The following is a 72,089-nucleotide window of genomic DNA, read 5'->3' on the forward strand; positions in this document are numbered from 1 at the left end:
ATTATTTTATATATTTTTAAATAGAGACTGGATATAAAGGTTTATCATATGTGATGGATTAGGAGTTTTGGGGATGGTGGCAGGACGAGAAGGTGGATATCCAATGTTCCAATTAGATTGTAGAGATATTAAATGAAGGTAATTTGGGATATTTTGGGATATAAGTATAATATTAAGAACTATAGTTTCTTTGAGATATCATATAAAGTCAATAATGGAACATAAGCACTACAAAAAATTATGGAGTTCCGCACAAAGTTTTAGACTCAGATCGCTGGTAGGCTGAGAACGGCAATAGAACTTAATGGGATCAAGTCATCCGACGTTTTTCAATAGCTTGTGGTTGAGCAATCAAATGTTAAATGTTTGGTCATAGGTCCTACTCTGAAAGATGTGTTTTTTTATCCAAAAATAAATAATTGAATTAAAAGTATTGGTTTGACTCTTAGGGGTATGTAACTGATAGACCCAAAATATGTGATGTAATTATGCATTTTTTAATGGCATTTTGGGATCATTTCACATGTATTTTCTCCAATTTTATAATAATTTTACATTCCCTGCATTAAATAGAGCAAATGACAAAATATTGCATTTTAACATCAATTTTATGCATGTTTTAGAACTTCAAAGATTTGTTAGTAAAAACATTTAGGACCTTTTAATTTTCTTAGGCTCTATTTAGTATGTATGCTATTGCAGGGAAGAAGAGGAAGTTGGAGAAATTAAGAGAAGAAACAAATAGAGAAAATCTCATGAAAAAGAAAGATATATAATGATAAAAGTAAAAAAAATGGCCTAATTGGGTCGGCTAAGGAGCAGACCAAACTTAGAATTGCTCTCAAGGCAGCAGCCAGGCCAGCAAGTGCGGACCACTCAAGCCGGTCCAGACACCGGCTAAGCCCATGCACAAGAAGCCCAGAGCGCAGGCCCAAATCGCGTCCAGCACATGTGCAAGGAGATCACGCATAAAAGTATGGATTTCATTTCAATTCATTTGATATAAACCGCAAATAATTGTTTGCTGTTTTGTTTTTTAGAAGCTTTCAATATGGGATGTAAATCCCATGTTTCTTTTAGTCGCATCAGGCTGGGCCACAGAGCGAGAATATGATCGTGGCCCCACGGGCCGCGATCTCAAGGAAACAATAAGAAAAAAGACCGGGCTTCGAGCCAACCCGGCTCGAAGCCCGTGCCTTTCTGGGTTTATTTAAAGAGGCGGATATGATCTCAGCCGTCCGACCCTCTTGATGAAGATCGAACGGTAGAGATCTATTCCGTCAATTTAACTGTTTTCTTTTAATTTCAGGCCTTGCGATTGGGCCGCGATCGCTGACGCGGATCGCAGGACCCGTCGGCGGATGAATCAAAGCACGCGGAGGTGACATGGGCTGTTGACGGGGGCAGCTGATGAGGCTGAGGGGGGTACACTGGTCCACGGCTGCGATTTAATAGCAGCCGGTGGACCTAGATGGAGACGATCCAACGGCCACGGGCAATTGCGTCCACTCTCGCCCCTGGCCGTTGACTCTGCCGGGCGGAGGCCGTTCTCGCTTGGTGAGGGGGGACCCGACACGATCAAACTCTCGGGGAGGGCCATCAAGGCCATCCCCCGCCATCGGACGGCCTCTGGGATCCCTCCCAGACCGTTAAAAGGGACCAAGAGCCCCTAATTTCACATCTTCCGATCAATCTTTTGACCGAAGTTCTTAGAGACGGCGGAAGACCCGTCAGAGGCTGGCGGAGCAAGAAGAGGGGCGTGACAACCCTCTAACGGCTCCTAGAGCTTCAGACGGCTCTAGAGGAGGTTGAGGAAGACGAAGACTCGTGCCAGCATGGGAGATAAGTAAAGGGGGAACCGCATACCGAAGTTAGGCGACGGCGATCAGCGCCGCCACCCTCTTACCTCGACACCCTCTTAATTTGAATATATTCCCTTGTTAATCTTTGATTCGATCCACATCAACTTAAAATTGTCGCTGCAATTTTTTTTTTCTCGCATTTCTCGCATTAAAAAAATATTATCCTCTCATTTCTTCTTCTGTCAAACACCTAACGGGTGTTCAACAGAGTAACCCCTTTTATCTTATATTACTTAGTAATTGACATCTTTCGTGCATTCTGTCAAATGCCTCATGGGCGTTCCACAAAAAAACCTTCTTTAATCGATATTCCCTTATAAAATCTAAATAAAAAATATCTAAAAACATATAAACACTATATAAATAATATGATTACTATCTTAACTCCTATTTCGACCAAATAACCCATACACTCAACCTTTCACTATAAGAAAATATAAATATATATATAAATCATATAAGAATACTACTCTACCCCTACTCTTATATCTGAATATCCATAGCTACTTATTCCTACTCTTTACTCTTACTAAACTAATATCTCCTCTACTTATTAATTAGTTATCTCTTCTTATTCCCATTATCTTTAGTATTATTACTACATTTTATTAACTAATAAATCCTTTATTGAATACATACCTAAAGGCCAGTCTATGTGGAGATGACCTTACTCTCACTTATACATCTTTGAGTAAGTTTCTACATATTATAAATTTATTTGATTGTAGGCAAATTAAAATTACAATGACCATTAAAATTAACACCATAATTTGCCTCCATCAGTAACCCACTCCATGCCTTTTTAGAGTGGATTTTGCTAAGGTGAAATGATTACTGGTGGAGATATGGAATGAGTTCTTGTTTAAAATATGTGGAAAAAATGGTTTTTTAAATGCAGAGGGGAGTTATTTAACTACATAAGCATCGGGAATAGAGGACAAAGATGTAGACTCAAAGAACTCACCTCAAATCATTATATTGTACCAAGATCAAGTATTCTTCTCCTTTCAGAGAAACTCTTTTGCCTCTTCTAGAATCCAATATTCACACGAAGCACATATAAAACCGATGGATAATGAAATCACTTATTTCACTTGGCCTACCGTTTTAGAAAGAATTCCAAGATAGTGTATACATAGAATAGGGGTCAATTTGCAGATTCAAATCTAGAGATGCGTATAAGACAAATATGATATGCACCCCTCACAATGTCACCTCAAATATCGTTATGAATTTTCAAATATTGAGCCTTGAAGTTGAAGAAATTCTGAGCCAACAATTAACGTTTCAATCCTCATCATCACCTTGTGGATCGCTGGCCTGTTGGCACAAAAAATGAGTCCTTATAGTCACCAAATATTCATGAAAATTTTCTATCTTGACACTATATTGACACTATCTTGACAATCGTACTAAAATACATGAAGTTTTTCTATCTTGACACCTTCATATATGCTCCCAAAAAACACTATCAATACATTCACTTACCACTGACAAACATAAATGGTAAGCTTTATGAGTTGAGGCACCATGACAGCCCTTTCATGCTTTTAGTAAGTTGGGTCTTGCCATGTTTATGGTTATGTACTGGTATTTATGATGTATTTTACTATGATTTTGATTCCAGGATTTACCCATAATATCATGTGTCCTTTTTCTTATGTTGATTTATGTTTATTCCATTATTTTTATGTTGTATTGCAACTCCATAATGAACCACATTGTGGATGATTAATGTTATTGATTATTGTGAGGAAGCTAAATGAACTGGATTGTGATACATCTTAATGCATGAGTTTTTTTACCAAAAACAAGTGAAATCATTAAATTTATAGAAATTCCATACAAATAACGAAAATACTTTTAATCATTTTTATCCTTCTTACTTGCATATATATACTTTTTAGTACTAATCAACATGCCAAAGAAAGGATATGAAGGCAATAAAAAATAGCATGTTTGGAGTTAATATGAACTAAGAGCATTGCACTAGTGCTTATGCCTATTATTTGTGTTTTCTATTATCTTTTTCATTCTAATTGAATTAGACTAACTTCGCATCTCCTTTTCGGTTAGATATCATTTACCTGGTATGGGCCCTGTAATGTCCTACTTTTCCCACCGGCTAGGAGTCTAATAAACTCAAAACAATCACTTAGGAAATAATATTTGGCATAAGTTTTTATAGGTTAGTTAGACTGGAGTGTATGTTACATAGTGCGACCTGAAAAAAATGTTAGTTAGAACGAGAGTAACTGTCTTTTCCCTGTTTCGTGGAACATAGTTCTAATTTATTTCTATGGTTTCAACACTGAAAGGTTACTGACACACAATCAAGGTAAACATATGTCTATTTCCAATTTAGTTTAGTAAAAAAATGAAACACATCAAAGGAGAAATCAGACAATTTTTTCTATGAGCATAATGTAAGACCTATAAGGTTGACACATATCATTGCTACCCCTCTTCTTCATCAAAGATGGAAGCCCACTACAAAGGCTGTCTTTTACATACTGAATTCTTCAGTGGTAAGTTAATACAAAAGTTCAATTATAGTGCTAAATTTTGCAATATGTTGCTTATGATTATATAGGAAACTTGGTTTTCAGCGTTTATTAATGTAATTCTTTTTTTTTTAAGCAGACCCATAAATTGGTGTCACGTGGACCAACTCAGAGCGCACGTGGGGAAGTGGCCTTTATTTAGTCTGATAATCGCTTCACTGTTCGTTCTTCATCCATTACCTTCGATTTTTGGGAGCTATGGCGATTTGAGCTCGCTGCTAGCTTCTTGATGAGGGCTTGTTCTTCGGCCGGTGCGCTGTAGAGAGTGGAGATCGGCGTTGACGGATGGTACAGAAGCTGAGGGATGCTCCCGGAAGAAGAACATGCTCAGGAGCGGAAATCTCGCCGCCAGGCTCTTCGAGCGTCAAATCCTCACGCCTCGACCTGGGACCAGTGTATGTGCCGTCGAGACGTTTTTTTGTTTTTCTGTTGCCGCTCCTTGCGTTGTTTCATCTGTTTGTTGAGTGTTGCTTGGCCAACTTGTTGATTGTTTAGTTCTAAGCGGGCGAAATTGAATCCTTAACTTAGGAAACTGGGATTTAACGGCTGAAATTGAATCCCAATTGTATGTGCCTTCAAGATTTTTTTTGTTTTTCTGTTGCCGCTCCTTGTGTTGTTTCATCTGTTTGTTGAGTGTTGCTTGGCCAACTTGTTGATTGTTAGTTTTAAGCGGGAGAAATCGAATCCTTTAGTTAGGAAACTGGGATTTAACGGCTGAAATTGAATCCCAATAGTATGTGCCTTTGAGATATTTTTTTGTTTTTTTTATTGCCGCTCATGACCAACTGGTTGATCGTTTAGTTTTAAGCGGGCGTAATTGATCCCTAAACCGAGGAAATTGGGGCTTAACGATGCGTTGAGTGATTATCAAGGCCGTATGGCTTTGAATGCTATCTTATTCGCTAGGCTCGATTTTCTTATTTTATGATGGACGAAGATTCGTTTTTATGATTTAATACATTTTAACTAGGTGAGAATTTCAAAGATGATCTTTACATCACGATAATGTTGATCTTGATATTTCCTCTCTAAACCGCTCATATGATGGGCCAGTGGCAATGTGCCTCGCTAACTCTTATCACTTGTAATTTTGAAGGAGAATCATTCATATTCCGGCCAACTTGGCGAGCCTTATATGTTTAAGCACTGACATCTATTACTCCAATTAGATCGCTAGTTTTCGTTTTTGATGCTTCTCTACGAGAACGATATGGTGCCAGGGGAAGGAAGTGATTGTGGCAGAGGTCATTAAACGAATTGTGGGGGAGCCCCCTAGTTGTACGGAGGGAACAACTGTGGTCTGCTTGGCCAATAAGGGTAAGTCCGTGGGATGTCTCTTGGTCGGTCTTATGTGATGTCCACCCCTGTGGTTGACTGGCAGGCCCACACTGTCCCAAAAAATTCACATTCGAAGAAGAGATGGGAACAGTCTTTGTGCACATAACACTCTTTGGTGTCCTCTGGGATCCATATATTCCTGACGCCTGCATTACCAGCCTTTGGCTGAGGAGCAACCAGCCAATTAGTGCTGGGGGGGCATCCTGCCTTACCCCCCTTTATGGTTAATCTGTTCCCCTGCACCAAGAAGTGGGACGTGATACATCTCTTGATCTGCTGGAAAGCCTTCTTACTGCATAGATGTCCACAGAAAATCCCATCTAGGGTGTCATATGCCTTTGCAAAGTCCACCTTCCACAAATCCTCTTGTCTTCCACATGTCCAACACAACTACCATAACTTTTGATCCTTGGGGTGTTCTGGAACCTTTCGAAAGGAAATAAAAATACGTGTTAATCTTTAAGATATTAGAAATCATATTTTTTCATTGTGCATCCAATTTTATGCCACAATACATTATAATGAAGCAACGCCCACTGTCTTTGCCCAATTTTTGTAGATAAATAAGGTGTGCTTCAGTCTTGGCACATGCAAGACAGTTTTGAGTATTCCAAATGCATTGATTTTAATGCTCCTATTACCAGCCACTGGAGTTGTATCCGGTGACCCAGATTGCATGATAATAGAAGTGGAGCATTTCAAGGGGGCATTGATTCTACCCAAGATCAGTTTGTGGGGCCCAGAGGGGTCTTTTGAGATCTGGATGTATACACAGACGCCGCCACCGCTATCAAGTGGAGGTACAAGAAGGGACGAGGATGAAGCTCGAAATGAGGAGGATACACCATGGGAGAGAGAACCCAAAGCACCGGTGGGAGGTGTGATCAAAGAAAACCGAAAAGCGGAAAGCAGGCAGAGAGCACGAGGGGAAGAGACTGGTCACCAGGACGCGAGTGCAGTAAGAAAGCAATCCAGGGCTGCAGAAGACAGGCAGGAAACAGATGAAGGAGCCCACTACCGGACAATTATGGAAAATATCAATCAAGAGGTGGCAACGATAGAAGGGGGGACAACTCAACAACTGGAGAAAGCAGGAGAAGGAGAAATATCCGCAGGCAAGCCCCCCCCCCCAATAACAGAATGTGGTGAAGAAAGCAAGGAAGCCGAAAGCGGGGAAGAGCCAGAGAATCGCAGAGTAGCACTCGACACAAGAAGACGAAGGGAAAAGTACCAAAGCCAGCATAGTCTACTGGAGGAAGAAGACAATAATGAAGCATGATCGTGGAATGGCGAAGCTGATGAAGATTGCAATGAGCAACAGGTCGAAGTTTATAGCTGGGGGAAAGGAGAAGAGGAACACAAAGAACAAGGCTCCAATGTCGAGTTCAAGTTTGAGTATACCAGATGTGGAGACACTCACAAGGGGAATGGCAGACAAAAGGGATGAGCGAAACAAAGGGGAAGATAATCTCCTACTCGGCCAACAAGTAGAAGAGATTGCAACGAAGGTGGGATTGCAACGGACCTGGGGTAGGGGGACCCAAAGGTTTTTTATGAAGTGTATTTCATGGAATGTTCGCGGGCTGTGGGATGAAAGTAGACGAGGGGTACTAAGAAACCATCTGAAAGAATGGGGAGCTACAGTAGTATGCCTGCGGCAAATGATGTTGGAAAGCTGTGAAGGTAGAGTGTGGAACACAGTTGGCCAAGGCTTTCTTTAGGGATTCTTGACAGTCAATGCAGCAGGACGCTCTGGTGGTGTGATAATAGCTTGGAATGATACAAGGTTTGATAAAGTAGAAACCTGGTCAGGACAAGCGGCGGCAGCAGCCAATCTAGAAAGGCGAAGTGATGATTTTGATATGGTTTTCTTCAAAAAAAAAAAGATTTTGAGATGGTAATAATATCAGTGTACGGTCCGACAAATGCAGCGAGGAGTGCTTTATGGGGGGGGTTGGCAGAGGTAGTTTCCAAATTCCAAGGATTGCCTATGTTATTTGGGGAAGATTTCAATACAACGCTAGAGGCTGTGGACAGGTCAGATGACAGGGGAGCTCTAGACCCTGACTCAGCAAATTTTTGGCCACTCATCTCTGACGCAGACCTGCAAGAAATGGGGCCAGTGGACTGTGTGTACACGTGGAGGAGCATGGCGGGAGGCGAGATGAAATCTAGACTGAATAGGTTTCTATGCTATGTCGAGATGGCGGAAAAGTTTCCTAATGCAGATGTGAAATCACTGCGAAGGCTGCTATCAGATCATATTCCCATAGTGTGGGCGACCAACGAGGCTTTCAGGCGCTCCACAAATTTCAAAATGGATAAATCGTGGTTCCATGAAGAAAAGTTCAAGGAAGAGATAACGCAAGCATGGACTGCACGACCAAGAGCAAGGTCAGAGATAGAGACCATCGCCCAGAAATTGAACGGACTGCGACAACATCTGATGGGGTATTGAAAACGAGTCTGGGATACGAGGAAGAAGAGGAGGAATGATGCCCTAGCCAAAGTAAAGCAATTGGATGATTTGAAAGACAATAGAACCCTAGAGGGTGAAGAGGTTCAAGAGCGTAGAAGATGGCAGATTGTGGTAGAGGAAGATAAAAAATTGGAGATGCATTGGAGACAGCGATCAAGACAATTATGGCTATAGGCAGGGGACGCAAACACTTGATTCTTCCATCTGGTGGCAAATGGCAGGAGACGCACAAATCAAATATTGAAAATAAAGGCGGGACAGAGGGAATACACTGGCACACAGGCAGTGGGATAAGCCATTGCAGACCATTTCAGATCTTCGTCCAGAAAGGGAAAACTGAGTAGATGGAAGTGTTGCGGCAAGGGGGCAAGGAGAGTGAGCCTTAAACATCAAGCGAAACTGATCCGACCATTTTCAGAAGTAGGTTAAGGCAGCAATTAAGGGGTTGAATGGGGAGGGAGCTCCAGGTCCAGATGACATCCCGGTATTCTTTTATAGCCAGCGTTGGAATCTGGTCAGATCAGATGTGATGGTGACATTTGAGGAATTTAGAGAAAGACGAGGAAACATGGAGAAGATTAATAGATCACATATATTCCTCCTGCCGAAAGGGGCGAAAAAATTGAAGACTTTAGACCCATTTCGTTGTCAAATTTGATCTACTTGATTATCGCCAAGGTGCTAGCAAACACGCTGAGAGCCAGGATTGATGAACTGGTCGATCCTGCTCAGTCAGCCTTTATTCCTGGCAGGCTACTGGTGGACAGTACGATTACAGCCGGGGAAATACTAGCCGCATGGCAGAGGTCGGGAACACTAGGGTTCATGTGGAAGGTTGATTTTACCAAAGCATACGACTCTTTAGACTGGGATTTCCTATGGGCCTCCATGAAAAGGAAGAGCTTCCCCAAGGAATGGATAGTATGGGTGAAAAGGTGTATCACATCGCAATCATCCACGGTGCTGGTAAATGGGCGACCGGAAGGCGGCCGAATACAGCCTCAAAGAGGAGTGAGACAAGGCTGCCTATTAACACCGCTACTGTTTGTCTTGGCAGAGGACATACTCACAGTTTACACTAAGCAAGCGTGCACAAAGGCTATCAACTATCCGAGCAATCAGATGGAATTCCTCTGCTACAATACGCTGATGACACCACCTTCTTCATTGAAGGTTCAATGCGGGAAGCCAGAAATTTATCCATACTAATTGATCTTTTTGCAGATTTCTCGGGACTTCAAATAAATAGGAGCAATCGCCTTTTATGTGTAACGGGCTCCCGCCAAAAGAGGAGACACAGTGTGCGAAGATTCTAAGAACACCAATTGGACGACTTCGAATGAGACATCTTGGCCTACCACTAACGAAGGGGAGGATGAAGAAAGCTGATTGGCAACCAGTCATTGAGAAGATTGAAAGATGACTAGAGGAATGGAAAGCAAAAGTGCTATCGAAAGGGGGACGTTTGGTGCTGTTGAGGTCAGTTTTATCATCCATTCCGATTTTCTATCTCTCAGTATTCAAGATGCCCACGGGAGTCGGGAAGCGAATAAAAGGCATGATGAGGCGCTTCCTATGGAGAGGATCCAGGCCAGAACAAAAGGGGGGCATTGCAATGGTGGCATGGGATAAGGTATGTCGTCCCATAAAGAGAGGCGGTCTGGGGTCCTACACATGCAGAGTATGAACACGACACTCCCAACCAAATGGGTGGAGAGAATAATGAATCCACAAGAGGATTTGGTCATCAATTTATTGCGCGGCATCTGTGGTAGGGGACTGTATTGGGACAGAATAGCAGATCCATATCATGGAGCATCCCCGTTCTGGCAAAGGCTGAGGCAGGTTTTTCCAAGAGTACAAGGTTTTTTTTGGCCAAGTTAGGCAATGGGATGGCATTCCGATATTGGAGAGATGCATGGTCGCCACGGGATATTTTTAGTGAGATACTCCCCCAACTGTATGCACTTGCCCGGGATCAAGATGCCCACGTGTGTAACTGCTGGGAGGGCACGTGGAACCCGAGCATACATGGGGCCTTATCCGACCAGCGTGTGTCCGAGTTCATAGATATGCAGCAATCCCTTTTACAGTTACGACCAGAAGATGGAGAAAAAGACAGGTGCGAGTGGACAAATGGCCCCTTCTCGGTTCGGAAGACTTATAAGATGATCCGAGAAGGGCAAGAGGAAGACATGGCACTAGTCAGTGCATGCAGGTTCATATGGCGCCAAAAAGTCCGATTGAAGGTGCGGTTTTTTGGGTGGCTGCTAGCAAGGAAAAGCTTAATGACAAGAGTCTTTTGCAAAAGGCTATACCCAGATATTTGTCACAATGCGTGCTATGTATGAATGGGGAGGAAGATTGCAACCATCTTTTCTTTGAATGCTCCTTTGCTCTCACGGTTTGGGCCAGCCAGCCACTTTCAAGGATGAAGGTGACATCTGAATTGGCTTTTTGGGACTCGGCACAGAATTGCGCGGGAAGAGAAAACAAGGATGGTGGCCGAACTCTAGCGGTGTTGTGGGCCATCTGGTTACAGAGAAACGAGGTGTTGTTCAGAGGAAGAAGGGCTTCTACAATCGGACTTTTTGGCAGCATGGTCCTCCCAAGCGGCGGGAGGTGAAAGGAGATATTGAAAATGACTGAAAGGATGGTATAGGGCCTCTATGGTCCAAATGGGAAGTTCACCGATTCATCGAGTGTTCATCCCTTGTTATAGTTCCAAAAAAAAAACCAACCACTGATAAAGTTCTGACTCTATCTGTGAGTACTTTATGTACCTCTTGAACCCTCAAATAAGTGATATATTTTGAAATGGTTAGAGTTATGTGATCTATGGTGCCCAAATCAAGATCCTTGAGATAATTTTTCTGATTTCTGATTTGGGTGTTATATCCAGAAAGCTTTGTTCTGACCTGAGCTAGCCTAAGACGTGGAACTCGATTTCCTCATTGGAGAGCATGCCTTTCATCTTTTCAATTTTATCTTGATGTTTCCACCGTCTTCCTCTCTTTCCTAAGTTCATTCTGTAACTGCTCCTTCATCTGATCTTGTTCTCTCCAATAGCCTGGTTATTCTCACCATGTCGCATACAGCAAACCACAGAATATCTTTATTATGACTTTTGTGAGCCTGTCCTTCACTTACATTGATTCCTCGATCCTATGGACATTGGACATATTTTTTTGATCCTTTAATCGTGTTTGTCTTAGTCTTCTTGGAGGAGAATGCGATTGGAGTAGTTTTGGTTAATCTGCAATCAGGCATATTCAAATCTGCTCCTCCATTAAAATCTTTATATCTTCAAAGAACTTCATATTTTGCATTCAGGCCCATCAGAGATAAAAAAATGATCCTGTGGTCTTGGAGGAGAATGCATTTGGAGTAGTTTTGGTTAATCTGCTATCAGGCATATTCAAATCTGCTTCCCCATTACAATTTTTATATCTTCAAAGATCTTCATATTCTGCATTCTGGCCAGGATCATATCGTGAACGGGGTTGACCCTGGCAGATTGGACAACACCGAGGGGACAAGAGCAGCAGAGAGCAGTGGAGTGGATGTCGCCGGAGGGACTGGGGCTCGATGGAGTGGGCGTCGTCGAGGGAGAGAGAAGCTATAGAGAGGAAATAACTACTTGCGAACTCATGTCCTGCCCTCCAACAAGGGTTGCATATTTAAAGGGAAATGCAGAGGGAGTGCGAAAGACGATAATGCCCCTAATGGGCTTACTAGACGGGCTGTCGTAACAAGTCTCAGGATATATTTTTCTTACTTTTGACTGGGAATTCTGAAGTGGCCAATGATGCCAAACCTTGCTCTAAATCTCCTTTAGCTCAGGTATTATCTTTCCACAAAGGGTACCTCAGCTTAACTTCTCTATCAAGTGTAATAAATTGAAGGAAAAGATGAGATAGTGGACTGCAGAGAGAATTTCTGAAAATGTGGAGAAGAGACAGAAAAATTGGGGCAAAAATGAACTGATCTTTATTACTGAACAGATGCCCCTTTTATACAAATTTTCACAGAGAGAGGTTAATGCATTTGTCCAACGGTCAAAAACTGACCGTTGGAAAAAGCTGCAGAAGAGATTCCTTTTTCAAAAAGGACTTCCAACAGCTATATTTATAGCTGTTGGAGGCTGGGCCTGATATAAATCAGGCCCAGCATATATTAGGTCCTTAATGGACCTAATATATTCCCTAAATGGGCCCCTCACTATTGGGCCCTTAATGGGTCCTTAATGGGTCCTTAGTGGGCCGTTAATGGGCCTTTATTTAAATCCATTTTAGGTTAGTTTTTCCATTAGATCCCTAGGATTAGTCTATTACACGTACATGGCCTCAGGCCCATAAGTTAGTAAAATTAGCCCTAACTGGGCCGTGATGATCTAACATCAAGAAATGTTGAAATCTTGATATACTTGCTCCTAGAAAGGTTGGCCGGAATCTTGAAATAATGAGATTATGTCATGATACCTTCCCTGCTTCCATGATACCCATGGTTTTGACCACTGCAGTGCCGCTCTGATTGTTAACAGAGGTTTCACCCGAAGAAAGTTTCATCAATAAGTTCATAACATTTGTTCAAAGTACTGGTTTCATGAGCCGGGCAGGGGCCTGACAAGTAAGAAAGGCCCATTTAATGGGCCAGTTAAAAATATAAGAAAATAGATTTTAAATAAATAAAGGAACACAAGTAAATGGATTATCCAACACAAACGAAGGCTGTTGCAATCTTATTTATTCCGAGTCTTCTTGGATATGAACATATGTTAGTTAAGGCATTTTGTTTGGTATATTAGTTCTGAAAGGAATTTTAGGACTGCCGTCATGAAAGACGACCATTATCTTACCTTAGAATTCCTGAAAAAGGTAGATCATGGGAAATGAGTGGTCCCCTTTTGCTGAATATCCTTTGTTGAATACGATGCAGTAAATAAGATAGATGTCAATAGGGACAAACGTTTTGCATAATATGCTGAAAATCTTCCTTCTTTCAGACATAGAACACTGTTTCATGTCAACAGCATTTCGGTAGTGAAAATCTATCTGATAAATTTGCTAAGAGAAAAGCTATCTGATAAAGGACGAATCTGGTCTCCTTTTCCAGCATCATGTTATGATAAAAAAAATTGCATGACGCAGTAACTTTTCCGGTGTTTTTGGATTGACTGCGTTCTGAATGATTTTCAGTGTTTGCGTCAGGTATCAACCTCACCTAAATGAGGGATATCGCCTTGCTCCTGTTGCTTATTTATTGGATTCTATTGAGGAAATTCTGATTGGACTGAATTTATGGGAGTTTTATTTTGGTCATCCTTTTTTGTGGTTATAGCTAGACTTCGATTGCTAGTTATTTACATAATTTCAAGCTTCCTCTTTACATAAACCTGTAAAGAGTATCATATTTCTTTTTGATGATGGCAGGTTAATTGCGCCAGGCAGTTCTATGAGAATTTGGTTCCAAATTGTACTGTGTATGACGTTGATTGCCCGGAAAATTCTTTCAGAAAATTCACAGACGATGGACTTTATCTGATAAGTTTCAGCAGAAATCTTCAAGAATTGATTGTTTATCGACCCACATGGTTTTCATTTTCCTTTAAAGGAGAAGCTTCTGAGTTTCATTATCTTCCTCCCAAGTCACAGAGATTTGATAGCTACTTCACTCAACTATACTCTACACCGCTCGCATCCTGTACCGAATTCATATGCAAAGACTTCTTTCTATATGTGGAGAACCATCAGTTTGGCTTGTTTGCGACTTCAACAGTGCATAATCATAATGCCCCGGCCTCCGACGGGGCACTTCCTGGGGTTCCTTCAATCGAGAAGATCACTTTCCACCTAGTGAGGTTTGTGAGTATGCGCTGATATCATTGATTCCATCTTTTATTTTTCTTAGATGATTGATCTGACGAGAATCAACAGGTTAGAAGATGGAAGCATTCTTGACGAGAAAGTCTTTCACAATGACTTTATCCATTTGTCACATAACATGGGGGTTTTTTTGTATGACGAGTTGTTATGCATAACATCACTCCGTTACCAAGCCATCCACATTATTCAAATCAGAGACTCTGGTAGCCTTGTTTCTGTCAGGACTATTGGACGATTTTGCCGAGAAGATGATGAGCTTTTTCTTAGCTCCCATTCAAAGGCATGTATGTCTATGCTCTTCCATTTTCGTTATAGCTTAATAAGAATTCAAACGAGACTCGTTCAATTTTTTGCATGTGTTCTTCACTGTTTTGAATGTTAAGATTTTCCACGTGCTATAGTTTCTGATGGGCGCAGCAGGTGTGAAAACTATGTCCAGAGATTCTTTGACATGAGTGAGGAATTATAAGCATTGTTGACTTCGCCCAGCACAGTGAGAGAGAGGGAGAAAAATAACCGAAGAGGAAGAAGAGAAAAGCTTAATTGTATTCAAAACAGATAAGTTCAGAGAACATAGTTTATTCCTCTTTATAGAGAGATAACTAGCCATTAATAACAGCTAGTTATAACGGCTATTAAACTAGCCGTTATAACTTACCCAATTCCGATAAGGAATCGGGTAATGGGTCAACCCGGACCTGATAAGGGGAAAACGAAAAATAAAATTTTTGGCTTATAATTTGCCTATACATTCAACAAGCATATTCATCCTCTTTGAAGGGTTGTGTCATGAATAATTGTGAAAATTTTAAGGGTTTACTTGCCAAATATTGTCCTGTCTTTAAATCGAGCAGAAAGGTTAGATATTAGTGTTACCTGTCCCCGGAGAAATAAATTAATTTGTTTGGGACATGATGCTACTGGGTAAGAAGGTGATAATGAAGATCATAATCGTACATCATTTTTAATTTCTTCAAGAGAAAAATGTTGCTTTTGATGATTCTACTGCTGGAAACAATTCTTTTTGTTGATCTGAGTATTACATGTCTTTATTTTCTCTCTCTTGTTAGCCCATTAAGGGCCCTCTCTAGTCAGCCCATTAGGGCTTCCTATAAAACCCTGTAATCTCTTTCATTTGCTATCAAGAATTGTTCTTTTCTTGTTTACATAGTATCAGAGCCCTAACCCTAACCCTAATCTGGGTTTCTTGGGCTCGACCTTGCGCTTCGATCTTCGGCGGTTCTCACGACCGCCTGATCTCGCGCTCCGGTCTCTCGCCGTCTCGCTCCGGGCCTCCCAGGCGCTCGCCGTTCTGACATCCGCCGTCCCAGCGTCTTCCGCTCCGGCGCCCGCCGTCCCGGCCCGCGCCGCCTCGGCTCGCGCCCTCCCGGCTCGCGCCCTCCCGGCTCGCGCCCTCGGCTCGCGCGCCGCCCGGCGCGTCCCGGCGCTGCCGTCCGGCGCTCGCCGTCCGGCTTCGCCGCCGTCCGGCGCGACCGTCTTCCCGGCGCCCGCCGTCCCGGCGACCGCCGTCCCCGCTCCCGCCGTCCCGGCGCCCGCCATCCCGGCGCCCGACGTCCCGGCACCCACCGTCCCGGCTCCCACCGTCCCGGCTCCCGCCGTCCCGGCGCCCGACGTCTCGGCGCCTGCAATCCCGGCTTCTCGTCGTTCCGGCGCCTTCTGACTGTGGTCTACTCTGCTTTCATCATGACGAACCCGGTTGAAGCCCAGACCTCTACTGTTACGCCAGACTCGGCGCGGTATCTACGCCACATGCATCTGCGGTGCCTCGAGCCCGGAATTGGTCGTCCTCCTCTGGACCATCCTCTTTGCCTCGGATGCCTCCGGATGGTATGTTTACTGATTCAATCTCCTGCAATGGCGCCAGTACGTCAGATAACTTTAAAAGGCGTCTCATGCGCCATCTTCTAGAAGACGGACCTTCCCGGACCGATCCCAAGTATTATGACTGGCTGGACGTTGAGGGGGTAGTTTATCGTTGGCTCTTGGACAGTATTTCACCTAGTGTTAAAGGTGAATTCATGTCTCTAGAGTCGGCTCGGGCGGTCTGGGAAGCAGCACTTGAGAGCCACTCCAAGAAGCACAACATTGCGACTCTGTACGAATTAGTACATCGGGCCGCTAACCTGCGTCAAGGGGACCGGTCTATCATGGAGTACAGTACGGAGCTCATTTCGTTGTGGAATGAAATTGACTACTACATGCCGCCCGACCCCCATTCGGTGGACCGCCAATATACTCTTCAACTTCGGGTTTTCCAGTTTCTTATGGGAGTGAACCCGGAATATGAAGTTGTACGGGCTCAGCTTATTCCTCGGGAGACAGGTCCTACCTTCAAGGATGCGCTCCACAGTGTGCGGGTTGAAGAATCCCGCTTTCAGCAGGCCCAGAACTCGGCTTCGGCACTTGTAGCTCATTCCTCTTCGTCTGCACGCCCATCGTCGACTCCACCACCCGGCTCTTTGCCACGTGGTCCGACGGCTCGGACGGAGGATTCTCCAAAGGGTGATCCTTCGCTGTTTTGCAATTACTGCAAGAAGCGAGGTCACTCTAAGGAGACGTGCTACAAGCTTCAACGGAAACGCGCACAACCGAGCAACCTTGCTGCAGCCGCCTCGTCCGTGCCCCCCCCGGGTCAAGTGCCTATGCTGTACGGTCTTCTCCCGACTAGTGCCTCGCTCGCTAGATTCACTCCGGAAGAGATGGAGCGTCTACGCCGCTTGCTTGATCCTCCAGTCGTGGGCTCATGCTCCTTGGCCCACGCAGGTATGTCCACCAGTCTTCCCACACCTACATCCCCTCCTGGCCATTCTTTTTCCTCTTCCACTTGGCTTCTTGATTCCGGTGCCACCGCCCACATGACCCCAAATCCTCGAGCCTTTCAAACTTATGCACCCGTTTCTGGCTCCTCCAAAGTTAAAACAGCCTCCGGCGATCTTCTCACCGTGGCGGGTATTGGTCGTGTGGCCCTTTCCTCTTCTATGCATCTATCTAAAGTTCTTCATGTTCCTCGCCTTACTCATCATCTTCTCTCCCTATCTAGCCTTGTTCGCGACTTGAAACAAGACCTTACCTTCTCTCCTAATTCATGTTTTTATCGTGATAAGGTGTCGGGGAGGACGATTTCCATTGCTGAGGAGCATGAGGGGCTCTATCTTGTTCGTCCTTGTTCGAGTTCTCTTGCTTTTGCTGCTGCGACAGTTTCCCTTTCGGCTTCCCACGAGCGTTTGTGGCTTCTTCATCGACGTCTCGGCCATCCTTCTTTTGCTACTCTTTATCGTCTCTTTCCTAAACTCTTTCAAGGCCATTCTGTGAACCGTTTTGTTTGTACTGCTTGTCGAATTGCCAAACATCATCGCATTCACGTATCCTATCTCGTCTTCTCATTCTTCGACCCCATTCTCCCTTATTCACACCGATGTGTGGGGGCCTTCCCCTATTCATAGTACTTCCGGTTCTCGGTGGTTATGCATCTTTATTGACGACGCTACTCGATTTACGTGGGCATATTTCTTGAAGAACAAATCGGAGATATCTCGTGTCATTCCTCAATTTTACTCCCTTATCCAAACTCAATTCTCTATATCCATTCGTCGCTTCCGCTCCGACAATGCTAAAGACTACGTTAACACCACGTTAAGCACCTTCTTCCAAGACAAAGGCATTATCCATGAAACTTCTTGTCCCTATACACCACAGCAAAATGGCGTTGCCGAAAGAAAATTCCGTCACATCTTTGAAATGACTCGGAGCCTTCTCTTCCATATGCATGTGCCCAAGTATTTTTGGGGGGAAGCCGTCTCCACCGCCATCCATCTCCTTAATCGCCTTCCATCTCGAGTGCTTGACTACTCCACTCCCATTGACCGTCTTCAGCATTCCTTTCCAACTCTCTCTCTCCGAACTCATCTTACTCGTGTATTTGGATGTGTATGCTATGCGCCCAACCACCAACTTGGTCGTGATAAACTGGATCCCCGTGCTATCAAGTGTGTGTTTGTTGGCTATTCTTCCACCCAAAAAGGCTATTTATGCTATCATCCACCCTCTCGTCGGTTCGTCGTCACCAAAGATGCCACATTTAATGAATTGCTTCCCTACTATTCCTCCTCCTCTCCTGAACCCTCATCGTCCCCATCTCCCTCCGATCCACTCGAATTCCTCATCCTCGTCCCTCGTCCCTCTTCACCGGCCCCGCCCGACGTGTCTCCGCCTGTTGCTCCTCCAGCAATTGTGCCTCCCGACCCGCCTCCGGCCGCCGTCTCAGTCCCTCCTGTGGAGCCTCCTCCAGTATCTGCTCCTGCGCTCGACCCTTCTGCTGCACCTTCTTCGATTCCTCCGCTCCCTATCCGTCGCTGCCCGCCTGAAAAACGCTATGGTATTACCCTTGCTCGTCGCAAGCCTCGGCTTCCTTCTTCGTCTCCTGCTGCCCCGTCTACCTCAACCTCCACCCCTCCTGCCACCTCCTCATTAGCCGTGCTGCCCTCTTCCCGTTCCTCTCCCCTCTATCCGTTGGCGGAATCTATCTCCTCTCATCGCCTCTCACCCTCTTATCATGCCCTTCTCACCTCCCTTGATGCCACTTCCCTTCCCAAGACGGTGGACATTGCCCTTTCATTTCCGCATTGGCGTCAGGCCATGGCGGAAGAACTTCAGGCTCTTGCTCACAATGAAACGTGGGATCTGGTTCCTCTACCGGCCGGGAAGCATCTCGTGGGTAGCCGTTGGGTGTATGCTGTGAAGCATAATTCTGACGGTTCTATTGAGCGCCACAAAGCCCGGGTTGTGGCACAAGGGTTCACTCAGAAACATGGCATTGATTATCAGGAGACCTTTGCTCCCGTCGCCAAGCTGAATACTGTGCGGATCTTATTGGCCCTTGCTGCGGATCGGGGCTGGATTTTTGTAACAATATGATGTGAAGAATGCTTTTCTGCATGGAGAGTTGACTGAGGAGATCTACATGGCATTACCTCCTGGCTACACTTCCTTAGTGCCATCGTCTCCGCAGTCTGTTGTCTGTCGCCTGAAGAAAGCATTATATGGCTTGAAGCAATCTCCTCGTGCCTGGTTTGGTCGTTTCACGACGGCCATGCAGCGTCGTGGATACCGTCAGTGTAATGGTGATCACACCCTTTTCTACCGCCATTCCACGTCAGGGGGAGTCGCTATTCTTCTTGTGTACGTGGATGACATCATTATTACGGGTGATGATACGACGACCATTACTGAGCTGGCTATGTATCTCTCGTCGGAATTTGCTATTCGCCATCTTGGCCCGTTGAGGTACTTTCTTGGCATAGAGGTGGCCTATTCTTCCAACGGGATCTTTATTTGTCAGAGAAAGTATACGGTGGACCTTCTCTGTGAGCTTGGAAAGGAGGACGCCAAGCCTGCTTCGACACCGATTGATGCGATCCATCGACTTGGTGCCGTTTCGGATGAGGAGCTTGCTGAGCCTGGCCCATATAGAAGACTTGTGGGAAAACGGCTTTATCTCACCCACACTCGCCCGGACATTGCATATTCAGTGGGTGTTCTGAGTCAGTTCATGCAGACTCCTCGCATGAGCCATTTTCATGCTGCTCATCGTCTCCTCCGTTTCCTGAAGGGCACCATTGGCCGTGGATTATTGTTTCGTCGCCATACCGGCCTGCGTCTTGAAGTCTACACCGATGCAGATTATGCCGGCTCTGTGGTTGATCGTCGGTCCACATCTGGGTATTGCACCTTCTTGGGCGGCAATCTGATTACTTGGAGGAGCAAGAAGCAGAAAGTGGTCTCTCGATTGAGTGCTGAAGCGGAGTTCCGTGCCCTTGCGCATGGTCTGTGTGAAGCACTTTGGATTACCCAGCTTCTTCGTGAGCTACGGTGTCCAGTTCCCTCTCCTGTCCAGCTGTTCTGCGACAACAAATCGGCGATTAGCATTGCTCATGACCCCGTTCAGCATGACCGTACAAAGCACATCGAGATCGATCGCCATTTCATCAAAGAGAAGCTTGAATCGGGAGATTTTTGCACGCCTTATGTTCCGTCCGCTGAACAGCTTGCAGATATCTTCACCAAAGGGCTTCATGCCCCTAGGTTTGAGGAGCTCTGTTCCAAGCTGGGTGTGGATAACATCCACGCTCCAGCTTGAGGGGGAGTGTTGATCTGAGTATTACATGTCTTTATTTTCTCTCTCTTGTTAGCCCATTAAGGGCCCTCTCTAGTCAGCCCATTAGGGCTTCCTATAAAACCCTGTAATCTCTTTCATTTGCTATCAAGAATTGTTCTTTTCTTGTTTACACTTTTCAATTAACCATTTAAGCTTGCTAGTTTTATGGAAATACTCTTCTCTCTCTCTCTTGTTCAAATTTTCTGAATGCCCTCTACATGTAGCATCTATTATCTTTACTTGCTATACTTACGGAATGATAATCCATCTCCCAATATTAATCATGAACATATGGGTAAAATCTACTTTGAATGCTCTATTATCGCACTCTAGGTCTCGCCTGCAGTATCCAGTAGAGAGACTTTATTCATCTTTAAATTGTAGGACAAAATTAATAATCGTTTTCAAGTTCTGCCACCATGATTACTGTAGCTAGCACTGCATCATTTACCTCATTCGCAAGATTCCCATGATGAAGTGCACAAATGGAACTATCTGTTGTTTTGTCCAAAACCCTAGCCGATAGAGTGTCTGGAGCAGGGAGTTGCAAGAGAAGAAGAGGAAAGCTGGGATTAAGTTTGACAAATCCTTTTCTTCAAAGAAAAAAATGGGAAATCCTATTCGTCAACAAAACTACAAAAGTCTATTTTTAAAAAAGTGAAGCTAAATTTATTTTAAATTGTAATTAAAGTTAATTTTTGATGGAATTTTCTTAATTAAATTTCAGTGACATCTACAGAGGATCCATTCATCATACATAATTAATTTCCTAGCGTTATCTAATTCTTATATTTTGTTATCATAAATTGCTGCTTGTCTCAGATACTCTCATCCTTATCTCTCAGTGTGCTGCAATGTTGGATGACTCTAGGGAAGGTTCTCCATCAAATAATCCCAGTGTAGATGTCAACGGCCAGGAGCAACATCTGGCTTCCGAAGAATCTCCCTTTTTGTCGGGAATAAAACAAAGGTTGCTTTCTTTCATATTTCGTGGGTTATGGGGAGAAGAAACAGATATTGCCCAGGTAATACTCACTTTTCTGAAATGTGAACATGCTATTTTTTTATGAAGCCTGCTTGGGCAATTTTTTAAGCTTATCTCCGCTCAATTATTTTATACTTTTAAAAAAATATATTTTTTGCTGTTAGATAATCCTTTTTATCCTTAATCTCCTTTTTTATTTTGTCGACTTGACTCTTTGCTCAGTGGGGATGTAGAGATAATAGTCAGAGAGAAGGGAGAAGAGACAAGGAAGAAAATCAATCTATTTCACCATAAAAGGTTACACACAACATGCCTAGGTACCTCTCCTTTTATAGGAGAATTAACTAGCCGTTAATAACGGCTAGTGTTATAACGGCTATAAAATTAGCCGTTATAACTTACCCGAATCCGATAAGGATTCGGGTAATGGGTCTACCCGGACCCGCTACTGGATCTGCCTGGATCCGATAAGAAAAATAAAAATAAACATTCTTGGGCTTATAGATCCGCCTTTACATTTAACATATTTCATTATATTTTTAAGTGAGCAACGTTATGTAAGAAGCTCAACTCTCCCTTGCTGTTCAGTGTCTGTTCCGTTTCAGTTCAGACATTCATCCTCACACGCAAAATAAATGCCTAGAGCCGCGTATATTATGGGCTCACATGCACTGCTACTAATTCTTACTATTTCAAAAAAACTGCTACTAATTCTCACACTAAAGAATTAGTGACTTTGGTATTATTGGAGTTTAGCCCGTCAACATTTCACATATATTCATGTAGTTCTTGTATCAATTTTTCAACGAGATGCATCTCGACTTGAAAATGTCCAACATGCTGTATGATGGAAATCACGATGCAAACTCAGAAGAACTCCAGCCAATCCACACAAGCAAATGAATAAGCAAAACAGGTGACTGCAGGGTGTGGTCGACTCCTCTCCCCTCCGCCCACAGACTCACTGCTGCTCTGGCCTGCCCGTTTCGTACTGGATCTGGAATCCCGTTTCTTGAAAAAGAGAATGATAAATGCTACTAAAGAATGCATCAGCTTCACATTCGACTCTGATGCATTTAGGCAAAGGAAATGGTGTGGCCTATTTGAACATGTGTTGGATTTTAAGAGGCTTATGAGATAGAGGTCGAGTCTGTGCAACAGGACCAACCCGAAATAATTCTAGTAATGCTCATTTTTTGGTTTTTTTTGTTTTTTCTTTTAATAGTGATTTAAGGTGGTCACCCGACAAAGCGGTAACCACCCGGAGTTACATGTGGAGATAGTTAAAACTCTCCTCACCACCTGGCCAATCTCTCTCTTACCTGATTACCCCTCTAGCGAACCAGTATGCCATGAGCCCCTCCACCTCGTGGGCTAGCCCGTCCCTGGACACCTTGCCCCCCCTAAATACTGCCTCATTTCGGTGGAGCCATATCGCCCAGAGCACTGTCAATGCTGGACCTCCTTCTTCCCTCCTCCTAGGGCCCCCTTGCCTTATGAACTCCCAAAAAACCTCCTCTGACGTCTCATTTTTTGTTATATTCCATCTGCCTTAAATAAGGGGATTTATGATTTTATATTTGCATAAAGTACCCCACTATAAAGTCTAAATGGTCTTTCTAACACTGCAGACTAAGCACAGCTTACAAGAAATCCATGATGATATCCATGCATTGAATGTGTTGTGGACGTCAAGTCAATCTCCAAGCATAGACTAATTTATGGTGCTTGTCTGTGAGCTAATGGGAGGTTGACTTGAATGCTAACAAGGTTTCTTCATTAATAGATGCTACACCAGTCTGCGTTAAGTCCATTTTCTCATCAGACTGCACTGGTGGTAAGTCCCTGACATGGATCAAGATAAAATTTAAAATTTCTTGCAATAATTCCCTGGAGTGAATCAAACTTTTTAACAATAGCATTAGCCATTGTCGTTTCTGTGTCCTTATTCCGAGTCTGTGATTCTCTGAATGCAACGCTGGTTAGTTCTGACATTTTTCTGTGAAAGAGAACCCTGCAGAGTTGCCTAAGAGGAGCTCACTGATTGATTCGGCAACATTTTGATATGACAGGAGGGGACTTGCCCTAGCCTGGTAATGGGGTTTGAAAAGCATATCGCTGGGTCATCATGTGGTTTGTTGGATAATTCACAAAGACTACCTAAGTCAATCTCAGCACAAATAACTATGTTCTTATGCATGGCTTTAATCCTCCAAAATATGAGCTCTCCCATCTCAATCCAGAGGATGAAGATGAGCGTCAATTTTTTCTAATTCTACAGGTTACTCTTGGTCATAATTGTGCCAATGAAGCTCAAATAAGTATTGATTGATGTAGTCCAGAAGCCCATTTCCTGAGGCCCATTAGCAACCGGTGGCCCTAGAAGGACATTCTTCTAGAAGTGGACAGGATCTCTACAGAAGTACCTAGAGCCCACAAAAAATCCCCTGAAAGATTTTTCTCTTACAGAATCCTTTTGACAGAGTTTCTCTGACAGGATCCTCTGACAGATTTGTCTGACAGAATCCTCTCACGGATTCTGCTTCTGCCACAATCTGCAGAATATCTCTGCTCCAGCTTGTCAGAGCTGCAGATCTTCTATTTTTTGTCTTATCAAGATCTCCTTGAGCCACACAAACAACTTCTGGTAGATTCTACAGGCCTCAGAAACTACACCCTACTCTGTTTAGACCTGTCAGGCAGCTGATCCTCTGTTTTAACTTGTCAGTGATGTTTTTCTCAATGTTTTGAGTTTTCTTTTCATGGGTACTGTCATTATGAACGACCCTGCACTTGTTGTGGCCTATCTAAGGCCCTATGTACACTTGAGGGATGATTATTAAATTGTATTGTTATGTTGAAATTCCTGTTTCTTTCCTCTGAGTGTTCTCTTTGCTAAAGTGCTTCAGTGCTTGTGGAATCAAGGGTTGAAGAAGCTAGTTCTATGGATTCAGGATTGACTGCTTGAAGAAGAGCAAGAATTATGGATTCAAATCCTGTTCCTACACTGTTTGTGTACTAGGCCTGCGTCATTGATGCAGACTATGAGTAGAAATACCAAAAGGACTTGCAAATTGATCCTAAGAATCCTGGCAATTTGAATACCAATAGTTTCCTCAGTGTATACTAACCAATTCAGTGAAGAATCTTCCGACTGCAAAGTAGGGTGTAGTTTGTCTTTATGTGGCATAGTGTATAGGCAAAAAGAAGAAACCTTCACTTGAAGACAGGTAAATCACCTCTTAAATTTGACTTCCAAGCCTTGGCAATGATCAGTAGTCTGCAGCGTTTGTGGAGGATGGCAAGCTACCCTTTTTGCTTTAGTTGCGGTAGAGGGACCTGCAGATGGAGCTCTGCCTTTTGGCCGAGTATTGATAGCAACAATTTTCTGCTACAGTACATTCGTTGTGTGCTGTTGATCAATAGCAACTTGTTTGAACTTGGGATCCATCTTGTTTTCTAGATCTGACATAATTGCCAAGGATAGAAATAGCCCTTACCAAATGATACGTTCTGGTGAGTGTATTCTGAAAAAATCAAGATTGTAATACTTCTGATTCAAGAAATCCAAGAAATGGTTTGGTAGAATCTGGTTATGAGAGTGAGAGATTGAGAATAACAGGATTTCTTGTAGAACAAGGACAAGATATGTAAAGATTGAAATGATGAAATTAGCTGGATCAGCCTATTTCTGATTGAGAAAGGTCTCCCATGCTCCAACCCTATGCAGAAGCAGCTACCTTTTGAATTCTCCAAGTGCCTTTCCATGTATCAATAGCCAGTGATGCATCTTGAAACATATGTTTCCTGGTTAGGAACATTCCTTTCTCTGCTTCCTGATTCAGTAGGTTTGTGTCAGATTCACATTACTCTCAAAACTATCGATATCCTTGATTCCAGTGATTTACTGGCCTCGTTGTCTTTTTAATAACTCATGCATCCTTGTGATTTCCCTTGGGGATCTTAATTGCGGCATCTAGTCGATCCTTGATCTCTTGTAACTTCCCTTCTTAATCTTTGAAGATTTCTTGGCTTTCTTGTTCCAGAATCTATGTTTTAGAAATTATCTCTAGTCAGAAAGAACACTCACTTGATTGAAGATGTTCTGCCAGAAGTTCATAGAGAGTTCGTGTTCAATTCAAACCCAATTGAGATGAAAATCTTTTTTATATGACTTGAAATGGGTGAAACTGAGTTCTCAAAATTTGACGGGCCCTTAGTTTCGTCTTTTTCTCATGAAATAACTGAGGGCTGTAATTTTTAACATAAACAAGGCATTTCTTTTTTCTCACATAAATGATCAGAAAAATAATTGCAGTCATTTTGTGGTAGATTCAAAAACAGTTTCCTCTTTTTTAAAAAAAATATTGTACCTCTATCAAAACCACGAGCTATAATTTCTTTGCTGACTCCAGCCATACCTCCATTAGAATCTTCCTCTAGATGATCGCAGAACAATTTCTTTCTTCCTCTGAGTCATCCTGCCATCTGACCCGCCATCTGACTGTCGACTAGGACTGTTAAGTGAATGGTCTACAGTGCCCAATCTTCTTGATTAGTTGAACTGCTCTAGTTCGCCGGGTTCTAGGTCTCCTTCCTCCTCTTGGGTCTTTGCTTATAGGTCACCTTCTTCCAGTTGTAGTAAGTTGCAAACCTACTTTCCACTGAACTGCCCTCACAAAAATTGGTTGATGCATTTGTTAGGTTTCATAACAACGAGGATTTATTTATTTATATTATGTATAAAGCATAAAAGGCCTAGAAGTTTGCATTCTTAAAGTTTGGTGTAAGATTTTTTACTAGAATCTGACCTGTTTTCCTGAAGTTGCTAGCTTTGGTTTTGCTAACTACTTGGAGTATCTTTTCCAGCGTGTCCAGTTGCTGAAGAAGAAGTTCTACTTTCATTTCCAGGATTATGTTGATCTTGTGATGTCCAAAGTAAGCAAGTTTTAAGTGTTTCTTCATTTATTCTTTTCTATGGATATATGTATCTGATGTTTCGTAGTTTCTGTTTGAAAATTTTGATTTATACAGAACTCATCGAATATTTTTTAATGGTATTTTTTCACAAGATTGATTTGGAACAGTGAATGAAGAAAATATTTGGATGGTGTATTACTGATACGATCTATACCCCCAAGGGTATCTGTAGCTTTTTAGCCCATTAGAGGCACTTAAATAATTTGAGGTTTAGGATAGATTACTTCGTCTATCTATATATGTGTAGCCCTCCCTTCAGATGGGCAGTAAAGACTTATGGTAAGATCGGCCTCTTGGCTCACAACCGCAATCCTCTGCTCGGTCCCATACCCTTGATCGTTCAGCAATCCCCTATCCCCATCATTGGCTCACCAGATTTTCAGGCTGCTCCCCTCCGATCCAACCGCTATTCCTGCCATTTGGTTCTGTTCTAGTCTCCAACGATCCCCACCCCCGTGATTGTCAACCCCTCACCATGTCTTCAGTTGGCTCATCCCTGATCGATCCCTGCCTCCTCCATTCGACCCCTCCGATCATTCCCATTTCTTCTCTCTGATCCCGGGAACATCTACCTCGCCTCTCCCTCTACGCCCCTCCAGATATGAACCTTCATCAAGGTTCTTATCAGGTGCTATGAGAAATTTGTATTGTAGACAAGTTCCATAATTTAGACGTTTGCTTGCATCTTTTTACTTGATGCCTTTTTTAGGGTTTCTAATTATCTGTGGTATAGCCTAGTGTTTGAGAGAAAAATATCCTACCAGTATGACAATGAAATATTAGCTCAATATTGTTCACTTAGAGGCTTTTTGGCCCTTCTTCCCGTTTATTTCATAATTTCGTGTAATGGTGGGTTTAACACTTTTTTGGAGATTTCTAATCTACGACTAGCTCATCTTGTTTTCTAACTTTACTCATGGTGTTTCTGTTCGATATTCTTACTTGTGTAAAACTATATAGCAATGAAACTGAATAATAGCTCTATATGTTTACTTGGCCAGCTTAGTTTGTGTCAACATTTGATGGAATGGAGGGCGAGAGAAGAGAAGGTAGAACAATAGTTTGTGCCAGAAAAAACGCTTGGAACTCTGAATCACTTTGACTACTTTCTATTAACTGTAAATAGGCACATAGGAGATTACGGTTTTACGTAAAGCCCCAAATAGAAAAAGAGTGGTTATTCTTCCCTTTTCTTCTGACAGTTCCTGTTTCTGTTCAACGTGGAAGTATTCATGACCAAACCTGTATGCGGACCTCACAAATAAATTTTTTCATCATGCTTGATATGGCCACTCGCATTGTCTTGTTTCAAGACTGGGGTTCCTTTTCCTTGAATTTTTGTGTTGGAGATTATGATTTTCTGGGTGTCTTGAAGGTGCAATTCTTGGACCGTCATCATTTACTGATCAAGTTTGGTAGCGTAGACGGAGTGGTATGCAGATCAAAGATTCATTATATTAAATAAGTAAGGCAGACACTTGTATTCATCAACCAGAAGCTGTCCCATGTCTACAGGTGCCGCGGAGTGCAGAGCAATATCCTGCATTTTTTGCTGTGTATAACATGGAAACAGCAGACGTAATATCTTTCCACCAGGTAAATAGAATTATTCCTATCGCCTCTTTAAAAACAAATGATCCCTATCATATCTAGGGGTGATATAGGCTTTCCAGACGTCTACAGGGGTATTTCCGTCATTTTCATCCTTTGGGGGGGGGTTTCTTTCATCTTTTCTGCATTTCTCTCTTTAATTTCTGGCATCTTTCTCTCGGCCAAATTCAATTGGCCACTACCTGTATCTCTTCCCCTTTACCCTTGCGTAAGCTCTTTCATTCCTGAAGAACTTTCTCATGTGTAACGACAAGAACATGCATGTTCTAGTAAAATGTTAAATGTATATCGATCCATAGCATGGAACCTCTGATATTCATGTTTATTCTTCATTTATTTTGCAGAATTCTTCTGAAGAATTATACATCCTGTTTGAACAGTTCTGTGATCACTTCCTCGTAGCTTCAAGATTTTCGTCCCATATCAATTTTATATCTTCTCATTCTAACTGTATTCATGCTCTCGAGCAACTCAAAAATACTAAAGGCAAAGCTAGCAGCTTCTCACAGGTATAGTTCGTCTTTGTTTTCAGAAATTAATAATTTTTCTTTTTCATACTAGTTGAAGACAAGAAGAAAGAACAATTCTTGATACCCAAACAAAGAGATTACAAGGGGTTTTATAGGGAGCCCTAATGGGCTAATAATAGAAAGGGCCCTTAATGGGCTAATAATAGAAAGGAGCTAATAATAGAAAGAAGAAAAGAAAAAGGAAAGGAGACAATAATGTCAACACTCCCCCTCAAGCTGGAGCGTGGATGTTTTCCACACCCAGCTTGGAACAGAGCTCCTCAAACCGAGGGGCATGAAGCCCTTTGGTGAAGATGTCTGCAAGCTGTTCAGCTGACGGAACATATGGCGTGCAGAAATTTCCCGACTCAAGCTTCTCTTTAATGAAATGTCGATCGATCTCAATGTGTTTTGTACGATCATGCTGGACGGGATCATGAGCAATGCTGATAGCCGATTTGTTGTCACAGAACAGCTGAACAGGGGAAGAAACCGGACACCTTAGTTCACGAAGCAGTTGGGTAATCCAAAGTGCTTCACAAAGACCATGCGCAAGGGCACGGAACTCCGCTTCAGCACTTGATCGAGGGACCACTTTCTGTTTCTTACTCCTCCAAGTAATAAGATTGCCTCCCAAGAAGGTGCAGTACCCAGAGGTCGACCGACGATCAACCACAGATCCTGCATAATCGGCATCAGTGTAGACTTCTAGACGCAGACCACTGTGACGACGAAACATTAATCCACGGCCAATGGTGCCCTTCAAGAAACGGAGGAGGCGATGGGCAGCATGAAGATGACTCATTCGAGGGTTCTGCATAAACTGACTTAGAACACCCACTGTATATGCAATGTCGGGACGGGTGTGGGTGAGATAGAGCAGTTTGCCCACAAGTCTTCGATATTGTCCGGGCTCAGCCGGATCTTCATTCTCATCCGCACCAAGTCGATGACTCACATCAATCGGTGTCGAAATAGGCTTGGAGTCTTCCTTTCCCAGCTCGCAAAGAAGATCCACTGTATCTTTCCGCTAACAGATGAAAATCCCACTCGAAGAATAAGCCACCTCAATACCAAGAAAATATCGTAATGGGCCAAGATGACGTATGGCAAAGTCCGACGACAAATACATAGCCAGCTGAGTAATGGACTCCGTATCATCACCCGTGATGATAATGTCATCCACGTACACGAGAAGAATAGCCACTCCCCCGGACGTGGAATGACGGTAGAAAAGCGTGTGATCTCCATTACACTGACGGTATCCCCGGTTCTTCATGGCCATGGTGAAACGGCCAAACTAAGCACGAGGAGATTGCTTCAAACCGTACAGCGCTTTCTTCAGGCGACAAACAACTGAACTCGGAGTAGACGGCACTAAGGAGGCATATCTAGGAGGTAAGGCCATATAGATCTCCTCAGTCAAATCACCATGAAGAAAAGCATTCTTGACATCATATTGCTGCAATATCCAGCCCCGATCGGCGGCAAGAGCCAAGAGAATCCGGACAGTGTTCATCTTGGCCACAGGGGCAAACGTTTCCTGATAATCAATGCCATACTGTTGGGTGAACCCTTGCGCCACAACACGTGCCTTGTGCCTTTCAATAGAGCCGTCGGAATTGTGCTTTACAGCATAAACCCAACGACTACCAACCAAGTTCTTGCCCGGCAGTAGTGGAACCAGATCCCATGTGTCATTTAGGGCAAGTGCTTGTAGCTCCTCCTCCATTGCCCGACGCCAATGAGGAAGAGAGAGGGCTACGTCCACCGTCTTTGGAAGGGAGATAGTGTCAAGGGAGGTGAGAAGAGCGTGGTAGGATGGGGAAAGACGATGAGATGAGATGGATGCGGCTAATGGATACAATGGAGAAGGATGAGGGCAAGACACAAGTGCTAATGAAGGATTTTCAAGAGGAGTAGATGAGGAGGATGAGGGAACATCAGGGGTAGGAGGAACACGAGGCTTGCGACGAGCAAGAGTGATACCATAGCGTTTTTCTGGCGGGCAACGGCGTATAGGTAAAGGGGCACAACATAGTGGGATAGAGGGATCCGATGGGGACTCTGCAGGAGGGTTCGATGAAGCAGAGGATGGATCTTTAGTAAGGACATGTGGATTTGGGATTGGTGCAGGCAGAGGATCAGAGGACAAGGTGTTCATGGGAATATCAGATGGAGGCTCTTCGAGAGGAACAGGCAAGGAAGGACTTGGGAGAGGTGACGAGGGAGATGAGTTAGGAAGAATAATAAATTCAAGGGGATCTGATTGAGGTGGTAAAGAAGGAGAAGGTGGAGAAGAAGAGGGGTAATATGGAGTGAATTCGTCAAAGGTAGCATCCTTGGTGACAATAAATCGACGAGAGGGTGGATGATAACATTGATAACCCTTTTGAGTAGAAGCATAGCCGACGAAGACACATTGGATGGCCCGAGGATCAAGCTTGTCACGATCAAGATGGTGGTTAGGAGCAAAGCAAACGCACCCAAAGACACGAGGGGTAAGATTGGTTCGGAGAGAAATGTTGGGGAAGGAATGCTGGAGACAATCAATGGGAGTAGAGTAGTTAAGTACGCGAGACGGAAGACGGTTGAGAAGATGAATGGCAGTTAGGACAGCTTCAGCCCAAAAATACTTTGGCACATGCATGTGAAATAAGAGGCTCCGAGCCATTTCAAAAATGTGACGAAATTTTCGTTCTGCAACTCCATTTTGCTGGGGGGTGTAAGGACATGTGGTTTCATGGATGATGCCTTTTTCTTGGAAGAAAGTACTTAACGTGGAATTGACATAGTCTCGGGCATTGTCGGAGCGAAGCGAATAGAAGTGCAGAATTGAGTTTGAATGAGAGAGTAGAACTGAGGAATAACAAGGAGATCTCTGATTTATTTTTCAAGAGATAGGCCCACGTGAAACGCAGTAGCATCATCAATGAATATACATAACCACCGAGCACCGGACGTGCTATGAACAGGAGGGTCCCCACACGCCGGTGTGAACGAGCAAAAGGAGTCGTCAAATGGGAAGAAGAAATAGGATACGTGAGTACGATGATGTTTAGCAATTCGACAAGCATTACAAACAAAGCGGTCCACAGAGTGGCCTTGGAAAAGTTTTGAAATAAACGATAAAGAGTAGCAAAGGATGGATGGCCGGCGTCGATGGAGAAGCCACAAACGCTCATGAGGCGCCGAAAGGGGAACTGCAGCGGCAGCAACAGCGAGGGGAGACAAGGGAGATCGAACAAGATAGAGACCCTCATGCTCCTCAGCAATGGAAATCGTCCTCCCCGACACCTTATCACGATAAAAACAGGTATTAGGAGTGAATGTAAGATCTTGGTTCAGATCACGAACAAGGCAAGATAAAGAAAGAAGATGATGAGCAAGCCGTGGAACATGAAGGACTTTAGTGAGGTTCATCGAAGGAGAGAGAGACACACGACCAATCCCAGCCACAGTGAGAAGATCACCGGAAGCTGTTTTAACTTTGGAGGAGCTGGAAACGGGTTCATAGGTCACAAAAGCTCTAGGATTGGGTGTCATGTGGGCAGTGGCACCAGAGTCAAGAAGCCAAGTGGATGATGATGACGACGGAGATGGTGAAGGCGGGGGAGAAGGAATGGTGGACATACCCGCGTTAGCTAGAGAGCACGAGCCCACGACTGGAGGGTCAAGCAATCGCCGAAGACGTTCCACTTCTTCAGATGTAAAGCCGGGAAGAGAAGCACTCGCCGAAGACGCTTCACTTGGAAGAAGACCATAGGACAGAGGCACTTGACCAGGCATCGGTACTTGGTTGACAGAAGGTGCAACCGTAGCGAGATTGCTCTGTTGTGTTCGCTTCCGTTGAAGCTTAAAGCACGTCTCCTTGGAGTGACCCCGCTTTTTGCAGTAATTGCAGAAAAGGGAAGGATCACCTTTGGAGGATTCCTCAGTCCGAGTAGATGGACCACGAGACGAAGCTCCTGCTCCAGTCGATGTGGTCGTCACCGAGGAGCGCGTGGAGGAAGACGAATGTGCTACAAGTGCAGAAGGCGGGGTCTGGGACTGCTGAAAGCGAGATTCTTCAATTCTCGCGCTGCGAAGCGCATCCTTGAAGGAAAGCTCTTTCTCCCGGTGTATAAGCTGAGCCCGTACCGCTTCATATTCCGGGTTAAGTCCTTTAAAAACTGAAAAACCCGAAGTTGAAGAGTGTACTTGCGATCCACCGAGTGAGGGGCCGGAGGCATGTAGTGATCAATCTCATTCCACAGAGAAATGAGTTCTGTGCTGTACTCCATGATCGTCCTGTCTCCTTGACGCAGATTGGCGGCCCGATGCACTAGCTCATACAGTGTGGCAATATTATTTTTCTTGGAGTGGCTGTCAAGGGCCGCTTCCCACACGGCCCGGGCAGACTCAAGAGACAGAAATTCACCCTTGATACTCCGTGAAATACTATCCAAAAGCCATCGATGGACCACCCTTTCAACGTCTAGCCAGTCATAGTACTTGGAGTCTGTCTTGGAAGGCCCTTCTTCAAGTAAATGACGCATCAGTCGTCCCTTGAGAGTAATCTGGACATATTGCTGCCACTGAAGAAGGTTAAAGCCGGTGAACATCCCATCTGGAGGCATCCGAGGCAGAGAAAACGGTCCAGGTGAAGCCGACCAATTCCCCGACTCAAGAGGTGCCTCCGAAGCATTTGACGTTTGACCCACACTGGGTGGCGTTGATGCTGGCGTCACACCAGAAACCGATACAGGCTCCGTCATCTTGATCACAGAATGAAGTGTCGCACGAGGAGCACACGGCTACAGGAACGCCCGCGGCTATTGGCTGCGTGCGCGGCTGAAGAGTCGAGGAGGGAGCGCGGCCGCGACCAAGAGGAGAGCGCGCGGTCGAGAGGGAAGCGTACGCTGCCGAGAGAGAAGCACAGCCGAGGAGGGAGCGCGGTGCGGGAAGCCGGAAATGTGGCCGGAAAGAAGCTGCGCCGCCAGGAGCAGGTAGCCAACCGGAAGGAGAAGGAGCTCAAGATCGTGGCGAATGTAGAAACGCCAGAGATCGGAGCTACGGTCGAGCCCAGGAACCCGGATTAGGGTTAGGGTTAGGGCCCTGATACCATGAAGACAAGAAGAAAGAACAATTCTTGATACCCAAACAAAGAGATTACAAGGGGTTTTATAGGGAGCCCTAATGGGCTAATAATAGAAAGGGCCCTTAATGGGCTAATAATAGAAAGGAGCTAATAATAGAAAGAAGAAAAGAAAAAGGAAAGGAGACAATAATGTCAACACTAGTGAACACTCAGAACTAGCCTTCTGTCTGCATGTACTATAGGGATTTTTTCCCCTTGAAGTGGAGGAAATTGAGTGAAAGCTTGTTAAGTATTTTGTTGAAGTCTTTCCTGTGTTATTTTTTGCCTACGTCTTCAATAGATTTGTTCTTTATCAGCGTGATTATTACCAGTTGACCATATAGAATAGAGATGCGATCTCAAAATGCCTTAATTGATTTAATTAAAAACTTTAGACTTTATGAGGTTTAGATAGCTGAGAGGACCTTGAGGTAATCTTGAGATTACCTTAAAAATCAGGTTATCTTGAGGTAAGTTGGACGATTTGTGGGTAATTTTGTGTTGACTTCGATGGAAATATTCGTCTCTTGTAAATTCGATATTGTGGTATGCATTATCTTTGTTCAGTATCCATAATGATAATAACTGGAACAGATATTGCTTCTGCTCTGGTAAATACGCTACCATTCAAATCATTGTAATCTTTAAAAATAGGACTTTTTATAAAGTAAATTGCTTTGATTGTATGCAACTTTTCTCCGGCTACCATATTTCATCTTGTGTACTGTCATTGACTGTCTTGAAGGCTGTCCCTTGTTTAATACAAGTGGATGGCTGACATATCAGGATACCAGTGGACAGGAGTATTTGTGGTTGTCATCATCATCATCTGGAACTTGAGTTTTGGTGACTAGATGAAATTGTCACCGAGGTTAATAGAGGGAGGGTGATAGCGAGACATAATTGTCATCGTCATTGTCATCATTGTCAGCGTATCAGGGACAAAAAACGGGGATGATTGTGATTCATTATCTTCTCGTCATCTTCTTTGGTGATGGGGAACACGACTGTGGTTATGGTTGATAATGTCCATTAAGTCATTTGAATTCTCTCGAGCCATGTTCACACGTTGTTTCTTGTATTTCTGCTCCAGAATTATGTTATCACAGACCTGCCAGATTTGGTGTCGGTCTTCAGAATTGTTCAGACAATGGGATTGTTATTATTCTTACACTTTCCATAGAGATGTTATTTGAGTGAGCTTATCAAGAAATTTCTGAGCACAACATACCATTGCCACATCAAAAATTGTCTCTTTTGAATTATCCATTGGGATCAAAGCCAATTTCCTTAGTGTGAGAACACCGGTTCGATCTCATGTCCCGATTGTGGTTGTGTCAAAGGAAGTGGGATCTTGTGTTAATCTGTATTGGAGGATGAACTTTTTTGGTGCCTAGTATTTACTAGATCAAGTGTATACTTTAGTGATTGAGGCATTGGGAAAGTCTAGGAAGGGTTGAAAGAGAGAGAGAGAGAGAGCAAACAATGGTCACTGCTTATCCAACAAGTTCTTGACTTTCCTATAGGGAGGCCTACTATTATTTAAAGGACTCTGTTCTAGGGAAAATGACAAAACTACCTCTGACAGGTGTTGGGAGCGTATCAGATCTCTTACTATTAATACCGGTCATTCACTAATTTTACTATAATATCTTGGTGTATAAGTTTCAATAACTCAGTTGTTTCAACTTTGTTTGCTATACCCCTTCTGCTCTCATTGGAATTGATATACTTTCACATCTTCCTCAAAATTTCTTCTATGTAGTTTGTGAGGAAGATGTTGGTGTCGTTAAATTTTGGTTGCCAGTCTCAAAGCCCTTCACCTTACCTTGACCAGTCGCTTTTCCGGTATGATGAGAAGGTAAAAGATTAATTGCTTTCACTACCTTGTAAAAACATAATTGCAAAATCGTGATAATATTATAATGTCGTAGAATAAACGATGTCTACGGATTCATTGTCGTACTAGAATACTGAATTCTTAACTATTTTTATTTGCTCATGTATAAGTTTCATTGGATAAGTTTTTTTCATTATGCACACCCTGACTTGCGTTTGAAGATGAATGACCGTTATCAAGCCGCTTGTCTTAGTCTTAGAAGATAAACGAACTTAATCAAGCTGTTTTTTCTTAGCCTAGGAAGCTATTTAATTTTTCATGGATGAATTAATTCTTTTTTCTACGTCTTTTAAATCATATCTCTAAAAATCTGGTATTCTACCCGTGTAAACTTCATCGAACCCTTTTTCTTAGACTCGGAAGATGAGTGAAGCTGTTTGAGTTCGTCCGGGAAGAAATGTACTTTTGAATGAAGAAATTTCATTTCCAAGATTTGGGATTTTATCGAAGCCCATCAATCATTGTATTTGTAGTCATTTTTCATAAAAACCTGGTAATCTACCTTTTAAATTATTTAGTTCTGCGTCGACTTTATGAAACTATTTTTCTTGGTTTATGAAACTATTGAATTTTGGATGAAGAAATTTCGTTTCGCCGATTTGGATTTTATCAAACTCCATAAATCATCGTCTTTTAAAACTTATTTATTAAAATCTGGTATTTATGCCTACTTCTCTTTGTTAATTGATCAAGTAATTTCGTTATTTTTTATGATTTTTCAGCTCATATCTGCTGCAGAACGACCAAGACAGATTATCGAACATCCAGTGAAGTTTATCTCTAGGCGTCAACCAAATACTCTGAAATTTAAGATAAAGTCAGGTCTGAGAATATAAAATTATCTTTATTAATTTAAATTTTTTTTCATTATTTGCCGCCCAATATTAGTCTTGTTTAATATTAGTTTTGATCAAGGAATGAATAATTTGCAGGTTTTGAAGGTGGAGTGGCGGACAACCGGGCAAAGAGGCTGTCGTCTTTTCTGTTCCATCCCATCCTTCCGTTTGTTCTATCCATCCAGCAAACTGCCATGCAACCCACCATAGTTAATATCCATTTCCGGAGATAACCATACTCCTCTTCGATCTCTCTCTCTCTCTCTCTACCTCTCTATATCTCTATGTCTCTCTCTTTCTGTCTCCGTCTATCTTTCTCTCTGTCTCTCGCTCTACCTCTCTATATCTCTGTGTCTCTCTCTCTTTCTGTCTCTTTCTATCTCTCTCTATCTTTATGTGTGTGTCTCTCTCTTTCTGTATCTGTCTTTGCCTCTCGCTCTATATCTGGGTCTCTCTCTATCTCTCCCCATATCTGTCTCTCTCACTATCTCTCTCTGTATCTCTGTCTCTATCTCTATCTGTTTCTCTCTTTCTGGCGCTCTCTCTACTTGTCTATCTCTATCTCTCTCTGCATCTCTGTCTCTCACTGTCTATCTGTCTGTCTCTCTGTCTCTCTCTCTTTCTGTCTATCTCTTTTCTGTCGCTCTCTCTCTTTCGTCCACTCTATCTCTATCTCTGTGTCTATCCTTTCTGTCGCTCTCTCCATCTCTCTCTCTCTTCTGTCTCTGTCTCTCTCTCCATCTCTCTATCTCTGTCTGTCTGTCTCCCTCTTTATCTCTGTACATCTCTCTTTATCTCTGCCAGTCTTCGTCTCTCCCTCTGTCTCTCTCTGTCTTTGTCTCTCTCTCTCTCTCTATCTGTCTTTATCTCTCTCTCTCTCTATCTCTGTCTGTCCCTTTCTCTCTTTCTATCTCTTTGTCTCTCTCTATCTCTTTCTGTCTGTCTGGCTTTATCTCTCTCTGTCTGTCTCTGACTCTCTATCTCTCTCTCTCTCTCACTCTACCTCTCTCTCTGTCCCTGTCTGTCTTTATCTCTCTCCGTCTGTCTCTGACTCTCTCCACCTCTCTCTCTCTCACTCTACCTCTCTCTCTGTCCCTGCCTGTCTTTATCTTGCCTAGTTTTTGCAAGTTTTTTCCTCTCTATTTCTCTAACTAACTTCTTCATCTCTCTTGCCTATATTCACCATTCTCTCTCACATTATATCTATCTCCACCGTATATACACCAGTTTTTATCCTCCCTATTTCTTTATATATCCTCTTTATCTATCTTGCCTATATTCACCATTTTCTCTCCCTCATTCTCTCTATATATAATCTGTTTATATCTCGCTCCTGCCATTATTCACCAGTTTTCTCTCTCTCCTCTTACATAATCCCTTTCTCTCTCTGTCATCTCAATTCCCCATTTCTCTCTTACGAATATTCACCTGATTTTTGGCATCAATCTCAATGAAAATGTGATTATGATAGTACTCTTTGAATCCTTCATTGCAATACTGCATTTAGAGAGAGATATTAATGTGAAAGCTTTCAAGGTTCTATCATCCTATAGAGAGAGAAAGAGGGATCAAATTTAGTTATTTAAGAAAGATTAATATTTTCCTTCATCAAATACTTAAATCTCGTCCACACACTCATTTTAAACCTCTTCCATGCATGGTCCCCAGTCTAAGAACAGTAGAGAATCAAGTCAAAGCGTTCAGAGAGCTAAAATTCTAGAGCGAGAAAAAAAGCCAGAAAATAAAGCACACTAGAGCTATCGTGTACTCTATATTCGACATACTTGCTGAAAGATTAAGAAATATTCATGTAGGCCGCTCACTCATTTTCCAGCTTTTCCATGCATGGTCCTCCAGTTTCAGACCAAGAGTGAGAAACAAGAGAGAAAATCAAGTCAAAGATTGCAGGGGGCTAAAATTCTAGAGAGAGATTGAAGCAGACTACAGCTACCGATTATTTCATATTAGACCAACTTGCAGAAATTAAAAATCGCCGACAGACTCTTTTCAAGGTTTTCCATGCATGGTCCCTAAATTGTATTTCCACTGGATTGGGGATTATGAAGATTATGTATGCGTGTTCTAGTGGAGGAAATGAATCTCTGGGAATGACGTATTGAATGACAGAGGCTAGTCAAGTGGGCATGTTTGGGGAAGGAGAGTGAAGGGTCGATGCGCAGGGACCTTACAATTAAGCCATCCTGTTCGCATAGTCTTATTCAAAGTTGATAGCAGCCTCCCTCCACAGTCATCTTCCCTACTGCCAGCCTGGAACGTGAGGCTTGTCATCTCTCTCTCTCTCTCTCTCTCTCTCTCTCTCTCTCTCTCTCTCTCTCTCTCTCTCTCTCTCTCTCCCTCTCTCTCTCTCTCTCTCTCTCTCTCTCTCTCTCTCTCTCTCTCTCTCTCTCTCTCTCTCTCTCTCTCTCCCTCCCCTCCTCTCTCTCTCTTTCTGCCACTTCCTCTTCCTCTCTCTCTTTCTCTCTCTCCCTCTCCCTCTCTCTCCCTCTCCCCCTCTCTCTCTCTCTCTCTCTCTCTCTCCCTCCCCTCCTCTCTCTCTCTTTCTGCCACTTCCTCTTCCTCTCTCTCTTTCTGTCACTCCCTCTTCCTCTCTCTCTTTCTGCCCCTCCCTCTCTCTCTCTCTCCCTCCCCTCCTCTCTCTCTCTTTCTGCCGCCTCCTCTTCCTCTCTCTCTTTCTGTCACTCCCTCTTCCCCTCTCTCTTTCTCCCCCTCCCCCTCTCTCTCTCTCTCTCCCCTCCTCTCTCTCTTTCTGCCACTTCCTCTTCCTCTCTCTCTTTCTGTCACTCCCTCTTCCTCTCTCTCTTTCTGCCCCTCCCTCTCTCTCTCTCTCCCTCCCCTCCTCTCTCTCTCTTTCTCCCACTTCCTCTTCCTCTCTCTCTTTCTGTCACTCCCTCTTCCTCTCTCTCTTTCTGCCCCTCCCTCTCTCTCTCTCTCTCTCTCTCTCTCTCCCCCTCTCTCTCTCCCTCTCTCTCCCTCTCTCTCTCTCTCTCTCTCTCTCTCTCTCTCTCTCTCTCTCTCTCTCTCTCTCTCTCTCTCTCTCTTTCAGTCCCTTCCTCTCTCAGACGCACACTCTATCGCACACACTCTCTCCCGTTCTCTCTCTCTCTTTCTGTACATCCTTATCTCTCACACACACACACTCTCCCTCCCTCTTTTCTCTCTCTTTCACAGACACATTATTACACACTCTCTCTCTTCCTCCCCCCCTCACATTCCATCACACACATACTCTCTCTCTCTCTCTCACACACACACACACAATCTCTCTTTCACTTTCTATCTTTCACACACACTCTCTCTCTCTCTCTCTCTTTCATTTTCTCTATCTTACCAATACAGTTCTATCTCTCTGTCTCTCTCTCCCTCATGTACACACACGCTCTATCCCTCTTTCCCTATCGCGCACACACCCTCTATCCCTCTCTCACTCACACCCACAATCTAACTCTCAAGCAAACACACTCACTCTCTCTCAAATATGTGAAAATGTTTTAAATGAATAAATGTGCAAATATTTTCCTCAACTTTATTTTTTTCAAGGAATCTTACAACAAAATATGTACTACAAGAGTTTCATTTATTTAAGTACAATATCTAGTGAATCAAATGTTATGGTTAAATCCAATTTTTAATTTTCACACTACCTTCCAAGTCCTGGGAAAAATATAGCACGAGAGGCAAAGAGAACAACAATTTGTAAGTAATTTATAGGGTTTGACAGTCCCGGTCAGGTCCCGGTTTTTAATAAAGACATAAAGTTCGGTCCGGTTCTGGTCCGTTCTTGTACCGTGCCAGTCCAGTCCAATCCAGTCCCAGTTGGGTCAGGTTACTAATCAATGTCAAAGTCAAAGATGAAATTTTATTTTGATGGTTATGTTTTATATCAACATAACAAGCTCTAGAACTGCAAGTGGAATGTTTATTCACTTCAATTCTTTCTTTCCTTCCACTCTCTCAATCTCCCTCTCTAGGTCTTTCGCCCTCCACACCTCCCTTTCTTCATGGAGAATAATCGAAGTGAATGGAGAAGGAAGAAAAGTTAAATTGCGGAAAAGGTTTCGATGAGTTCTTGCAGCCTGATGTCGAAGAAGAACTCCCCTCTAATAAGTGGGTCAAATACTCCACGACTATGCTGAACTAATATTTTACAAAATAATATTAAATAAATATTTATCATTTACTTTCGGTTCTGGTCCAGTTTGACCCATGGAACTAAACCTGCCCGAACAATCGGTCTACCCTCAAATAGAGGACCTGCGGTCCTCGTTCGGTCTGGTGTAACCGGGTCCGAAATGTCCAGCCCGAGTAATTTAGGTATTATTTTGATTTTTTTCATGTTTTATATTATCATATGGACATATATTTGTCCACCTCATCCATCATAATAATAATTAGGTCGGTTAGATATTTTATCATATTTATTGTCTATATTAATACGATAATATAGTTAATATAATAACAACTACAAAATAGTTATTTGACCTAAATTTGTATACAACATGGAAATTTGCCATAAATAATTCATATTTTATTGAGTATGTTTCTCTTGAAATTTGATGTTAATTTTTAATGTCCTAATTCTGTATTGTGTTTAGTCACTTTGAAATATTAATATTCTGGAAGAACATTGGAGCTGATTCAAGATTTTCTTATCTTATATTCTGAAATATTGATGTTCCAAAATTTCTTTAAGACCCAAATATCTCATCCAATAGCATGATGTTCACAACTTTTAATATTTATAATCACATCATTCCACTAAAGTTGTTTTGATGAAACTGTGACTGAAAATATATTCTAAACATTCAATTTCATATTATAAAAATAAGTCACATTGACTGTACCTCGATATGTTGGAAAATTACATAAAAACTAAATGCAAAATATTTATATGAAAATGCATATAATGTGAGGACAGATAGTTAGATATATGATTGGAGGAGATAGAAAGAGGTTGAGAGAGAGAGAGATAGGGAAAGAGAGGGAGGGAGGGAGAGAGAGTGTGTGTGAGAGAGCGAGAGAGTGAGTGAGAGGAGTATGTGTGTGTATGAGAGAGAGAGAGAGAATTTGTTAGAGAGAGAAAGCGAGAGTGGAAGACTGGAATAGAGAGAGACAGTGAGAGAGAGTGTGTGTGTGTGTGTTGGAATCTGTCAAACCCTCTAGCCATCGGATAGAAAGAGAGAGAGAGAGAGAGAGAGAGAGAGAGAGCAATTTTTGAAGGATCGTGCCTATTTTTTAGGACTGGAGACCACGAAGGCGTTGGATTTGTGCGTACTTAAAGGCTCTCTCTCTCTTGCTCTCGCTCTCTCTGTCTCTCTCTCTCTCTCATGGAGGGTTTTCTCTTGACGGTTACCATAACAGGACGTAGCGAGGCCGACAACGACCTCTTGGGTTCGTTGGTCATCTTCATAGTTTTCTAGATTCGTTCACGTCCAAATTTTCTTGGGCGACTGCAATAGTATAGGGAGAGAGGGATGCAAGAGCGGAAAGGAGAGGGAGAGAGAGAGCGCAAGAGTGACCGGGGGAGAGAGAGAGAGAGAGAGTGAGTGAGTGAGTGTACGGGAGAGTGACAGTGAGAGTAAGAATGAGAGAGAGAGAGAGAGAGAGAGAGAGCGAGTGAAAGAGTGCGAGAGAGGGAGAAAGGGGGAGTAAGAAAGGTCAAGAGAGCGAGGGAAAGTAAGAGAGCGAGTGAGAGTACGGGAGGGAGAGGGACTGAGAGTAAGAGTGAGAGAAAGAGAGGGAGAAAATGAGAGAACAAGAGAGATGGAGGGCGAGAAAATTAGTGGGAAAATGAGCGAGAGAGAGAGAGTGAGAAAGGTCAAGAGAGCGAGGAAGAGTAAGAGAGCGAAGGAGAGAACGGGAGAGAGAGGGACTGAGAGTGAGAGTGAGAGAGAGAGTGAAAAAGTGAGAGAAAGGGAGAGATGGAGAGCGAGAGAGAGAGAGAGTGAGATAATTAGAGAGGGAAAATGAGAAAGAGCAAGAGAGAGACAGTGAGGACGAGAGAGTGTGAGAAAGAGCGAGAGAGGGATAGAGCGACAAAGAGAAAGAGCGAGAGAGAGTGAGTGGGAGAGAGAGAGAGCGATAGAGAGAGTGAGACAGAGAAAGATAGCGAGAGAGAGTGGATGAGAGAGAGAGAGAGCGACAGAGAGAGAGAGAGTGGGAGGGCGAGAGAGATAGAGAGAGAGGGGGGGAATGAGGGGGAGATATGGAGAAAGAGATCGAGAGAGAGTGGCGGGAGAGAGAGGGAGAGATAGAGAAAGAGAGTGAGAAAGAGTAGGCAGGAAGAGAGAGAGAGAATGAATGAGAGGGAGAGAGAGAGAGAGAGAGCGAGAGAGAATGAGAGGGAGAGAGAGATAGAGAGAGAGAGAGAGAAAGAGAGAGAGAGAGAGAGAGCGAGAGAGAATGACAGGGAGAGGGAGAGAGATAGAGAGACAGAGATAGAAAGAGAGAGAGAGAGAGAGAGAGATGGAGAGAGATGGCTGATGAGAGAGAGAGCTGCGGACTCGTCGCGCGCTTCAGCTGAAATAAAAGCTGTGGCGATGACTAAATAACAGTTGGGCCTGTAGATTTCTCAGCAAGGACGTCAGAGCCTTCGATGAGAACTTTGTCTCCATCGCCAGCAGAAAACTCTCTCTCTCTCTCTCTCTCTCTCTCTCTCTCTCTCTCTCTCTCTCTCTCTCTCTCTCTCTCTCCTATAACCAAACAAGTAATTACTGCAATCAGCGGCCGTCCACCCATCTCATGAAGCCTCTAAAGGCCGAAATATCGTTTTCATTCCTTGATCAAGCTTCGAAAACGCGGCACATCCGGAAGATATACCAGTTCCATTAGTAAAACTCGTTACTTCCCTCCAATCAATTTCCCATAAATCTTAGAATTCATCCGGTTACAAATCAAGATTCACAAATTTTCGGTTCTTCTAACCGGGGATGAAGATATAGTGAGGAAAACATGACCACGTTGCTTTTTTCCGCAAGGTCAATCAACAAATCGACAAAGGCTAGAATTATGATCTTGTGATTCTTCGGCTCGTTGACTCTGAGATAAGAATCAAGCAATTCCTGGAAATCAGACCAGTCAGACAGGCTGTGAGCTACCGTCATCTCCTCCATGGAGCTTCTAAAATCGCCATAAGGATCCCTTGATGAGATAGCCATGGCTGTGCTCCCCCACGGCAGATTTCTATCTTCTTCTTCTTGCTCTTCTTTCTCTTGGCTAATTATAGATTTAGAATTGCTGGGGGAGAAGAAGAAGCGAGATGATTTATGCTTACCATGGTTGAGCGATTCATTGTCAATGGAGCAGCTGCTCGTTGTTGGGCTTTCTGGGTCTTCACAATCGTCTTCTTCGGAGGCGGCGGCAGAGCAGAGAGGAGTGCAGTAGAGAGAGCTCACTCTTGCGGAAGAAATAGTCTTGGCGGAGTGGACGAAGAATGGCGAAGCTGGCGTGGTAGATGTCATGCTGTTGATCACCCCTTTGAGAGTTTTCATGGAGAGTTTTGGACTTCTCGGTTTTCCCATCGCTCTTATTTTCGCGTATGATGATGGAGGGGAAAGGGGTAGAGGGATAGAGATGGATGTGTCGATAGATGTATTGTTCGGTAGATAGATTGAGAGATAGACCTAGAGAGAGAGAACTACAGTAAGAGATAGAGGGAGATACAGTCGCACGCCGCGAGAAAGACAGAGACAAGACTGACGAAGAGAGAATAGAAGAAAGAGAGAGAATATAGAGGGAGAAAAAGAGAGAATTATAGAGGGAGAAAGAGAGAGAGAGAGAAAGAGAGAGAGAGAGAGAGAGAGAGAGAGAGAGAGAGAGAAAGGGAGGGAAGGAGAGCTAGAGACAGCAAGATAAATTGATTGACAGAGAGAGGAAGGGAAGGAGGGAGGGAGGGATAGAGAGACAGACTGACGAAGAGCGAATAGAAAGAAGAGAGAGAATAGAAATAGAAAGGGAGGGAGGGAGAGAGAGAGAGAAGGGGATAAATTGATTGATAGAGAGAGAGTGAGGAATGGAGGGAGGGAGGGCGAGATGGAGAGACAGACTGACGAAGAGCAAATAGAAAGAAGAGAGAGAGAGAGAGAGAGAGAGAGAGAGAGAGAGAAAGGGAGGGAGGGAGGGAGAGATAGAGAGGCAGACTGACGAAGAGCGAATAGAAAGAAAGAAGAGAGAGAGAGAGAAAGGGAGGGAAGGAGAGCTAGAGAGAGCGGGATAAATTGATTGATAGAGAGAGAGTGAGGAAGGGAGGGAGGGAGAGATAAAGAGACAACTGACGAAGAGCGAATGGAAAGAAGAGAGAGAGAGAGAAAGGGAGGGAGGGAGGGAGAGATAGAGAGACAGACAGACGAAGAGCGAATAGAAAGAAGAGAGAGAAAAGGAGGGAGGGGAGATAGAGAGACTGGGATAAATTGATAAATGGAGAGAGAGTGAGGGAGAGAGGAAGGGAGAGATAGAGAGACAGAGAGAGAGAGAGCGGAAGAAAGAGATGGAAAAATAAAGAGAGAGATAGAGAGAGAGAGAGAAAGGAGAGGTCTGGGACTTATATACAGTAGAAAGGGAATAAAGCGGAAAACCAAGGACCCGGATGAATAAAGTAGGCTTCTTTTACTTTCTTCTTTTCTGAAGAAAATTCCAACTATACGTCGCGATTTTTGCGCCCATGACGCTGTTCAAGCAGCAACGAGCCAAGATTATCACTTCTACAGTAGAACGATCCACGGCATCTACTTAGCTCTTACCCTTTTTTAGAATTTTACTGAGCGTTGGCTGATCAAAATCATGGGTTGGTGGACACGTGGCGCGTCAGGAAGCTCCCATAGGCTTCTAAGAACGTACTTACTGGCAGCATGAACAGTTCCTCTGCTCCAAACAGAAGAGGAAGAGGCCAAATCCAAGAAACGTCTCGCATGTAACCATCAAAGAGATAGTGACTCGCCGACGAACGTAATCGACGAAATGATTTCTATCATTTGATAGATGCATTGAATCGTTTACCAATGTCCACAATGGGAGATTACTCCATTCAACCAAATCCCAATCTTTCTATCAATTGATATTCGCGATAATTTTCAAAATAAGAACAGTTTTATTTACATTTCCTGTCAAATTCAAACTGTCCATCTCACCAGAGACTGATGATCCAATTAATAAGTTATTGTTCTCAACAACAATGGTTAAATTTTTTTCGAAATATGACTGCCAGAAGAGAATTGGAAAATCAAAATCCTAGAAAGAGAGCTGCATTTACAGATAAGAAGTCATTAAATTGATAGGCTTCTGAATTCTGATGGGTGGAGTTCCGAATGCTTGGAAACATGATCTACCCTCAACTGAAGTTTGTGATGCTAGTTGAGTCATCTGATGAAAAATAGTCCACGGTTCTCACTAAATTAACTTAAATGGTCTAACCATAACTCATCGCACAGAATGAGCTAAAGTCGGTTTTAGAATATTCCGGTGAGATATAATACACCCAACAAGTCGATTATGATCATTCAATGATGTCACATATTTCTAAAGAAGGTTAGGAATAAAATAACTCCATATTTAATTAATCATACTGATCGCGTGATCCATATCCTTTTGAGCTCTATTATCACTATCTCTCGAAGAGATACGGCGGAAAATATTAGCAGTTCCGTGGAGAAATTTTTTATTCTCTACAAAAGTTTTAACTGACGGATTCTAGAGTTGGATGTTTCCACGGTTGTTTCGTACATTAACTGACTTCGTTGATGAGATGTGATAAATGACTACTGCCATAAAACAACTGTAGGGATTATCAGCAGAATATAGTATCCAAGAAACATCATGTACTTTAATGAATAAGGTACCCACATGAATAAAGTAATCATAAATCGTAAAGCTGATAGGTTCGTTCCGAATTGATCCAGTTCTATTTAGTCTTTTTCCCTGAAAGTTTATTTCTTTGCTTTTTTTCCTACTGTCACCCATTGATTAGTTCTACTCATTCTTTCAGATCCTTGGCCCCAAATGGATATCTTAAATTCACAATTTATCCCTAATCCAAGCTTATCGATTTCATCAGGTTTTTTCCGCCTCAGCAAAACTCAAATTAATAAAAAGAAGATGAGAATCCACAGAGATGCGCGTCTTTGATTGAACTCCCATTTTCCCATATTCATGAATTTACCCAAGTGCAGTAGTTTGTCAACTCGGATTGGCGCGAAAGCTTGAATTAATTGCTTATTAAATATACACAGTTTCAACTAAACAGTACAGAAATAATTTTTTAACGTTTTACTAGAGTGTACTTTCCTAGTTTAGGAGAACTATAGCTTTAGCCTTTTATATTTTACCAGTTGGAATTAATGCTTCGATGAGTTTAAAAGTCCAAACAGAACTCAGAATCACGGCCAGAAGAGTTATTTTTACATGTGTTTGTATTTAATTTCCCAGCGCATTAGGATGGTTTTATTGGTTTTAGTCATACATAGAACATTAAATAGATTTCTTCAATGAGGTTTGCCATTCATAAATATCTTCTTCACATGTGCTCTGGGATGATTGAAGAAGAGTAATGTTGATTTTACGCGACGGACACTTGATAGTCATGTTATGGAATTTCAAGAAGAGAAAGAGAGAGAGAGAGAGCGAGAGAGAGAGAAAGAGAGAGAAAGAAAGAGAGAGAGAGAGAGAGAAAGAGAGAAAGAGAGAAAGAGAGAGAGAGAGAGAGAGAGAGAGAGAGAGAGAGAAAGAGAGAGAGAGAAAAAGAGAGAGAGTTATTCAGACAGAAAATCACTCCAGCTATAAGTGAAAGAAAGAAGGCCTGAAGGCGAAATATATGGATGTTCAGAAATGATATGGAAGATTTTAGGATCTTAGGATTTAAAGATCGGATCTGGAGGAAAGTCGTTCCCAATCCTTTGAAGCTGACTATTTATTAATATTTTTTTGTCGTACTCTAATGAACAATTGAAATCGGCCCATAGATCAGAACAAAAGTCAAACTTGTGTCCTGGAAACCACCAAATGAAAATCATACCCTTCAACAAACACTTGTTCGTTTCCCCTCAAAATTTGCAAAATTATTGAAACTTGTGAGGCTTTAAGAGTGCCCTGTGGCGGGTTCATCTCCTTTCCTGAGGACTTAATGAGATAGAGGGGACCTCTCCTTCGAATCTTAAATGTCTCTGCAAAACCTGTCCTGAAACAGAGCGAGAGAGTGCGAGAGAGAGAGAAAGAGAGATAGAGAGAAATGATAGATAGAGAGAGGGGAGAGAAAGAGAGACAGAGAGAAACATATAGAAAGAGACAGAGAAACATATAGAAAGACTGCAAGAGAGAGAGAGAGAAACATAAAGAAAGAGAGAGAGAGAGAGAGAGAGAGAGAAAGAGATTCAGAGAGAAACATATAGAAAGAGAGAAACGTATAGAAAAACTGAAAGAGAGAGAGAGAGAGAAACATATAGAAAGAGAGAGAGAGAAAGAGATTCAGAGAGAAACATATAGAAAGAGAGACAGAGAGAAACATATAGAAAGACTAAAAGAGAGAGAGAAAAACATATAGAAAGAGAGAGAGAGAAAGAGATTCAGAGAGAAACATATAGAAAGAGAGACAGAGAGAAACATATAGAAAGACTGAAAGAGAGAGAGAGAGAGAGAAACATATAGAAAGAGAGAGATATAAAGAGATTCAGAGAGAAACATATAGAAAGAGAGACAGAGAGAAACATATAGAAAGACGGAAAGAGAGAGAGAGAGAAAAACATATAGAAAGAGAGAGAGAGAGAGAGAGAGAGAGAGAGAAAGAGATTCAGAGAGAAACATATAGAAAGAGAGACAGAGAGAAACATATAGAAAGACTAAAAGAGAGAGAGAGAGAGAGAGAGAAACATATAGAAAGAGAGAGAGAGAGAGATTCAGAGAGAAACATATAGAAAGAGAGACAGACAGAAACATATAGAAAGACTGAAAGAGAGAGAGAGAGAGAGAGAGAGAGAGAGAGAGAGAGAGAGAGAGAGAGAGAGATTCAGAGAGAAACATATAGAAAGAGAGACAGACAGAAACATATAGAAAGACTGAAAGAGAGAGAGAGAGAGAGAAACATATAGAAAGAGAGAGAGAGAGAGAGAAAGAGATTCAGAGAGAAACATATAGAAAGAGAGACAGAGAGAAACATATAGAAAGAGAGAGAGAGAGAGAAACATATAGAAAGAGAGAGAGAGAGAGAGAGAGAATGAGATACAAAGAGAAATGATAGAAAGAGAGAGAGGAGAGAAGGAGAGACAGAGAGAAACAGATAGAAAGAGAGAGAGAGAGAGAGAGAGAGAGAGATACAGAGAGAAATGATAGAAAGAGAGAGAGGAAAGAAGGAGAGACAGAGAGAAACAGATAGAAAGAGAGAGAGAGAGAGAGAGAGAGATAAAGAGAGACAGAGATAGAAATAGAGAGAAAGAGAGACATAGATAAAGAGAAAGAGAGAGATAAACAAAGAAAGAGAGAAAGAAAGAGAGAGAGAGAGAGAGAGAGAGAGAGAGAGAGAAGAAATGAAAGAAGACTGTAGAAGATAATGGCTCTGGCATGGGCGAAGGAAACCGAGGCGACCATCATAATCAAGGTCACCATAATACCAAAGGCCTCCTTATAAAATTAACAAAAATACAGAACAAAAAATAAAAAAACCTGGGTCCGGGTTCTTACGTCCCCTGGGCGATAAATTCATGTCAGCTTAAGGGACCAGCACCGTTCGCTGAGCTTAAATCTTGGCGTTTTCTCATTGCCTTCGATGGAGGGCGAGAGCAATATTAGATGAACATGGTTGTTGGACCACCATCAAGATAGACCCTATTTATTGTAGGACTGTCCTTTAGTAAATTGTCATGTAGCATCAAGAGGGAGCATTGTCTAGTGTCTCCATGTGGCCTTTCGTCCGCAAAACATCTTGTTATTGTTATTCTTACCCTATTATTATCCCCAAAAATATTCAGAGTTTATTTACAATGTTGAAGAGATTAACGTATTGTGATTCTTTGATTGGGTTAGTCTTTTTTAGTGATATTTTCTAACTTTCGGAGAGTCATAATGGTAGATATTTGTGTTTTCTTGTGTGAGACTTTCTTCTTGTCCGTTGGATCTTTATATTTGTTATACTAGATGCAGGGTACGTGTTCAGTGTTAATTTTTGTTATTAAATCTATTGTGATGGGTTGTTTTATTATGTTATTTGACCGGCTGAGCATACTCATTTAAAAGGGTATTGTGACAGCCAAACCGCAAATACTTCATTTCAACTTCCCTTTGTTTCTCTCTTAGATGCACACTATTAATTTAAAACGGTGCGCTTTCACCCGTTGAACAGGGGTCTCTCATTGCATGGGAGTAATCCCTTTGCACCAATGGCAGTTACATAGGAAAGGAAAAGATGGAAGGGAAGCATTAAGGATCACTTCCCAATAATATAAAATCATCTTGGGGCTCTCTACATTGAGATGTAGAGGCAGTGTAGTAAGCACTGACTGCCCTTGAATCCGGAGATCTCTCCTTTTGATTGTTAAGCTGGACTTCAGCCAGGCAACCCTAAATATGCATGTAACCTAAAGAAGTATTTTTTACCATTTCATAACTCATGATGGGTTTTCCCCACAGACTTGGCAGGAACCCTTTTTGGCATATGCACTGCTGTTCTAAGGGCTTCACTCCACAATGAGATACGTAGGGTGGAGTGGCTCATCATATCTCTAACAATTTCCATTAGTTATATTTCTCCATTCGGTTACTCCATTCTTGTTAGTCCCTCCTGACATAGTATATTGAGGAGAGACGTGAAGGGAACTCCATGGATAAGTGTGTTGTGGCGCATGCAATTAAAAATGGTTGACCTTGTGGTATGTTTATCAATTAGAGTCCACAGGGCCAAAAATTTTGGGGAAAAAGATAGATTACAAGATGTAACATTACCACTTCTTATGTGGAAGTTCTGGGAAAAATATTTTCAGGGAAACCATAAAAGTTTTAGAAAAAACGTAGGTATAACCTAAGGAACTATATCATACTCTATTGTCGGATAGGTGGGAACAGGAGATGAGGGAAGGGGAAGAGGATAAAAGAAGAAGAAAGTAATTCAAGGTCTTGGAGAGAAGGAAAGGAGTAAGAAGGAGAAGAAGAAGAAGAAGAAGAAGAAGAACAAGAAGAAGTAATGGTGCCCATAACTAATCTCGTGATTTCTCAATTTTGTTTCTAGCAATATGGTTGCTCAATTTTGGATGTCTTTAAGTATTATATGATTCCATCATTCTTCTTCATCTATTTTCAATGGCCTCGTGCATCCCCTGGTGTAGCCCAACAACTATTTTGAAAGTGGTATGCTTTTATTAGATCTATTGAGACCGAATATGGTTTCTTTTGGGTAACTCAAATGGTCAATGGCCTGTGTGTCGCCAAAAAACTATTTTATTAGATCTATTTTGATGGGTTGTTTTATTTGGCAGGGTGTTACTTCTGCTGTGTGGGAGTAGAATTCCCATTTTCTCCTGATAGCTAGCTCCCCATAACTCTTTTTAAAATGGTATTCTGACCTCCAAATCACAAATTGTTCATTTCAACTTCCATTTGTTTCTCCTTTGGGTGCACATTATTACATAAATAGGTTTAAATCCATATTATCAGCTTTGAAACTTGATTATTAATAATTGAGATTAATATGTATTCACATACACGAGACTATGGTGCTCATATAACATGGGTAGACTTTTGAGCATCCAGATGCAGTATAGAATATTTAAGAATCTTTCAACTCTGTGCTTTGTAAAATTTTTGTGCATAACTCAATAGGTCAATGTTAAATTTAATGATTTATTATTTTCATTTACCTAAGTGGAGTTAAAATATCTCGTGATAAATATTTTTTATTTATTTTATTTCACTCAGAGCCTATTGGTATTACAGTTACCATGTTTTGTATCTTATTTCCTGAATGAAAGGAAGCCTTGATCTTCCAATTCAGGCACTTAGACTTGGGATTGTGTTTCAATGAGCCTAATCCTCACAACCTTTTTCGATTAGAATGATGGAAAGTCAGATTCCTCTCATGCCAAATTCATCAACTCCAAGAAATTATTCCTTTCTCGGATGTAACAACATATGCCATGAGATATTAGGGTGTGTAGGAAATGTTATCTAGCTTCCACATTTTTAGTCACCATAGATATAAAAATACTTGAAACCAGAAAGAAAAAAAAAGTTAGACTTGGTTCATAGGTTCAGTATGACTCACGGCACAGGACAATGCATAGTTCATTAGAACATCATGCAAATGTGTGAGATCTTCGACAAAACTACTGAGCTTGATATTGACATGCCAAAGAAAAAGGGGGTCAATATATCTTACAAATGATGTCATCAGATTTTTTATGTTTTAAAAGTATTTTAGAAAAATAAATGAATTCAGAAATTTAAATGTCACTTGATAAAGTAAGTGGCAAGTGAATCAGTCAAGAGGAATGGTAGGAAGCTAGTATACTTGAGTCCAATATGAACATCATGAACATATCGGTGTCTGATGAAGGAAACCACCAATACAAGAATTTCAAGACCAAAAAGCATACAGAAAAAGAACACAAAAAAGGCTAAGACATTATCCCCCAAGGTGAAGTACCATTCATGAAAAAATTGTCATTGAAAGGATGGCTCCATGGGTGAAGCATGGTTGGCTAAGCATCAATCAGGTAGAGTTATCTATCAAAAAACAAATGAATCAATTGTTTTTCCTCAATCAAGCTGGTTGACTGAATATTGTGTCACTGTGCTCATTTAAACCACTTTGTAGGGATTTCAGACAAGAGAACTTCCAACAAAAAGCAAAGAAGTCATGGACTATTGTGGCATGATCTGATCGCATACCAATTCACTAGGTTATTACTGACTCATCTTAGACACTAGAGATGTAATTACTATTACAATAATTACATCACTTTAGCTGAATTATCCAGTTCTTTACATTGTTCAAATAAGAGAACAAGAATTTTACTTGATTCTGGCATATTATATCATAGAAGGTTGGGACACAAATCCCAAGGAAAATGATAAGTACTAGTGAATAAATCTCTTATAGAATCCCTATAATCCAGTTACTTTCACAACAGTTTTAACTTTATAAAGGCTAAGACAATAGATGTCTTCAAGAAGACTCCAACAAAAGCCATAATCTTCTAGATTCTACTAGCACTAATCAGTGTACACCTTTAAACACTTCCTTCACAAGCCAAAAATTACTTCATAGGATAGTAAGATACATGCATCTTTCTGCCTCTTCGTTTATGAATATGATGGCTTTAAGATGCAGAAAAATATCAAAATTGAGGTTAAAAAAATAAGATGATGATATATTTTATAAATACACTATGATAGGGAAGCCCAAGATGAAGGGGTTATCTGAACAATCAAACAGAGCACTTCAAAAAATGGCTAGATCTATGATGAGCCATTCGATCATGTATGTTTCATTGTAGACTCCTTTAGAATGTCATGCACATGTTAAATAAATGTCATTCAGATGAACCTGACATTTGAAAAAAAAAATTGCGTCATTTTATAGATTTTACCCTCCTTTCGATGTGGATTCTCATTTCATGCATAGTTTTGCCATCTTATTAAAACAACACCTTTTAATATGTAAATTCTACATAATTTACATGCCCATAAAGTCAAATTCAAAATGAAGTTTAAAAGCATCTTTTTATGGACTCAATTCTCTTTTCAGTTGATGTTGTACATTTTTCAGGGTTGGAGTCAAATAAAAATTTAAAAAAATTATCAAGGGGCTAAGAGCCAGAACAGCTGAGCCAGGCACTAGCAGCGCCCAAGGCAACCACACTCTAGTGAGCGTAGGGCTCTCAAGCCTACATGCAACCAGTAAGCCTGATCGCGTAGGGAACCACACAAGAAGCCCTCAGAAGGCCCACAGAAAGAGATGACAAAATACCCATACAGAGATAATCTGCACGCATGCATGGGCCAGAATTGGTGACCTATCTAACTCTCCAAGTCATATATTTTCTGACTGGATAACCTATACTAGTGCAACAGACCAAATGACCCCTTATTGTTCCAAACTCTACAATTACACTTCTTTCAAAGGAGATAAACGGGTATTCACTGCAGGGGGAAAAGTCTACCTGTCGCTGGTACTGGAGAAGTGAAAATATCGTGCCTGGGTTTTATTAAACATGTTCTACATGTACCTGGTCTTAGAGCACAGCTTATATCTCCACAGAAATTTGTTAAAAATTTAAAGTTTGTCTTTTCTGTGGCACCCGATGGGATTTTTGTTTATGATAAGGCAAATAACTGGAGGACTTCACCTTTTAAGGTGAAGAATGGGCTCGCCTATATGAGTGATCTGGCCGTTGAAATTCAGACGACATGCTATCCTGCAAAAGACGTGAAGTGGAGCAGACGAGCGGAGCAGATTAATTTTATGCATTCTAGACCTGGGCATACTTCATTTGAACTTTTGAAAATTATTTTTCCTATATCTTTAAAAGGTGTGAATGTTTCTAATCTCAGTTGTGAGACATGCATATTCTCTAAACATAAACACGCATCTTTCAATGGAAGGAGTGAACGGAGTGAGATGCTGTTTGCACTTATCTACTGTGATGTGAGGGGACCATCCTCTACCACAGCATTAATCGGAGCAAGACTTCTACATGGTTGACATGGATATATCTCTTAAAAACTTAATATAACGCATCTGAAGTAGTTCAAGAGTTTTTCCGAATGGTAAAGACTCAATTTGATATTTCCATAAAAGACTGTGTTCAGACAATGCACACGACTTCTTTAATGAGACTCTCATCTTATTTGAAGGATAACGGTGTGATTCATGAGTCGTCCTGTGTGTATACCCCACAGCAAAATGGCGTAGCCAAAAGGAGGATAGGTCATGTTACCACCACTACTTGATCATTATTGATCCATCATGAATTACCCAAAAGATTCTGGGGAGAGGATGTTCTAACTGTTGTACATATCATTAAAAGGTTACCATCAAGATAGTTGGGTTATAAAAGTCATGTAGATCTGATGATAAAATTCTATCTCACCATCTCTGGAAGACTGATCTTACACCAAGGATATTTGGGTGCACATCCTTTGTGCATGTTCACAATCCAGGAGATAAATTCAGCTCCAGATCTGTGAAATGTGTATTCTTCGGTTACTCGCAAACCCAAATAGGATACAGATGCAGAGATGCTATAACCCGAGTCAAGAAAGTTCTTTGTATTTGTGGATGTGACATTTCATGAAATGAACGTTTTTATAAGGTGAAAGAGCAGGCAGCTAAAAGAGTCCATCATCCAGTATTAGGATCTCAGGAATTCCAGTACAACCTGAGCTTGTTGTATTACTAAATAACCTATAGACCCTGACAGAACCAGTGTTGGATTCTGAACGTGGAGGTTGGAAGACATCAGTAACAAACTTGAAATCAAAGATTATAGAAAATGGCATTTATATTGCAGCTTTTGTTCACAATTCTTTCAATACGGGATTGTTAACTACAGTCTTCTTCAGCTTCGCGCCGGGCCAGGCCCACAACATGAGAGACAGATCGTGACCCAATAGGCCACGGTCTTTAGGTAAATTAGTTTATCAAAATATTTGATTAAAAATAAATTAGTTTGATTATAACAGGAAGTAATTTCTTCCAGTTTTCATTGCATGGCCTCTTTGAGGCATTCTATCGAACACCAACATAATTACACAGATGTTTGGTGGGTTAATATGTTCATATTTGCGTATTTGTTTTCATTAAATGGGTAATATGTGTATTATCACAATTAAAATAATTAAATTTGTTTCTAGAATGATATTTTCAATTTTATGATTTTTAAGTATTTTTAACGGTTCTTATAATGCCATATTCTGAAAGAGCGTTATTTTTTTAGCCTGAATATGATTTTTCCTGATTTTTTTTGCATTATAGTTGAGGAGATATGATTTTTGAAATTTAAAATATATATTAACATTTTTATTAATTTATATCTAATTTTGGAAGCATTTCATGGCACTTTAACTTTTTTGGTGTTCCGAAATAGGAGAGGGAAAATCAGAGGGCTGAGAACGATCGGCATTCCACTCGCTATGTCAAAGAATCAAGAAAGAGGTTGGATCTCAAATTTTGAGCATAGCTTTCTTTTTCCCCCTATTTCCAATATATACTCTTGGACCTATCAATAAAGCCTCAGATTTTTGTAAAAACTAACTTTAAGCCCACTTCCTCCTATAGAGATGGATTGAAAGAAGGTAAAGTTTTGAAGGTCCATCAAGAGTGTTCTTGGCATCATGAGGGCTTGGAGAATATCAACATAGAAGTGGAGAGACTGATCTGCATCAAGAAAATGCCTTGATCCCTATAGAAAATTGGGATTTAAGGTTAGTTATGTTTCCTTACATTGGTTTCTCTCTTTCTCATCCCTTTAGTTAGATCTGCATCCTTAATTTCATCATATCCTTCTCATCACCATCTTCCATCATCTCACTTGACCACAGCCATCTCTGATCTTGATTGCAATCGAGATTGTCTCAGATAAAAACCCTAAATCATCTGGTACACCATCCTCTTCTCCATCTCACAACCACCAATCCATACTTCAATTAAATGCATTAGTTAGATCATTATCCTTTCGTCTTCTCCCATTCTATTTCACCATCATCCATGCACATCCACTCACATACAGTCACCCATTTCATCATCCTATATTATTATGCATCGTCTACAGACATCATCATTTCACGTCTTCATCTATCTCCCTCTCTCATGTCTATTTTATATATACATGCTCTCATACTTATTACTCACATTATTATTCATAAGATTTGTCTAAAATAAGTATTATCACCCTCTCACTGCCATTCATCACATCACATCACACTACATTGTTTTGGATCATGTCTATTCATTTAAAGAAGTTATATTCAAATTTTGAGAAAAAATATTTTCCCCTCTATTTTTGTGGATCATATTTTAGAGTTTTAAGTAATTTGTTTGTATTTTATTCAAGTTAGAACCCTTTGTCTAATGCAATTTAGAACTAGGATAAACCTACATGTTCTTCTTTTCTCCTCAAATATCATCATATGCACACACTAGCTTTTAATTGTGTTTATAAATGGGTGGAAGTTATTCTTTGTAGAGATAGTTATCCTAACCATGTTGAACATTCTCCAAAGGGACATGATCTACAGGTTGATATGTCATTTTTATGATATGGAAGACTAAAATTAAAGTCATTGAATCTGTATTCCTATTTTTTTATGAATATTAAAGTAAGGTTTATTTATGAAATACATAATTATATCAGTAAATTTTTTACCTATTAATTAGGAAAATTTTCAAATCATTCTAGATTTTGTAACTTGTAACAAAAAATCAAGATATCCAATAATCTGGAAATAAATCACTTTAAAATAACATGAAATGATCTATTACCTAATAACTTTACAATCTGAAAGATAATTTACCTTTGACTGTAAAGGGATAGAGTTAAATTTTTCATTTTGGACAGGAAATTTTCAGAGCATGAAAAAGATGTCTTGTTTTTAAAAATTATACCCAGTTCATAACTCATATGTGGATTATATCATCTAAATGAAATTACTTTAGTAATAACAACTAATAAATTTTGTCGCAAATTGTATCTCTTTACATGAAGTTAGATAGAATCAAGTGTATTTTCAAAATTTTAAAGTATTTTTTATTCGATAACAATGATTTGTTGTATTTATTTACCACACTTAATAAGGTTTATTATGTATATTCACTAATTTTCATTTAATAATAGATATTTAGATGTGTTGATATCAATGACCTTGTCTTTTGGAAAATTCTTCATGAAAGAGAAAAAGGGAAACTTAGGATTATATTTTTACAATGAAATGTGGTCTTGTAGCCGCTTACTAAACAATTAAAAAACAATCATCTCATTTTAGGATCACAAACCAGACCAAATTTATTTTTTTATTTTTTTTTAAATTGGCAAAAACACAGTGCCAGGTACGGCCAACCCTAGGGTTGTGCCCGTAGACCGATCCATCCGTGCCCTGGACGCCACCCTGGAGGTTTTTATTTATTAAGTGAAGTGTTTTTCAATGTTTTTAGGCATGGAGCAAGTATATATATCCCAATTACACTCGAAACCCACTCGTCCACGCCCATAGTTTAGGAAAAGAAAAGATACATATCTGATACCTTGTAGGCGCTCGGGAAAGTGTGGTCGTCATCGTCCCTCCAGAGCCGCCCGACGGTATCGGTGTAGGTCGTGAGATATCCTTGCCTTCATGTCATCAAGCAGGGGCTGAAGTGCGTGGGGGGCGCTAGTGGGGGCGGGTGCAATCTGCTCCTCAAACTCCACCGTTCCACGCGATTCTCCAATCTCGCGGGCCTGCCTTCGCGTGGGTTCGCCGTGTGCGGAGGGTCAGTAGGCTGAGACGATCGACTCGGTAACATCCCCTAGCTGTAGAAGGAAGTGCCTGCCAAGAGAGAAAGACGGAGGAGGGGGTCCGTGTGTGTACCACGTGATTGGCGAGGGCGTTAGCGGTGTGGTTGCCCTCTCGTAGCTGATGGCGAAAGCACTTGATTCGATGATGACACCACATGATATCCTGCCATAAGCGGTGTAGGCGCCACTGGGAACATGGACCTGTACGAATCATATCAACTAATACCCGTGAGTCTGACTCTACGACGATATTGTGAAAGTTCCGCTCCTCATAAAGGAGTAAACCATCGCGTATCGCCATAGCCTCGGCTACTGTATTAGTTTGTACTCCATAAAAAGAAGAGAAAGCAAAGAGTATACTCCCTGTATGATTCCGAAGGATACCACCTCCCCCAGCTGGTCCCGGGTTCCCCTTCGCCGCGCCATCCACATTCAGTTTGAGGATGTCAACTGGCGGTAAGAGCCAATAAACAATCTTGTACTGAATACGGATAGGGGCTTGGATCACGGGCATCCCTAAGGATCCAAGGAGCTCGCAGGCAAATGCTGAGCTGCCGTCTCGAGGGGGGATGAGGCGGTGAATACGGCGTAGTCATAACTTGACCCGACATAGGATGTCCACAGCGCGCATGGGTGTACCTGCAAAACGACAAGAATTTCACCCTTTCCATATCTCCCATAGTAGATAAGCTATGGTGATGTATAGGATGGGACGTCGTTTAGAGTGTACTGGCGAGAGAAAGAGCTTGCCAAAACACTCAAACGGGGTCAGTAGACGCCAATGATCTGTGATTGGGCGTCAGCATGCCAATGCTACCTCACTATAAAAGAAAAGGTGATCCATGGTCTCTGTGTGGGGAAGTGAAGGACAGCAATGGCAGTAGGAAGGTAGTGAGTGCCCTATACGGGTCACTCGATCGTCAGTCGGGAGCCCTTGGTGTAATAAGCGCCAAAGGAAAAATGAGACTCGCGTAAGGATGGTCAGATGCCAGATAGGGCGACCCCAATGCTGAATAGGGGATTTTGGGCGAAAGTGTTCCCGAGAAGAGCGGCACATGTAGGCTCCATCAGATGTGAGTGTCCAGATAGCAGTGTCAAAACTCGAGTCCAGTGGTGTAGTCTAGACCTCAGGAAGTGTGTCCAGGTGGAGATCGTGTTGCTCCCAGAGGTGTGGTGTATTGCATCTTAGCAATTGAGTCACCATGAGTCTCCCTCGGTGTGGAACGAACTGGGGGTGGCAAGCGAGGGGCTCATCAGCATGCCAGGTATCATACCACGCGCTGATGTCACCTCGACCTATATGCCAGCGTGTGACTTGAGCCATCTCAAGCCAATGTCGCTGCCACGCCCGCCACCTCCTAGATCCCCGAATATCTATCTGGCGACGTGCCCATTCGCCATATTTGGTGAGGATAAAATTCCCCAATGGGGAGGATGTGGTACGCATACGCCATACAAGCTTCTTTTGAAGCATATCCTGAACGTCTGAAAGTCGTCTGATCCCTAGACCTCCTTCTTCCGTCGGCCGACATGCTTTCTCCCAAGAAACCTAGTGATAGCGCATCTCTCCCTCGAGGTGACCAGACCATAGAATTCGCGCACATATGCGTTCCACAGAGTGGAGAACGGTAAGAGATAGTGAATGGACCGCAAGGGTATGTAACAGGATACTCATGAGGACATGTCGAATAAGTTGGATACGGCCTCCTGGGGAGAGGAAACGAAGTTTCCATCCCTCTAGCTTCTTTCTAAGCTTACCCACCACGGCATCGAAATAGTGATGACGAGTGGGGCCAAGAAAGATAGGGCATCCAAGATAATTGAACGGAAGGCATCCTCGTGAGAATCGTGTATGGTGCTGGAGTATCTCAGAGCGCCTTATAGTGGTGGAAGGTCCCACTATAAAGCTACTCTTCGAGGCGTTAACGAGTTGGCCCGAAGCGTATTCGTACGCGGTAAGGACGCTCATAAATTCCCTAATGGATTTTTTAGATCCATTGAGGAGCAAGATGGCATCATCAGCAAATAGTGAGTGCGAGAGAATCGGGCAACCCTCTTCGTAAAGTACGGCTGGATGAGGCCTTGGTTGATCGCCCGCGTGAGCGATCGGCTGAAGACCTCCTCCATCAATATAAAGAGGCTAGGTGAAATAGGATCACCCTGCCTAAGCTCCCGCCGTAGCCATGAAGAAGCCAGTGGAATTTCCATCCATCAAGAGGGAGAAGTGATTCTCCCTAATGCAAGCATCGACAAGTGCAATGAACGCATCCATGAAACCGAAGCGTCGTAACACTTCGAGGAGGAAATTTCACTCAACTCGATCAAAGGCCTTCTCCATATCAAGCTTGATGATGACATTGGAGCCCCAGATACGAGTGTCTATGGACTGGGCTAGCTCGTGCACTAGTGTAATAATGTCATGGATCTGTCGACCCTTGACAAAACCACACTGCTCTAGCAAGATAAGTCTATCAAGGCAGCATCCTAGTCATTTTGTAATGATCTTAGATGCGACTTTATAGCATACATTACAAAGACTAATGGGGCGAAAGTCTCGAAAGGAAGTTGGAGTGTCCACTTTTGGAATGAGCGCTAAAAAAGTGGATTTCGAACTTCGTGCGACGACTTTACTCCTGAACACATCCTTGATAGCTAGCACCAAGTCGGTCCCTACAATGTCCCAGCACGCTATATAAAATTCTGCGGTAAATCCATCCGGTCCTGGGGCATTGTTACGGCCCAAGGAAAAAACTACCTCTTTGATCTCCGCTCGGGTCGGAAGGGCTAGCAAAAGTGCATTGTCTTGGCTGGTCACCAAGGAAGGGATGGAGGAAAGAAGGTCCTCGCTCATAACAGTAGGTTGTGAAGAGAGGAGTGAGTGATAGTACTCCACCCCTGCGGCTGCCAGCTGGTCAGGATCCTGACTATACGTCTCCAATAGGGTCGTATAGTTCGGGCGCACTCTGTGACGGATCGAGGCGTGAAAGAAACGTGTGTTTCTATCACCCTCTCGTAGCCATTGGATATGCGATTTCTAGAGATAGAATATCTCCTGTCGTCGCATGGCATCCTCAAGCTGCTCTCTGAGACGTAGTTGGCGCTCTCCCATGTCATCTGTCCAGCACTCCTGTAGGTGGCAGTCGACATTAGCTAATTTCTATTTAAGTTCTTCAACCGGTGAATGGACGTCGCCATAGACGTGACGGTTCCACCATTTGAGGTGGAGCTTGAGGTTCCTTAGGCGATAACTGAAGTTCTCCATAGGGGATGTAGAAATCGATCCATGCCAATGACTACGTACATAGCTATGGAAATCGCCATGTTCGAACGACATGGTTTGGAAGCGAAAGGGGGGACGTCGGACCCGATGACTCGACTCTGGGAGAAGGAGGATCGGTGTATGGTCCGAGTAAAGTCTCGGAAGGATCTCTACTGTGAGGGTGCAATGCATCAATGCGGTACTATTAGTAAAACAGCGATCAAGCCGTTCTTATAGACGCGAGTCCGCTTGACGTTCATTGCACCAAGTCCACTTCTCCCCTATGGTCGGCGGTTCCACTAATGAAGTCGTGTGGATAAAGTCGTTGAAGGCGTGCATAGAGCGTAGCCGAGGTGGGCGGCCCCCTTGGCGCTCGCTGATGTCCCATATGCAGTTGAAATCTCCGACTATAAGCCAAGGTAGATCAACTAGCTGCGAGTGGGAGTGAATGTGTTGGGCGAGTTCCGCTCAGAGGGTCTCCTGCTCGGTGGGTCTATGCAAGGCATACACGATAGTTAGTAGTAGGGATTTGGGGAGTATGGTACGTCAAAGGTGACGTACCGTGTCCCTTCAGCCAATAGTGCGATCGAATAGTCTCGCTTCCAAAGAAGCCAGAGCTTATTCGAGGGATGGCAGTAAACATGGTCCATCCCGAGTTTCCTCGCGATGGAGTGGGACTGGTCTGATGTAATCATCGGTTCGAGGAGCCCCACTATGCCTAATCTGTGCCTAGTGATAAGGGATAGGAGATGTGTTTGGGTGAGAGGGTTGCCGATCCCTCTACAATTCCAAACGAGAGTTGGAATCATAGATTTATCGGCTCGCGTGACGCACCCGAGATCGGGTGTTGTATGTACGGCGTGAAGGTGGATGTGATGCATCCAAATGGTGTCTTGAATAAGGAGAGGTATCCATATCAGAGTCCTCCGAGAGGGAGACAACGTCCTCCTCTTCTGTGGAATCCCGACCACTAGTACCACTACCCATGTCCTCCGAACTAGTGAAAATGGCTTGACAGATTGTCAAGCTTTCCATTTGGTCGGAAGGTATATGTGATGGGTGGAGGGCGGGTGTGGAGGCGGGGGTGGGGATGGGTGTGGAAGTTGGGGGTGGGTGCAAGGGGATTAGGGGAGGTGGATCGCATGGTGGTGGAGAAGGAAGTGAATCGCGGGGTGGTGGAGAGGTAGGAGGTGGAGCATGGGGCGATGGGGTGGGTGGAGAGGATCGGGTGGGAGGAGGTGGTGAGGGGCGGGCAGCGGGTGAGTGACGCGAGGAGGGGGAGAGGGGCAGGGAAGGTGAATGGTGGGATGGGGCGATAGGAGAAGCATGGGACGGTACACTAAGAGAGGATGTGGGAAGCGGAGTAGGTGGTCGAGGAGAGGCGGTAGATCGGGTGGGGGGAGATATGGACCTAATGGGAAGTGTGTCCGTAATGGGGATGCTATCCTCGGGAACCTCAAGTACCGCTATTAGGGCAAAAGTATTCGAGGTCAATGGGGTGACACTGACCTCCTTGCCCGTACGGGAGGAGGCATCTCTAGTCCGTGGTGGGGTTTTGGGGCGCTTCTCAGCACCCTTCCTCACCCACTAGGAAGTAGAGGTGGCAGGCTTAGCCGTTGGAGGCTTAGCTGCCCTGCTAGCTCGTGGGAGAGAAGGTGATACAACGGTGGGTTGCACCGATGTAACCACATGGCGCGAACCGAGTGACGGTCTCTTGACAAGTCGTCGCCCTTGGGTGACGAAGATAGTAGCGGCGATGTAGTCATCATAGGCCAAGGGTTGGAGGTATTCCTCCTCAGTGGTAGGAGTCTGCGTCGCCTTTTGGCGACATGTGTGAATGGTATGACCTAGTACGGTGCAGTGTGTACAAAACCTCGGGAAGTTCTCATACACCACGGTCTGACGGATCATCTCCTCGCCATTTCGAATGAGTATCATGCGATGTAGGGGGGCGAGTAGGTCAACCTCAACACATACTCGTGCGTATCCGGGTCGGCTAAAAAGTTGGACATCTTTGTCCGCTCGTATGAAAGTGCCGACTGAGCTAGCAAGAGATTCCAAGGCATCTTCGGGAGTGATCCCGTGCTGGTAGACGATATTGTGGCCTGCTTGAGGGGGTCCTCGTTGGCCGGGGTGGGGTGGACATGGGCTCACGTGTCCGGGTGTTGCAAATCACTCATGACAACGCATGTCCGTGCATCTAAATCAGTGGGGGCCGAGGCAACCAATTCGGTTTGAAGCGAGTTACTGGAGTCATTTTTGTTGACTTGGTCAAGGTTGACCAAGTCACAATGTGTGACTCGAGTAGACTCTATCAAGTCGGGGTGTGTAGGAGTGACTAAATGGTCAATCGGTGCGGGTTTGACCGCGTCGTAAGTGGATGCGTAGGGGTCAATTCTGCACTCGAATTGACCAAGTGGTCTGTTTGGTCAACGTTGACCGTGGAGTCAACACAGTCAGCGTTGACCTGGGGGTCAAGGTGGACATGATTGACCATGAGGTCCACCAACTCCTCACGACCCAAGATACCCGAGCCAGCATGGTCGACTAGGTCCATGTTGACCGAGTCAGTTCGGTCAATATTGACAAGGTGGTCAATCAGGACAGGGTTGACTGAGTCAAATTCACCTCGGCCACTATTGACCTTTCGGTCAATTAGAATCGGGGTGACTCGGTCATTTTGGTCGACATAGGCCATGTTCACCGAGTTGGCTTGGTCAACATTGACCGAGTCACCTAGGTCAGCATGGTCAGTGTTGACTGAGTTGACCAGGTCAACTCGGTCAGAGGTGACCGGGTCGACCAGGTCGACTCGGTCATGTTTGATCGGGTCAACCTCGTCGAACCGGCCAGAATCGGCCGGGTCGACCAGGTCGACCCGGGCAGATTCGACCGAGTCGACTCTGTCGAGATCGGCCGAGTCGTGCAGTCCGACTCGACCAATATCGATCGGGTCGACTTGGCCTGTATTGGCCGGGTCGGAGCGTTCGACCCGGCTGGGATCAACCGAGTCGACTCGGTTATGGTTGACCGAGTCGACTGCAGGCGACCCAGCCGAGTCGTCTGCATTAAATTCGGCCACGTCGGATAAGGGATTTAATATTTGAATCTCGGTCGACGTGGCCGAATCATGGCCATCCAATAGGTGGGCTATGGGGAAATCGGAGGGCGTGGGACGCTTGGAAGAGTTAAAGATGGTGGGCGCGGGCAGTAAGCTTACCGGCGATGCTTTGATTGCGTTGTCGGCGCCCGCAATCTTTGACTCTTCCAAGGAGGGGGAAGACGATCCGACGGCTTCGATGGTATCCATCTGGCAACCAGATGGATTACTGGCCGTCCGATCTGACTGGGCTGTGGTGTCGTTAGTAGGGCTGACCCATGGTATTAGTGAGCCGTTGGCATTCAATGCCAACGGCTCGATTTTTTGAATCGCCGAGTGGACCACCGAGAGTCCATCCTTTGGACCGTCGCGATCATGACACGTGGCTGTCGCGACGGTCCGGATGGACTCAAATTACGGCGGCCCGGTGACCGATGTCGCCATTTCTTTTGTTTTTTTCCTTTTTTTTTTTTTGAGTTTTTTTGGATGATATACGGCCGTCGGATGCGTCCACGTTGGCAAATCCAACGATGTTGACACTTCCGACAGCTGACGTGGGCGGACACAAGTCCATTAGGATGTTAATGGACTGTGTAGTTCCGCCCACCAAATTTTATTTGATTACCTACAATCGCTAATCATTGCAGTATTTCATGATGTAGCATATCCATTTAAAAACTTTAATATATATATATATATATATATATATATATATATACATTTTAAATTATTCTTGTGTCTTTTAATTAATGATATACATAGAAGAATAAAAGCACGGAATTGTTCTTTTGTAGAGTAAATTCAGATATGATGCTTATTTTAAAAATATAATTCAATGGTTTTGTGCACATAATTTTTGGTGAAGAATTAGTATAGGATGAAACAATTTTTTCATCTACAAATCAAGTTACCAATGACCACATGATAAGCATAAATCACAATGGTCTTCATGCATATTTACTTCATATTTATTCATAAACTATTAGAATGAACCTATATTTATGTAATATATATATATATATATATATATATATCAATCAAAATATTATTAATGTTATTTGAATACATAAGTTATAATGTAACTTTTTGTATTTATAGATATATTTTAAAAACCCCACTTGACTTTATTGACATTAGCTGGTAAGATTCTTTCATCTTCTTGAAGTTATTTGAGTACAATGACTCGAGAGAATTTAATGAGGATTTTTTTATTCAACTGGAATACAAGTTGAAGGCCAAGAAGCGACCTGAACCAGAAAAAAAAGCAGTGGAGCTGGATTAGATGGATCTGAGGAGATTCTAGCAGAAAAAAAATAATTAAAGGCCTGTTATCAAAGCTAGATCGCATATGGCTGAATAAATGGTTCCACATTATTTGGATCTGGCCTAAATTCAAATTTGGTACAGATTTTCCACATCTGAGCCAAGGACATGGATCGGAGAAGTAGACTGATGCTTCAAAACTCATCCCTTTAAAGCCTCTAATCAGGATCAATGTGGATTATTTAGTACCAACATCTATTATACATGTTTTTCTTGATAGCCCTTTTATTGGATACCCAATTGAAACAGTGATTTATCATGTTCATTCTTGTACATATTTGTGCAGAAAAAAGGAAGTGACGGAGGAAGTTATGAATTTTTCAATAAGCTAAAGACTTTAAAACCACACAGCCATGGATTGGAATGAATTAGAGTTTGTTAATCTTTATTTCTTCACAAACTCGTATTCAATCTCATCCAGTTGTAGTTTAGAAGGATCATCCGCCATTAAGATCATTTGTCTAACCTTCTCAGCCAGTTTTTGTCTTTGTGTGTCATATTTTTGTTGCACTCTATGAATTTGCACACTATCTTCCCTCCACTACTGACACTATTGACGAAAACTGTGTGCAACATCTGCACACTATCTATGGCCACTCATCCATCATTACTTCTGAGCACTGAGATTTTAGTCACACACCAATGCAACTGCCACATCTGAAATGGACATGCTGCAGAACCACAAAATTTTTTCACAGCCTTTGACCGTTCACCCATCATTTCTATTGCTCCAGTTAAAGGAATACAAATTCCACTACTAGGTGGACCCCAAGCGTCACCAAAATGTTGCCAAAAAATCCATTGCATCAAATGAGGTCCACTTTTTTGTGGTTTATCTTAAAATAGAGTAAAAAATATTAATAATTGATCATATGAATAAAAATAGAGTAAAAAATTGATCATGGTTTATAAATATTCATAAATTTTACTAGAATAAGTTAGGTTAAATATATATGCATCTAATAAAAAAATATATTTTCTAAGTAAAAAAAACTAAATTTCTCGAAAGTTTTTTTTCTGGTATCAATACGTGAGCTCCATGTGGATTGCACCCTTATTCAATATTACAAATATATATAGAAATTGAGGGAAAATACAACTTTATTTCAGGAGCTTTACTGCACACAGGAACGTATTGTTTGCTCAATGGAGTTTATCAGCAACTTAGAAAGATTAGATCATGATGCTCTCTATTATTTGTTTAAGATTTGTAATGAACACTAGGATTTATTAAAAAAATTATTTTTCAATAAAATCCTGAATGATATGTTTGGCAATATATTTTTCAATCAAATTAATTGAGAATAAAACACACATAAAATAGGCATTTCACACTATTATCAATAGAAGGAATCTTTGTAATGTCAAGATATTTCATAGGACATCAATCAATCAATAGGTCTATAAAAATGGAAAGCAGCAAAATGTATAAAATATTCATATTTTAGTGTGATATTTATTTGAATATCATTTATTATGAATCTAGTGGTGTATAGATGTTGAAGAGACTTCATTATAGGAATATTTTTTCACAAGTATTAAGGCAGAACTTGTAGAAAATATTATGTTTTGTAGAAAACAATACTTCACAAGTAAAACCCACACCTATTCCATGCATCATTCTTCTGTTTACTATGTTTAAAATGGTGTAAAGAAATCAATAATTTTCATGGAAGTCTTCTGGGACTGAATAGGAGGAGACACACTGCCAATGTGTTGAAGCTTTTGAGGTCAAGGACAACAAATATCACAGAAAGTTATTTTCTATTTCTTTGGATTTCCTTTTTAGTGCCTTGTTACCAAGTTAGTTTCGCAGGTGGATTGAAACTTTGGTTAACGCCGTAGGCATTGAACCCTGGTTCAGGATATCCCTGGGAAAGGATTAAGGGACTAGTATCTATCTATTAAAACACTTGTGTCATCCCTATCATGTCCTCATTCATAGTTAGGGATAAATCTACACATTGTATTAAATAATTTAGTATAATTTTAAATAACTAACATCCCCTTCCTAGGTTATTTTCCAGAATATACAAACCATCAAATTATTTACAAAATGATACTCTAAAATAATCTAGAGATATCTACTTGTCTGACTATGGGTTTCTCTAGTTTGTAGAGCATTGATGTTGTTTGTATTGAGTAACTTCTAGAGATTCAAAGCGATGAACCGTGTACCGTAAATCAATCTATAAAACTGTATGGAATTGTAATACTGGCGCATTTAATCTGAAGCATGTAAAAGTATGAGGCAAAATAGCATCATGAATTATCACAAAATCACCTTGTAATATGTAACATCAACTTGATCAGAATTCAATAGTTTATGTTTTGGACAAAATTTCCATAGAAAATTGCATGAGATTACCTTATGTTCATATCTTTTAAATAATTTTGTCTCACAGATTGATATCCAACTTTAGAAAATCATCGTGCTTGGATGTTAAGTTTAGAGTACGACTTGAAAGTTTTAAATATTCTAAAACAAAATTTTCTCAAACATCATATTCTAAAGAAGTCAGTTTTCATGCATTCAGAATATCATCCAATCAGCAACCGATCCAACTATTGATGAAGAAAACATCATATTAAAAATGTTAAAATGTTTCTCTTTGAGCACAATTTTTTTCGAAATGCATCATATTGCTGAACAATAGTTGGCTAATCAATCTTTCTTCTTCAATCTGCAAAATTCAATTCGATGAACGCGTCGGATTAAGGAAATTCCGAGGAAAAACAATAATGCGAGAGTAGCGATCATCTACTCTGCCTTCCGCTCTTGAAAACGTCGGATCAAGAAAAACGTCATAGACGGAGAATTTTTCGAACAGCAATCGTACGCTCCGCTCCGTAACTGACTCTTGAACACGTCTGACCAGTCGACCACTAAAACGCGAGGAAATCCTTCAAGAACGAGCGTGGATGTTCTCCAAACCGTTTCTTGAAAGCTTCCGACCAGCAACGGATAAACGAGGGGAAACAATCTTTGAAGACCGTCAATCTTCTCCAACCGTCTCTTGAACGCGTTGATCAAGGAAAACGCGAGGGAAAAGAGTTATTGAAGAGCAGCAATCAAATCACCTGCGTGGAAACCGATTCTCGAGCTTTGCAGATCAGATCCATCACAGCGGAGGAGGCGGATCCTCGATCGAGATCTCCTCTGCGACTGCTTCCGGCATCGTCACCGCTTCCGGCGGAGACTGTGACGCCGGCGAATTTCCCTCTCTTGGCGCCTGTTGCAAATTCTCCGGCGGCAATTCAACCGCCGATCGATCCACCGCCATCGCCGCCTCTCCTTGGGAAGAACTCTCCTCTTCCTGGCCTTTGATCCGGCTTCGATCGCCCTTCCGCCCCGTAGAGCAGACGATGAACCTCCCCTTCTTCTCCACCTTCGCCTTGGGCACCCACTCCTCCTTCATCCTCTCCTCAAGCGCGGGAAAATTCAAATTCATGAGTCCAAGCCTGGCCGGCTATTTATACCCTACCCCTCCATCACATCCCACAGCCGTAGTGTTCGCCCGTCCCGATGCCGGTATCGGATGCCGCTATCAGGATGGATGCTGAACCGGATACCGGAAATGAATTTTCCGGTATCCGTTTTTCCGATATCCGGATACTGGATATCGGTATCGGAAATCGGTTGCTACAGTGCCGATATCCGATACCAATATCCGTCCGATACCGGCATCCGTCTCCGTCTCAGGGGGACAGATGACGGTACCGGATATCGGATGCGGATATCGGTTTTCGATATCCGCACCGAATTATTTATCTCTCTCTCTTTCACTCGTTCAGTCTCTCTCCCTCTCTCTCTCTCACTCGTTCAGTCTCTCTCCCTCTCCCTCTCTCTCTCTCGTTCTCGCTCTATCCCTCTCTCTCTCTCTCGTTCTCGCTCTATCCCTCTCCCTCTCTCTCTCGTTCTCTCTCTAGATTTTCATGCCTTGCTCTCTAAAAATATGAGAAGCATATGAAACCATGTTTCTCTCTCCTAAAATTATGGTCGGCTGACATTTCATATTTCGCAGGGGTAACGTTGGCAAGGGGGCACCAGAAGAAATTATTATTTAGTCATACAAATAAGTTATTATATACAGGTTACTTTTTTTTATTTGTTCCATATGGGATAAAGAGATTCTGGTTTTGTGTTAAACTCGGAATCCCTTTATCCCATATGGAAAGATAAAAAAACTGTTACTATTTATTTGAATGCGTACAGTAATAAGTAAATTAATATACACATATAACGCTCTTAAAATAACGATTATAGGCATAGCTATTATTTTAACATGTAATATATATCGACCTCATTTAATATATACTAATAAAAGTTTCTAAAATCTCCCATGTGGGATAACTGGATCCAGAGTTTACGTTAACTTTGAATCCTGTTATCCCATATGGAAGAAAAAAAGAAAAATGCACACTATATAATAACGGGCATTGAATACATTTCAAAATCTACTAATGTGATTTAAACTAACTAATATAATGTCTGATGGATGAATATTTTATCGGTCGGTATCGGATATGGGATATCGGAAAACCGATATCCCGTATCCGATACCGTCTTCGTCCTCACCCCCCGATATCCGGTACCGATATCCGTCTAACCCCTGATAGACGGATATCGCCCGATATCGTCCCATTTTTTCCGGATATCGGATATCGGTTGTCCGATACCAGATATCAGACGGATATCGGGACGGCGAACACTACCCACAGGGTCCAGCTCTCCTCAACCATCACGTCTTCGTCACCGTCCGTAAATGCGGAACGGTTGACGAAGAACCAACCACCGATGACGATGACGTGATTGATGAGACATCACAAATGATGGGATGATCTAGGCGATGATGACGATTTAAATTCAAATTCAGAAACCAAGCCTAGCCAACACTCGTAGCCCAGAAGCACAGTTTTTGAGGTCCATTAGCAACTGGTGGTCCAGGAAGAAGATCCTTTTAGGAACAAACAAGATCTCCATAAAAGTACCTAGAGACCCACAAAATCCTCTTATAGATTTTTCTATGATAGAACTCCCTAATGGATTCTTCTATTGTCACAATCTGCATAATGTCTCTGTCACATATTGTCAAATGTGTTGTTCTTTTGTGTTGTCTTGTCATGATCTTTTTCAGCCACACAACATCTTCTAACATAATCCAAACAATATCTCTGTTGAGGCCTCTCAAACTGCTGATCTTTGTTTTAGCTCGTCGGAGTTGTTTTTCTCAATGTTTTGAGTATTCTTTTCATCTATATTGTCATTTTAGAAAACCCTGCACTTTGTTGTGGCCTGTATAACGCCTCATGTACCCTTTTAAGTATGATTGTTCAGGTACATTGTTTAGTTGAAATTCATGTCTCTCGCCTCTAAGTGTTCTCTTTGCGAGACGGAGCTTCAGTGCTTATGGAGTCATGGATTCAGGACTTAGCTGATTCAAGTAGAGCAAAGCTTGTAGATTCAAGTTGTGTTCCTACAATGTTCATGTTCTATGGGTGTGCCACTCGTCATCATGTTTTTGTCTCCATAATGAAACATGAGATAGTTGGGAAAGTAATGATGGTTGCCAAAGAATCAAGCACCGATGACGATGATGTAATGGTTTTCCCTATGATGAAACATGACAAATGAGGAAATGCTCTAGATGCATGACCATAGTGATTATTTAAATTCAAAGTCAGAAACCACGCCTAGACGGTTATTTATATTCTTCCCGCCGCCATCCCCCAGACTTCAACACTCGTCTACGGCCATGTCTTTGTCTCCATCACTAAACATGAGACAATTAACAAATAGGTGATAGTTAAGAGAGAATGAAATGATGATGACAGCTGCCTGCACTAGTGTTTGTCGTTGTTGCTAGAGATGGGTGTACCCTTGACACTTGTGCAGTCAAAATCAAAAGTTTGGATGCCACTTTGAGCCTTTTACTTTTCTTGTTAATCAAAGTTTTAAGAACTTGTCTCTAAAACCATTGTGGGGTTGGGGCTTTGATTGAAAGCTTGAAAACACTTATTTCTATTCAGATAAAGCTGCAATCGATTCAAAATCGATCTTGAAAACAAATCAAACATTACATACCTTGTAGGGAACTTGCTCCCCCCTTAATAATCAAACAATCTCCTTGAAGAGTGTTCTAAAGGCATTCACATGTCCAACCTCTATAAGTATCTACATAATTAAAGAGCTCTTGGATCTGCAACTCTTCTTGAAACTCTTGAAGATATTATCACATTAAGATACTCTTCTTGGTTGATCAGAGAAAATGAGAGTGAGAGAGGGATGTTTCCAACTCATGATGGTATGGGCACCTAAAAGGAGCGCTGCTCCCCTATTTATACTTAATTTTTTTCATAAAATCCCTTAAGTAATCCATATCAGCCAATCCATCACTACTCTAGCTAGGGATTTAGCTGTATCGTCTTGAGTTGATCTCCTCATGTACTAAGGGCAAATGATCATGTCTTCTCCATTAAATCACCTAAGTGTACTTCTTACTATATCCAAGCTAAAACTTATTTGAATCATATGGTTAGAAACTCAAAACATAGTTGTCCATCCACGAGATATCTTTAGTTTCCTAGGTCAACAGATCACTTATACAAATGTAACATAATTCAACCTTTTTGATGTTAAAGTCTAGTACCATTTAAGGATTCATCTTGATCAATTTACTAA

At 42.3% G+C, this 72,089-nt stretch overlaps 1 protein-coding gene and 2 long non-coding RNA genes across 4 annotated transcripts; 1 reads left to right on the forward strand and 2 right to left on the reverse strand.

The window, feature by feature from the left end:
* Nucleotides 1–4,583: 4,583 nt before the first annotated feature.
* On the forward strand, nucleotides 4,584–36,494 carry DET1 (light-mediated development protein 1 / deetiolated1 (DET1)). Of its 2 annotated transcripts, none has more exons than XM_078589879.1 (11): nucleotides 4,584–4,821; nucleotides 13,676–14,103; nucleotides 14,180–14,412; nucleotides 21,126–21,328; nucleotides 26,158–26,226; nucleotides 27,644–27,700; nucleotides 27,784–27,864; nucleotides 28,224–28,388; nucleotides 35,273–35,368; nucleotides 36,130–36,229; nucleotides 36,340–36,494. In XM_078589879.1, the coding sequence occupies exons 1-11, from the start codon at nucleotides 4,750–4,752 to the stop codon at nucleotides 36,474–36,476; spliced, it is 1,641 nt and encodes a 546-aa protein (XP_078446005.1). In that variant the 5' UTR covers nucleotides 4,584–4,749; the 3' UTR covers nucleotides 36,477–36,494. The 2 variants fall into 2 exon arrangements, with proteins under 2 accessions (XP_078446005.1, XP_078446006.1); XM_078589880.1 differs by having other exon boundaries at nucleotides 4,585–4,821; nucleotides 14,180–14,408; nucleotides 21,149–21,328.
* Nucleotides 36,495–43,105: 6,611 nt separating this feature from the next.
* On the reverse strand, nucleotides 43,106–43,665 carry LOC144715264 (uncharacterized). The gene is made up of 2 exons (XR_013584565.1): nucleotides 43,535–43,665; nucleotides 43,106–43,322 (listed from the first exon to the last, which is right to left on the reverse strand). It is a non-coding gene; the product is annotated as an uncharacterized LOC144715264 (long non-coding RNA).
* A 24,363-nt stretch (nucleotides 43,666–68,028) lies between these two features.
* Nucleotides 68,029–68,835, reverse strand: LOC144715131 (uncharacterized). The gene is made up of 2 exons (XR_013584535.1): nucleotides 68,489–68,835; nucleotides 68,029–68,091 (listed from the first exon to the last, which is right to left on the reverse strand). It is a non-coding gene; the product is annotated as an uncharacterized LOC144715131 (long non-coding RNA).
* Nucleotides 68,836–72,089: the final 3,254 nt, after the last annotated feature.

This window comes from Wolffia australiana, chromosome 18, assembly GCF_029677425.1.
Source record: "Wolffia australiana isolate 7733 chromosome 18, ASM2967742v1".
Taxonomy (NCBI): Eukaryota; Viridiplantae; Streptophyta; class Magnoliopsida; order Alismatales; family Araceae; genus Wolffia; species Wolffia australiana.

What these genes read in the sequence shown, in the direction of transcription:
- DET1 (XM_078589879.1), top strand. Translation starts at nt 4,750, where the DNA reads ATGCTCAGGAGCGGAAATCTCGCCGCCAGGCTCTTCGAGCGTCAAATC. An exon ending in CGCCTCGACCTGGGACCAGT is followed by an intron (nt 4,822 to 13,675) that starts GTATGTGCCGTC and finishes TGATGATGGCAG; the next exon opens with GTTAATTGCGCCAGGCAGTT. An exon ending in TTTTCCGGTATGATGAGAAG is followed by an intron (nt 35,369 to 36,129) that starts GTAAAAGATTAA and finishes ATGATTTTTCAG; the next exon opens with CTCATATCTGCTGCAGAACG.